The sequence below is a fragment of the Eucalyptus grandis genome, chromosome 1 (assembly GCF_016545825.1).
Source record: "Eucalyptus grandis isolate ANBG69807.140 chromosome 1, ASM1654582v1, whole genome shotgun sequence".
Lineage (NCBI taxonomy): Eukaryota > Viridiplantae > Streptophyta > Magnoliopsida > Myrtales > Myrtaceae > Eucalyptus > Eucalyptus grandis.
In genome coordinates this window covers 50,233,959-50,304,578 of record NC_052612.1, presented here as the reverse complement: position 1 = coordinate 50,304,578, position 70,620 = coordinate 50,233,959, and the positions used below count along the sequence as shown (strand labels likewise).

General features: G+C 40.6%; 6 protein-coding genes and 1 pseudogene across 16 annotated transcripts; 2 read left to right on the top strand and 5 right to left on the bottom strand.

Annotated features, from left to right (window-relative positions):
- Nucleotides 1–16,856: 16,856 nt before the first annotated feature.
- Nucleotides 16,857–22,451, bottom strand: LOC120290322. 8 transcript variants are annotated; one of them, XR_005548236.1, is made up of 6 exons: nt 22,352–22,451; nt 21,924–22,241; nt 21,290–21,339; nt 17,818–18,709; nt 17,305–17,420; nt 16,857–17,174 (listed from the first exon to the last, which is right to left on the bottom strand). XR_005548236.1 is itself a non-coding variant. In XM_039306268.1 (4 exons), the coding sequence occupies exons 2-4, from the start codon at nt 18,305–18,307 to the stop codon at nt 16,980–16,982; spliced, it is 390 nt and encodes a 129-aa protein (XP_039162202.1). In that variant the 5' UTR covers nt 18,308–18,709; nt 20,342–20,523; the 3' UTR covers nt 16,857–16,979. The 8 variants fall into 8 exon arrangements, 3 of the variants coding, with proteins under 3 accessions (XP_039162202.1, XP_039162208.1, XP_039162203.1); XR_005548238.1 differs by having other exon boundaries at nt 17,912–18,709; XR_005548237.1 differs by having other exon boundaries at nt 21,924–22,221; nt 22,352–22,448.
- Nucleotides 22,452–22,486: 35 nt separating this feature from the next.
- On the bottom strand, nt 22,487–24,653 carry LOC120291211. The gene is made up of 2 exons (XM_039308282.1): nt 24,113–24,653; nt 22,487–23,207 (listed from the first exon to the last, which is right to left on the bottom strand). The coding sequence occupies exons 1-2, from the start codon at nt 24,572–24,574 to the stop codon at nt 22,926–22,928; spliced, it is 744 nt and encodes a 247-aa protein (XP_039164216.1). The 5' UTR covers nt 24,575–24,653; the 3' UTR covers nt 22,487–22,925.
- Nucleotides 24,654–39,800: 15,147 nt separating this feature from the next.
- On the bottom strand, nt 39,801–42,659 carry LOC120287512 (disease resistance protein At4g27190-like). The gene has a single exon (XM_039300326.1). It carries the CDS (start codon nt 42,657–42,659, stop codon nt 39,801–39,803), a length of 2,859 nt encoding a protein of 952 aa, XP_039156260.1.
- Nucleotides 42,660–46,746: 4,087 nt separating this feature from the next.
- Nucleotides 46,747–48,014, top strand: LOC104415441 (chaperone protein dnaJ 6). Its single transcript, XM_039300317.1, has 4 exons — nt 46,747–46,855; nt 46,968–47,030; nt 47,373–47,463; nt 47,591–48,014. Exons 1-4 carry the CDS (start codon nt 46,747–46,749, stop codon nt 47,763–47,765), a joined length of 438 nt encoding a protein of 145 aa, XP_039156251.1. The 3' UTR covers nt 47,766–48,014.
- Nucleotides 48,015–50,492: 2,478 nt separating this feature from the next.
- On the top strand, nt 50,493–52,908 carry LOC104452406. 4 transcript variants are annotated; one of them, XM_039314828.1, is made up of 4 exons: nt 50,493–50,652; nt 51,920–52,209; nt 52,308–52,336; nt 52,420–52,908. In XM_039314828.1, the coding sequence occupies exons 1-4, from the start codon at nt 50,583–50,585 to the stop codon at nt 52,427–52,429; spliced, it is 399 nt and encodes a 132-aa protein (XP_039170762.1). In that variant the 5' UTR covers nt 50,493–50,582; the 3' UTR covers nt 52,430–52,908. The 4 variants fall into 4 exon arrangements, with proteins under 4 accessions (XP_039170762.1, XP_039170717.1, XP_039170741.1 ...); XM_039314783.1 differs by having other exon boundaries at nt 51,920–52,216; XM_039314807.1 differs by lacking the exon at nt 52,308–52,336 and having other exon boundaries at nt 51,920–52,216.
- Nucleotides 52,909–53,742: 834 nt separating this feature from the next.
- On the bottom strand, nt 53,743–55,887 carry LOC120287501 (chaperone protein dnaJ 6-like). The gene is made up of 6 exons (XM_039300310.1): nt 55,860–55,887; nt 55,165–55,220; nt 54,954–55,063; nt 54,773–54,855; nt 54,336–54,426; nt 53,743–54,208 (listed from the first exon to the last, which is right to left on the bottom strand). Exons 1-6 carry the CDS (start codon nt 55,885–55,887, stop codon nt 54,034–54,036), a joined length of 543 nt encoding a protein of 180 aa, XP_039156244.1. The 3' UTR covers nt 53,743–54,033.
- Nucleotides 55,888–59,080: 3,193 nt separating this feature from the next.
- On the bottom strand, nt 59,081–63,496 carry LOC104415440 (annotated as a pseudogene).
- Between the last annotated feature and the right edge of the window lie 7,124 nt (nt 63,497–70,620).

Below are 70,620 nucleotides of genomic sequence, written 5' to 3'. Positions count from 1 at the left end.
CCATCAATGAAGAACAGGAACGTGCGTTTAGCTTAAACATTCGTCGAACATATAGGGCGCATCGGGGGGGTTGGGGTTGGGGTTGGTGGCTAGCTCATTCGGGACTTGAATTTGCACTCGGGTTTGCAACAAGCAATCAGCCAAAAACAAAAACGGTCGAGCACAAACCCCGCGGGCCCGAAATCGCGTGAGCCGGACCACGACGAATCACAGTTCGGCAAGCCCAGAACGGGACAAAGAAGGCAAGGAAAAAGAGGAGTCGAAGGTGCTCCCTACCCGGCTCGGCCGCGTTAGACGGCGGACAAGCTCGATAGATCGGGCTACTTCCGTTCGCCTCGCGTCTCTCCGCGCCGGGATCCTCGGAAAACCGACCCCAAATCGGACAAAAACGAAAACCGGCAAACCGGAACCCCACCGAAGCTTGGCGCGGGGAGAAGGGCAACGCCCGTGGGATGTTGGCCGCGACGCAGGCACGGCAGTCACCGGAGTCGTTCTCTGTTCTCTCTCCCTCGATCTCCCTCTCCCTCACGATTCCCCCTCGCGGCTCGCTCTCACCGCACTTTACCCGTCCGTCCGTAACCGGGGCAGGTGGGCCTGCCGCCGGCCGGACGTCCGACCAGCTGCTCTGGTCACGTTGCCCACCTGCTCCGCTCCTCTGCTGCGGCGTCCTCGGTTGCGTGAGGGAGAGGAGGAAGAAGAGGGGAAAGGAGGCCGGGCCGGGCCGGGCCGGGGGCGAGCTGGCGAGATAGGCCCGGGCACTCGCGGAGGGGGAAGAGAAGAGAAGGGGCTGGGGCGAAAACCCAGCCCCCGGGTCCCTTTCCGTTCATTTTAATGTTTTTTAGAATTCTTTTTTAAAAAAATTATATTTATCCGAAATGAAGTAAAATAAAGGAAAGTAAAAGTGAAATAAAACTTAGTTGATGTAAATAATATTTATACTTGCGTGTTGCTTTACTTAATGAAAATGAGTAGGGCTAAGTCGATTTCTAATTTTTTACGAGCCTCGAAATTTAGCTATTGACACCTACATGTGACGTTTATATATAAGATGTGCAATGGTGATTAGTATCATGAATTGGAAGATTAGGAATGACTAATATAAGGTCCAACACACGACTTACGGGTCAGACTACTATGCTAATGGCTCTTATGATAACACCCAATGCTTTAGTTGCTAAAAGTGTGTTGTTGGGCTAGCGTAGTCGAAATGTATTATAGGCATGAATTTTCACTTATGATCAAATTCAAGAGTTATGCCCGTCCAATGTCGAAGCATGGCTTCAACCTTTTGACCGTAGCATCAAATAAGAGCAATGCGGATTCACTAAATTATGAATGAATTCTTTAAATTTCAAACGAGATTGCAAGTCCATTTTTAATAATAAGGATCTTTAAGCGTTTTTTCTCCCTTTCGTTGGCTCAATAAAGAAGGAAAAAGGCCGTGATGCATTAATTTCACAAAAGCTGACAATTAATGAATGAATGAGAGAGCACAAAGGATTTATCGTTATGCAAGTAAAGAAGGGGCTTTAGAATTTTATTTCGTTGACACATGGATTTTCACTGGCAATAAATAAATAAATAACAAAAAATATAGATGAAAAAACCGAGAGAAGAGAAAAGAAAATTATAAAAATTCTCAGCTCCTTCGTCGGTCTCCCTCTCCCGGTCGCTACTCTCGATTCTCACTCTCTGCTTGATGTAATCTTTACTCCAGCGATGCTTCGCTGCAACCGCGAATGGAGCGCCCACCAGCTATTTATCTAGATTTGAGAAACGTTGATTTCACTGTGGAGGAGGGGATCGAACAAGGAAGGCGTTCTGTCGAATGACGAAGCTAGGCTCTGTTTCGAAGAATACCCTATTCGAGAGAGAGAGAATCAGTGAGTTTTATTTGGCGGCGAGAGCAAGTTCGAGTTCGAGAGTGCAAGGTGTCGTCGATTCTAAGACGAAAAGCCACTACCGGAGGCTCGGATGCTGTGTTGTCTAGAGAGAGGTTGTGGAAGAGTCGTGCTGCGGAGACGCGGTTACAAATCTATGGTACTGCAGCGAAAGAGATGAGCGTGGGATAAGCTCTGAATACGGCGCTTGATTGCATTTTTGTACAATTGTGCATCATCATAATATCACCTATCAGTCGAACCTTCTCCTTCAACTTCACCTTTTGAGCCATCAACATCGATCTAACTTCTTTGCGATGACTTTCAAGATCATAGGGTTCGAATAAATCAACGATCATCTTCCTGTAAAACATTAAGTATCTCTTCAGTAGGTCTTTGTTGGAAGCAAAGCAATACACAATCAGGTATCAAAAGCAAATTAAAGCAAATTACTCAATCTCATAGCAAGATTTACAATATGCATATAAAAGAAAGCCAATGATAACCAATGTCATTGACACCTTCAATGGTTGCCACCAGAAAGAGAAGATTGATAAAATCCTTTATTCAAAGCAAAAAAAGGAGAATCTATTTGTACTCAAAAGTTGAATCAAATACGAAACGACCCCGATGGAGGAAGACTTGGTGAAAAATGGAAGATGAACAGAGAGAAAACAATGCTTGGCCGAAGATAGAATGTGCTGCATTCCTCTGAGCAGAAGGTGTTTAGTGAGACGATTTCGAAACAACAGACGGAGGAAGGAAGACAGCGTCATAAGAAATCTCCACACACAGACAGTTCCTTGTGACATTCGGGTGATGATGATATCCGTCGATCGATCGTCGTACTTATCAAGTCGTTTCCATCTCCGATTAGACTCTAGAATTGATTTCGATACGTTCCAACTTCATCTATTGACATTTGTTTCATTTCATTTTTCTCCAATTCTCTCTCGCTGCCTTCCGAATTCCCATTGCCATATATTACACTGTGGAGGGGGAATCGAGTTTTCAGATTTGCAGTCGCTAATTTCTTAAATTGACTGTTGTCAAGGACTGGATGGTTTGCGTGGTCGCAAATTTCGTTGGCGTTTACTCATAGTCTCCTTTTCAGACATAAGCGCAGAAAAAAAATGAGATAATGCATTGACACATATGCTTAACACAATATGGTAAGCGCAAGATGGGACCATTGTTATTACGTTGATTTCATCAACTTGTAATGTTTGGTATTAGTCTCAGAAAGCTTCACGTCTCCTTCATCTCTTTTCCTACCTTCTTTTGTTCGAAAGGGTAAGCAACCATTTGCAGATTTTGGACATGCTCGTCTTGTGTGGAAGTAGTAATTTGCTTTTGCTATTCAATGACTTCTTTGCCCTCATAAACTTTGACCAGTGACCTATTGGTGCATAGCTTAACCACTATTCTCTAAATAGTTATTCCATTTGGTAACAAGGGTAATTAGTCGATGATTCAATGGTGTTGAATTTGATTTGTTAATTATGTGCTCCGGTGTTCTAGGGGTTGAAAGAAATTTTACTTGGGTCTGTTTTGCTTCATGGTCATTAGTATCAATATTATGTGTTGTTTTGTTCTGTTACAATGCAGTGTAGAGAATTGGTGAGCTCACTCCCGGGCAACGTTGTCATTGATTATACATGTATCTTGTGACAGCAGATAAACATAAAGACTCCCTGGAAATACAAATCATAGTTTCTTTGTGGATTCTTTGACACCACATGGGGAGAAGAAAAAGCACGTAATTATGTGGAGTTATCCGAGTCGTGAATAGTGATAAGCACAAGCTGTTGCTGCAAAGAATGCAGGCCTTTAGGTGAGCATCATTGTCCATTCATTCATGGGGGATCTTATGGTAGAGTTTGGATAAATGGCTCATCCATTTTGATGTTATTCTGCTTATATATTGTTATTTTTTTCTATTGAAGCAGTAACTTTTCTGAACATCAATGAAGAAGCGGAAATTTATGAAAATATAACTACCTAGAATTCCTGCCTAAATCGTTACGTCACAAATTGACGCACAAAAGTCTTCATAAATGGTGATGATGTTGCCGTGGGATTTGACATCAGGGTTGCTGCGAAATCAAAGTATCAAATTAGAGCAGTTGAATGAGAAATGTTTTGTAGCTCATTCCAGTGGCTTCACACGCGAACCTTAGTGGTTCCTTATCTTGTGTCTAGAGATAGATTATTTTATTTTATTTGATGCGGAATCCGTAACTTTTGAATTATTCTGCTACCCACCAAGGAAAGTATTGTATCCATAGTGGAAATGAAATCTTGTAGGAATTTCACTTTCTAGCCTTTAACCAAGTTGTGTCTCGTTGTCTTGATCTGGGCTTCTGCTACATATATTCATCATCATTTCTCGATATGTAAATTCTGTATATTTATAAATGTTAAGTGATGCAATCACTTTTGAAGCTAGCTTTAGAATGAATCATGTGATGCTTTTGCCTTTCAAATTTCTGGTTAAGCCCTTTCTAGTTCGACTTGGCGATCATTGAGTTGTCTTTCACACTGACTGGTTTTAATATATGTCCCCAAGTGCTAAGTTTCACTACAACTGTAGAGAAAAATAATGATCAAAGAACTCCTCTTAAACAAGCTTCTACACACTTCTCTGTCGTCCCCACGCCCCATTCTCTGTTGAAGTAAGTAATCTGATGCTTATGTGAGATTAGTTTCATACGTTAGTTAGTTAACGGAGCATCTGTTGTTTTAGTGGATTTGATTGAACATCTCTGGTTGTAGTTTTTCAAGTGCAGGATGGTAATAGATTGTCTGAGTGCTTAAGTAATATATATATCCTTCAAATTTGGTACCGTGTCTTTTTTGGTTCAAGTGGAATAGTATGGCCGTTTCACTATTCTTGGATTGGTTTCTCCTTAACGGTGTCCATGGTTGTGGCGTTTGGCGGGAATGTAGTCACCATTTTCATGATTTCCATGCTAAGCATTACAAATAGGAACAAACCGAGAACTTGGAGGGTATGTTTTGGTTCCTACATGAATCACTTCAACCAAGAGGTTGTATCATATAATGCTAGTTACTAATTTGTTGATGAGTGTTTGACTGCTGATGTAGTCAGATTGGAATCATGACAAACAAGGGGTTCACAAGTCTGCCAAACGTTTTGAGTGTATGCATTAGGCATATAGCTTATGTGCATGCATGGGTTCTTTACCCTCCTAACTTGGCATTGTGGAAGTTATTAATGTGTTTTGACCAATTTGATAGGAACCAAATCACAGAGGTGAGGTATGTTCTGCTCAGCTAAGCTAATCATTCAGCTTTGCTATCCATCCAAAGCATGTTCAGAAAAGCAGTTTTCTAGGTGCTTCCAATCCTTGGAGCAAATTCTCTAATTTGTAGCCATGGCTTTCCTACCGAACGCTACATTTTATAGAGGCTTGGTTGCATATCATTCATGGCTTTTCAAATGTTCTAGGTTTGTAGTCTAAATGAGCTTCTTAGTCATGTTGGTTTTACCTCATTGAATATTTTGCAGCATTTCCTAGATATCTTCTGTAGTTCTCTTCCTTCTACTTTGCAGGCACTCACGATGCTAGCCTTGAAGTGCCCTTGCAGTGCCTTCTTTAATAAGGATGTCTCTTTTATACACGGTTTTTGATTTGACTCGTTCCAAAGTACCAAGTGTACTAACATTGTAAATATGATGCAAATTAGACTGAATATCATTGTCAAGATCTGTTCTTGCTTAGTTTCAAATACTCTTGATTAAGAAACTGATGTGAATAGGAAGAAACTCGAGCAAAGAATAGGGTGGGAGTGCAGAGGGGAAAGGATACTTCTGGTGGGAGCTAATTGAAATAACTAAGTGCGCATCACTTTTGTTTATGCAAAGAAAAAAACACCAATATTAGCAGCCACATGCACATGCAAGAACTAGAGAAAGAGATAATGAAGTCCTAGCATATTTATTCCGCATGTTGCGACAAAATTAACATTTACTAAATTGATAGGCATGAATAATAGAAAAACACCATGAGGACCAAATTTTGGAATACCGAACCGAACATCTAGAGAATGGTGGAATCACACGGGAAGAATCAAAGATGAAAAACCAAATCAAGGCACCTAATTTGGTACAATGCGATAAGTAATGCAGCACTAAAAATTTAAGAACTCCCGTTCAGCATGTGACATCCTGATTTTTCCAATTCTGGTTTCAATTGAATAAGTCGGGCATTTCATCTTTGCGCCTATAGCTCTCTTCTCTGAGTTGGCCACTCACAAGATAACTAGTCTATCAGGTGAAGCCGTTAAGGAATCTAAACGCAATAGACTTGAGAATTCGACCAGGAAACGACTACTCGACCGTACTAATCTGCAAGGGTCATTACGGCACAGACCGATTAGAGACCGGAGATAGGTTGATTCAACGAATCATGTAATTCGGTGTGGGTGATTCCACCTAATTGCACAATTCTTGTTGATCGGCACTAGACCGATTTCTCTATCGTTTTGGTACCCCGTGTGTCCGTATTTGAAACCTTGAGATTTCTACGACAATCGAGAGTCGCCAATATGTCGAAGATGCACTTTGTGGCTTGAAAATAATCAACCGCAGGTCAATTGCACAGAAAATTCCTAAAAGCTACCCTGTAGATTAGGACGCGCTAAAGTTGCGCCAGATTGAATTTAACCGTGAAATTGAACCCGATTACAGAAATTGGAAGTTATGTCAAGTCACAATTCATTTTAGGAACGTTGACTCATCTTCAGAAGATTTTTCTACAAACCGAGATTTTTGGCGGAAAAGCAAAGTAAGGCCGTTTATGTTCGGGATTGTCAGAGGGCCGTTTTTAATCGAATCTTCGGGATGCAAATTGGATCACTTGATGGGGAAATGTCATGAGAAGGCCGAGGACACATGGATTGATTTAATTGAGCTTCAATTGGATGGAATTGAGTGATAATTGATTGAATTTGATGTACAAATGTCTAAAATTCGTATGCCATGGGGCTAGGGACATTTTGCACCTATTAACAAACTTGTGGAGGAAGCTTGAGGAGAGAGAGTGGCTGATGGCATGTGATGTCATGGTGGGGGCAAGTGGAAGGAGAGATTGACAAGTGTTGCAAGCTAGAGAGCCACCAAGGGAACCCCCCTCTTCAGCAGCTTCTTCTTCCCCATTTCTTGGCTTTCTCCATTGTTGTTGAAGGAGAGAAGCTCAGAAAAACCAAAGGAACCGAGCAGCACCAGCCCCTCCATCGTCGCACGCCCGGAAGGCCATCGTCGACCGTTTTCCTCCCTTGGTTTCTCCTCGTTCCAGTTTCTGCTCCAGCCGAACTTTCACCAAAGATCCGAGTAAAAAGTTAACTTTCCGGTTGAATCAGCGAACGAGCCACCCATCGCCGTGAAGACGACATCCAGACCATTTCGGATCACCTCGCCGCTCGCCGGAACGATTCTCCGGCCGTCTCGAAATCCTGAGAGAAGCTGCCGCCGGACCGTCTGGACTCGCCTGATTCCGCCTGTTTCGGGTTTTCTTGCTGTTTCGCCCCTTTCCGACCCTTCCTTTGCCCATCCCAACCTCCTACAAGATCCCCAAGACCCCCGGGATCCGCCGGTTGCCAACCACCTGCTCGCCGGAGCTCCGATCGGCCCGTTTTCGCCGTTGAAGTTGCTGGTTTCTTCTCTCGCCCAGTTCAGCCCGGATCGAAGCGGCGAAGACAAAGCAAGAAGTTCCAGACTCCGAGGCCCATTTTCAGTGTCTTCCCGGCCTTTGTTGGTGTCGCCGCTTTGGGGTTTATCGACCGCCTTGGTGTCGGGGTCGCCGTGAACTCACCGGCACGCAAAAACGGTGAGTTTATCCTCTAATTCTTGCTTAGTGAGTTAATGACGCTTAAGGGGTGTTTAGATTAGTCTAATTAGGTTTAGGTGATTAGATTAGATTATTTTAATGTAAATTAGATTAGTTGTATGATTAGCTTAATGGATGTTTAATTAGGGCTAATTGTATGATTAAATTAGTGTAATCTTGTTTAAGCCCTAATTTAATTATTTTTAATTAATTAATTATTTCGAATTTATAAATATTATTTTATTAAATTATATTATTATAATATACTATTTAATTATTTAATTTTGGAGTTAAATTTAATTATTTAATAATTTCGAAAATTATGCCGAGATGGCCTAGGTCGTTAGAATTTCGCGCCGATCGCAAAGGTGCGGTCGGTTTGTGTTAATTGTATGTTTAAATTGAGAAATTGAGTGATTGATCATTATGGTTAATTATTCCAAAAGTGTGGAATTGAGTGATATTGATGAAGTTTTGGTATTTAACTTGAAAATACCCAGTGTCAGCTATTGGCATCGTAATTGGTTGGTAGGCCAGTTTGAATCTATTGATTGATTTGATTGATGATTGGTTTGGGTTATTGTTGAATTGATAGCTTTGGCGAGCAGTTGTTTATATATGTATCAGCTTGGTCGAGCAAATATTATATACATATACGCTACAGCTTCAGTGAGCTATCTATACGCTACAGCTTCAGTGAGCTACCGTCTATATATTACAGCTTTGAGAGCATTTGTCGTATTAACGATCGGTTTGATAGACGGTATGGAAAGATAGATAATATGATTGAATTGAATCATTGTGAATGATCGGAATTGGTTGAATTATGAAATGTACTGATGTGCAGGAAGGAACTGAGGCGAGGTAAGTCCTCTATCCTATTTGTGTGGCTAGAGCGCCCTAAGGCGTATTTTCTTCCTAATTGAGTTTTAGAGGGTAGGACTCGCTGAGACGTAGTCTCATCCCGGTTGTGGGATAATATTTCAGGTCCCTAGATGACGGTCGTGGAGGACCGGAAGTCCTGGAGTTCGGAAGGTGGAGGCTGAAGAATCGGCGAACGTGTCTAACAAGTTGGTCATAGGACAGTTCCCTTTTTGTTGAGCCGGTCTATTTTATAGTCAATCCAGTGTTGTATATAAACCTATGTGTTTATAAGAAAGCTTGTTTGGTTGTGATTGATTGCCTGCTTTTCTATCCCAAGTTAAATGTTGTCAGGGGATTTGTTTCGCTTTCGCATGCATAATAAAATTTAATGGGTCGGCAACGTGTCCTGGGAAGTCGCATTTGTATCGACCAGAGTGGGATGTGCGCGCGCTCAGAGGATCGGGGCGTGACACAGCAAGTCCAAAAATATTGGAGCATACGACACTATAGCTGTATCAACACAGTAGAAGACGACATTTCGATCCAGCCGAATAGGAAGAGAAAATAAAAAGAGCCCCCAAGTCTCTTCCCTCTTCCCTCTTGGCCCAGCCCTTTTCCCCTTTCCCCTTTCCTTACTCCTTCCTATTTCCTCCTTCTCTACACCTCACGCGCGAGGATGACCTACCAGAGTAGAGCAGGGTAGGCCGGCGATGGAGGGGACAACAGAGCAAGACTTCAATGCGGCCAAACTAAGGAGCAAAGCATGGCCAGACCTGCTGCAGAAGGGACGGCGATTCGACGCCAGTTTGGCCAAGAGGGAGGCCTGTTCGGCATGCCCAGAACCAGCAGCTGGACCACCTCTGTCGACCGGGCTCCCCGCCTATATGTAGCCGGGCAGTTAGCTCGGTTCAAGGTGGGGTGGAGAGAGGGGAAAGGAAATCCTGAGTGAAAGGTTTGGATAGGGAGATAGAGTCCCGAGAGGGAGAGATCTAAGAGAAAGAGAGAGAGAGAGAGAGAGAGAGAGAGAGAGAGAGAGAGAGAGAGAGAGAGGGTTGCGAGTGGGAGTTCGGGCAAGGAAAGAGAGTTGGAGGGAAAGACCGCCGGCCACCGTAGCCGACACGCAGCCAAAGACCCGTCGCCGTGTCCCCTTTCCCACGCCAAAGTTCCGGTGAGCCTCGGCCCTATTTTTGCCCTGTTTTGGGGCTTGCCGGGCCGGAGCTTGCGGCCGTCCAGTCGATGTGAATTCCAACCCCCATCCGCCCTGTGTGCGGTTGCTATGGATATCCCGGTTCATTCGTCGAGAGTACCGACTCGGGTATGAGTCTCGTCTGAGCCGGGAGCCCCTCGGTTCATTATCGCACGTCACATGTTTGATGAAACACCTCAACAAGATCTAGTTTTCGTGTCTTCGTCCTTGGCCGAAATCGAGACGACCGTGCGTGTCTCGTTCTACTGTGACATTCCCTGATGTTTGGCGGCCCTGGACACCACCCGTTTGGCTGTCCGCCATGTTTCCACCGTTGCCGTCATTTGTTTGGTGGTTTAGCCGAGGGGTGTGTGACTAAGCCAAGACGAGCGGCGTCCCTCGTCGCGGCAATACTCGTCGGTGCGAGGAGCAGGGACACGAGGGGGAACCGGGCCGGCTGTGCTTGGAGCCGGGTCGGGTGTGAGGGCTGGGTCTTTAGGGTTTGATATTTGGGCTGGGCTAATTTAGGCATATTGGGCTTACTTCGCTTTATTGGGTCAAGCTTAGTTCATTTGGTTCTTAAAGGGCGTGACCCCTTTTCTTTTCTCTTTTTAAGCCGGACTAGGCCTACAAACCAGGCCCGGTCCGGGCCGAGGGCGCTATGACCCGGTCAACGGACCCGGATATCCAACTCGTACCCACTTTTAAATATAATATAAATTTATTATTTTAATATAATTTTAAAAAAAAAAAAAGACTAATAAAGAATAATTAGAAAAAATCCCAAAATTTTCGTTTTTTCTAAAAAATAAGAAAAAAAGCTAAAAAATATTTTTTTAGTAGTTTTCTAAAAAAATGCATGAAAAATCCTTCAAAAAAAAAAAAATCAAATCCGGAGGTTTTTAACAAGATTAGGTATTAAAAGAGCATTAATTGATTAACTAGTGTAATCAAGTCATGGACCTATCGATCTAGAATAAGTATTTCTCTCAATATTTTATTTGGATTTTTAATTAACCTATCAAAAACCTAGTAGTGGTGATTTCTAAATTAAAATGACTTGCAGTTTAAAAGCTGGGAGAGCCTGGACAAAGCTTAAACTTGGTAAACCATTAACTTCTGCACCTACGAGGGTTCAAAGAGGTCGCAACAAGTACCAATGAAAAATTGCACTATACTTGTTTGATTTGAATCTATTTCGCCATTTGTGTGGTACTAATCGATACCATCTAATTGGAGATAAATCATATTGATAATGACCCCTTAACCAGTTTTTCCATTGAATCATTTCCAAATTCAAAATATTTTTATGTTTTAATTCAGGATAAAAAATTCGTTGTGTTTTAAAATAATCCTTTATTTTATTCTTAAGAAAAAAAAAGATGTTCCGTGATATTGAAGGACACATAGAAAAAAAAAAAAAAGGACACATAGATAACTATCCATGAGTTATACGAAGGAAACTTATAAAGTTCTTCTAAGTAATTTTTCGAAACAGCCAAAAGAAAAAAAAAACCATTTTACATTGTCATTTTTTCTATTTTCTCCTTTACCAAGAGCATCCCAAATAATAGGAGAAATTACAGCTTGCACTGAGGTTGTTTGGCTTGCCTAGATTTCGCACGACGAACTCATGCAGAACACTTACACATGATCAACTCTTGATTTCACAGAAAAAGAATCTAATCTCTTCCTTTTACCTGTAGCAGAAACTACGATAATTAATGACGGATGCATGAGGAGTTCATTTCTCTGACAAACAAATTCAAAAATGACAATTACCTATGATTCCGAAGTAGAAGCAAACTACGCGGTCCTATATCAAATGATTTCATATATTTATCCCCAAAGTTTTCAGCTCAACCTTCAAAGACCGAACCAAAATGGCCTCAAAAGATCGCATAACGGCCATTCAGCAGGTCTTCATTCGACGAAGATAGGGATAAGGTGGTGATCGCGGCTACGAGTGGCCGCTCGGTTGAAGGGGAAAAGGACAGGGATTGATGAGAATTTTGTAAAAGTTTGATCAGGTGAGGCTACGCATTCAAATTTGTTAAAGAGAGCAACAGATGAGAACATCGTAGAAGACGGCGGACTTCTATCCTTGCGATCTGTATCCAAAAGAACACAAATGTTACTTTTATTTACTTAAAGAATTATATAAGACTTACTAAGATTGACTTTCAAAATATAAGACCTATAAGATAAATCAATTGTGATGACTTAATTACATAGCGCATTTTTTTCAATCCGATTATTGAATTTTGCTTTCAATTGTCGAATGAACTTCAGAATTTGTGACTGACCGAAACCCGATCAAATCATGGCCACTTCATGGATGTATCTAGTAATTTTCCTTAGTGGGGGCAAACTTCAGTAAATAATGATTATTTCAATTAATAAACCAATGCTCTTGAGCGTAAAAATATGTGATAAAATTACCGTTGTGTCAATTTGGTTCGTTTATGGCAACTAGATTTTTCATGATTCTGAAATCACTTATTGAGCATCATTAATTTGTGGGGGCAAATTGAAATGAAAATATTCATTATAGACTCAGTCATATAATTTTTTAGAAAATTCAATAGCCACATAACCCTCTTCCGAAGGAGACGGAGGTTTTAGACCTTACTTGTAGCGAACGAGACTCACATGGCGTGTTGTGTCATCGTTATAGCCTCTCCGATCGGATATGTTAGACTACCACGTCAATATTGCATAGAAAAATTGTTCAAAAGTCTTCATAATGCATTGATTGCAAAAGGGAAAAGAAAGTAACTGGTGCATCCGGCAATTGAAATCAAAGTTTACTGACTACATTTGAAATTTACCAGACTTATAGAAGAATTTCATTTGCACACCAATTTGGTAGACCGATTATTTATACCTAGCACTTTTGTACCATCGACCACGTCAACCATTGGGTACAATGCAACTCTAAGATATTCCCACATGTAGGAGGAGATATTATTACATTCTAGATGGATTCCATATAGAATATGAAGCTAGCTTAGCACGGAAAATATCGAGACAACCTACTGAAGTTATATGAGTAAATGCAAAAACTTATGTTCCAAGGTTTCCTCAAGTTGAGATTTTTGTCTCTTGGAGTCCCTAAGTGATAATAAAATAATAAATAAACAATACTGTTCAATAGAATCAAAACAAAAATTAATTTCTAAACAAACGTCATTACACGTGAGATTGGCGAAGAAATCCACGAAGCTCAAACCCTATAGAATGTTCATTGCATGAAATCTATTTTCTCATGACTCCTTCACAGAATTAGGTACAAGAAATATTTATTTTCAGAACGATGAGGTGCTTCCTGTGAACAAAAGCATAGAAGGGCCACGCGAGTAAAACGACAAGATTCAAGCCTCGGTCAAAACACGTAAGAATCCACAAAGCGAAGACGCGATTCGAACCGGAAGAAGAGGAGAGAGAGAGAGAAGATCACCGAAATTTCTAAAGACGGTGAGGGACGGAATCAGTCACGAGGCGAGTGCAGCTCGGTTTCAAGGCAGCAGTAGATAGCGAGGGTGATGGTGGAGCGACTCGGAACTCATTGAGCGGGGGAGCGCGTCGAGATGGAGGGAGAGATCCGATAAAGGTAAGTGAAGTGAAGAGACGCGACAATGGCGTTGTTGATGGCGTCGTTTGGAGTTTTTGATGCCTTTTTCAAGGAAAAGAAAAAGAAAATGATGGCCGAGTTATGGGATGAATCTTCCTCGCAAGGAATTCCATCTTTTGTGCAAGTCTTCCTTTTGACGGGCTTCTCGGATCGGCAGGAGGGCCGAGACCGAACCCAAAGAATCTCATCCTTCGAATCGGCAGATCCTATCCACTAGCCGGACATCCCCTTTGCGCGCGGCATAGAGAGACGAAATGAAGGATGCAAGCGATGGCATTTGGAATCCGAAAGGCGGAGATGAAGGGAGAGAGAACAAAAGGAAGCAAGAATCGACAGAACGTATACTGGAAACGGAATGAATTGAAATTGGACTTGGAAGTTCAATCGGATAGGAAACGACCCCAATGGAGGAAGACTTGCTGAAAAATGAAGATGGACATAGGGAAGAAGGTGTTCGTTGAGTTGCGCAAAAGAGAAATAGAGAGTGAGCGATTTTGTAACAAAAAGTGGAGGAAGGAAGATCGCACCATAAGAAATATCCACAGAAAGCCGGTTCCTTGCTGACATCCGGGCAATGATGATACTATCAGATTGATAGTCGTACTCACCACCAGGTCATTTCATCTCCCGTTCGACTCTAGAATTGATTTTGATACGTTCGGACTCTGTTGATTCTGTTTCGTTTTGTTTTTTCCAATTCTCTCACCGTCTTCTGAATTTCCATTGCCATTGATTGCACTGTGGAGGAGGGATCGAGTTTGCAAGGAAGGTGTTCGATGGGATGACGAATTACATCTTTTGTGCAGGTCTTCCTTTTGACCGATTTCTCGTGGGCTCTCTATATTTTCCTTTCGTCTCTCTTTTTTTTCCTTTCTTTTTCCTTTTTTTATTATTATTTTTTTCAACACTTTACTTCCTTCTCATCCAAAGAACCACCATAGGCTTCACCTCGTTTGTCCCGTTTTCCCCACAATCCCCATGCAAAATCCGAATCATCTCCATCCGCTGCTTCGCTTCGCTCCTTTCTGTTCTTCGTTGTTTTCTCTTCGTGCTCACGGCCGCCAATCTTCACGCTTGGCATATCGACTCGGATGATGACAACGACTCAGATTGGCCTCGGCTGCCACAGTCGATGAAGTGACACCAGACCGACGAGAGTGCCGAGAGCAAAACCCGAAGAAGCTCATCCTTCGAATCGGCGGATCGTATACAGACAGTGATGATCCATCCAACCTCAGCCTTGGCAATCGGATAAAGCTCTTGTAAGCAATGAACACACTACCTGCATCCCCTTTGCGCACGGGGTAGATGGGCGAAACGATGGAATTTGAAAGATGGTGATGAAGGCCCCGTTTGGTTCGGCATTTAGAATGGGCTTTTGGCCTCTAAAGGGGTTTGGGCAAAGCGGGTAATGTTTGGTTCAATATTTTGAGGACTTTGGGAGATGCAATTGCATCTCCAAAGGGCTTGAAGGGGCTTTAGGGAATGGAGGGGAGAGGTCCATTGGGAAGTTGCATTTTCGAATACAACTTCTACTTGTTCATCTTCACCGGAGAGAAGTCGATCGGAGGCCGACGACCGCCGGCCAAGGGGTCGTGCACGCCGGCAATGCGCCGCGACCGCCGCCAAGGGTCCCCAGACCCGGACCTCGAGGCGACGGCCGCCCGGTCGCGCGACGACGACGGTCGCACAGGGTGTCGCGCGACCCAGCGGCCGTCGCCGGGGTCGCGCGACCCAGCGGCCGTCCGCCGGGTCGCGCGACCCGGGCGGCCGTCGCTGGGTCGCGCGACCAGGGAAGGCCGTCGCCCGGGGTCGCGCGACCCGGCAACATCGGCCGTCGCCGGGGGTCGAGCAACCCGGCGACGGCCGCCCGGGGTCGCGCGACCCGGTTGGCCGTCGCCACTGGGTCGCGCGACCCGTTGGCCGTCGCCCGGGGTCGCGCGACCCCAGGCGACGGTCGCCCGAGGTCGCGCAACCCGGCGGCCGATCCGGCCATCCGCCATCCGGCCCCGCCGGATCCGGCGGTCGCCGCCGGATCGGCGGTCCGTGGCCGGACTTCAAAAAGAAAATATAATTTTTTTGTTTTTTTAATTTCATAAAGTCATTTACAAATACAAATTTTACCAAACAAGATATTTGCGTTTCGGAAAACCCTCTTCAGACCAAAGGTATTTGCATTTTGGCAAATGATTCCCAAAAGTTCTAACCAAACGGGCCCAAGTGGGAGCGGAATAGAACAAAGCAAGAGTTAACAGAACGTGTTTTGGAGTGAATCGGAATTTGACTCGGAAGTTCAATCGGACATGAAACGGCCCTGGTGATGGTTCAGCGGCGGCGATGGCCACATGAGCCCGAGATGACTTGATAACAGACATGGACAAGGACAGGAAAAGCGACAACTCGAATCAGAGTGGCCACGACTCGAATATGGAATCTGATGGTGTGCTTCACCGTGGGGATGATCTGAATCAGGGGAATCCAGAGCCAGCGAGAGAGAGAAGATGCAAAAAAATATCTAGTCGGAGAAAATTTGGAGAGAGAGTCCAACCGCGAACGGAGCACCCACCGGCGATTCATCGAGATTGAGTTCTTTGACGATTGTTGCTTCCAGCACCGACCGAAGCACAAATAGCGTCGCTACCGGTTTGAAGATGCCAGTTGCCTTGCAGCCACGACGGCGAGACTTGACCAGAGTGTTCCCTTGATCAACAGTCACAATTACCGGGACGTTCCATCTCCAGGATGTTTAGCTTTTGTTTTCTCCCATCCTCTTGCTGTCTCCCAAATTTCCATTGCTGTCGGTTGTGCTTTGGAGGAGGTATCAAGTTCTTGCAAGGAAGAGAGAGAGAGAGAGAATCGGCGAGCTTCATAAGACGAAAAGCCACTGCTGGAGGCTCGGATGCGTTGTCTGTCGAGAGAGTATGCAGAAGAGTCGGGCCGCAGCAACGCAAAGACGCCAGCATATTTGCTTTGTCATGCATATCAACATTCAGCTAATATGAAAAAAAATAAAAATTCCGAAAGCCCTTCACATGAGAAGAAACTGACAAACTTCAATTTGCGCCCACATGTGAAAAGACTGATCACGAAATCTTCAAAAAATCGAGAAAGAGACGATGAAAAGAATTTAATGTAAGTTCACCGGAGCTTGTAAAATCATCATTACTTCCATTTACAATTTTAAAGGTCAGGTTGAGCCGCCGGAAACATTAAAGAAGCACCAAATTTGAAAGATCATCTCTAGAAATGTTACAGAACCGACATTTTATCAATTCCTCCAACTCACGACTCTTGCCCTCATGGTGATGAGCTAAGTCAGGATCAGGAAAGGTATCGTACACGTTCGGGACCATTCCATCCATTGGAACAAAACTCATGCTTTCATCCATTTTGCCAAACCGGAAGCAGAATTCAGCCTAGCAATTCTGTAAGTTCTGTTCTCACCCAAAGTGAGCTAAAGTGATGCTTCCTCTGCTTTATCGTATTGCATAGTATTGTTATACACCCAAGTCTTATCAGTGGTTCTGAAGATGGATATTCTGAACACGACGATATCGTCCTTTTCAATAAAGCTCTAACACACAGATGTCTTCCACCTGCATAGGAGTTTCTGTCCTGAATGCGGCCCAACGGGCAGATAACTTTCCATTATGTTCGTGGCTGATGAGCTTCAACAGCCATGATTTGTCTTGAAATATGAGAGCCACCGTCTGCAGGCTTTTCTTAATGCGTGTCTTTGGGAATGAACCAGGAACTCTCTGCTTAAGTAAACATTTCACAATTTTGTCATCAAAATGAAGAAAACAACTAATGATTTCTGAGGAAGACAGTATGAGGTTGCTTTGTGTGATTTAAATCAAAGAGTTGTCATTATTACAAGGATCTTACCACATTGTTTTTCTTCAGATGTATTAACCTCACCACAATTTCAGAGAAAGGATAATCAAGTATAAATTTGCTGGCCGGTTCGAGAGCTCTGCACAAGCCCTGCTTTTTCAGCTTACCTGCAGCAGTCACAAACAGAACATGAAGAAAGCTTTTGCTTTTGTATCTTATTCTTGTTATGTAAAACTCATATCTGCCAACACAGCAACCCTAAATGAATCAATCTGAGTCTTACTAATGGTCTAGCTTCCCAAGGCCTATATGCACACCAATACGATTCTTAGCACAATCAAATCCGATATGACGGCTTGGCTTATTTCCATTATTTATGAGATCCCCCAACACATGCATATTCACACACAGGAGAGCTATAGACAGAGAAATGCTACAAAAGTGAATTAGCTCTAACACAGTTTCTCTTAGCCTAATGATGTGGAGAGTTCCTCATGGAATTCGAATCAAACACAAGAACAACACAGTCAAGGGGAGAATTTGCTAATATATTCAGATTCACACCCAGAAAATCTCATGATGAGCAGTTTGAACTTCTATCCCTCCCCAAACTTTTTGGTAACGAATGTGCATGGGAACTGCGATGAACTTTGCAAACCTGATCAAATTCCATTGGCATACAAAGCTGAGGACACTTGGCTGAATGCAGTTCATCCCCCAAGACTTCAAGCTCAACCAAAACATCACGGCAATCGCCGGCACATTTAGTCCCAACACATAAATATGCACACACGGGAGATCTAGAGACAGAGAAACACTAAGAGAATGAATTAGCTCTAACACAGTTTCTCTTAGCATTAACTCTAACGCAGTTTCTCTTAGCCTAACGACATGGACAGTTCCTGTACAGTATTTGAATCAAACACGAGAACAACACAGTCAAGGGAGAATTAGCTAATAAATTAAGATTCACACTTGGAAAATCTTGTGATGAGCAGTTCAAACTTTTGTCCCTCCCCAAACTCTGCTGATGAATGTGCATAGGAATCACCATGAACTTTGCAAAACTGATCAAATTCCATTTTCATACAAGACTAAGGACACTTGGCTGAATGCAATTCATCCCCCCAGACGTCAAGCTTGACTGAAACATCATAGCAAGCAAAGGCATCTTCCACTTTCAGCAAAACAGTTCCACAATTGCTGAGGCTCGGTTCCTCACATCAACATTGATTGATAAATATTCTATCTCAGACATCCTTTCATCAATTATAGAGACATAAAAAATGGAGTCCCCTTCAGATTAGAAGACAAAAATTGGCCCTCACAGTAGTGCTCTGCAAATTCATTCCAATCCTTTCCTGGCCAAATCATCTCATCACATTTTTCCAATTCCATAGGCCAAATAATTGCACCATTCTCTCAAAAGCATCCTCTCAAACCTTTTTGGTATTCCCTGTAGGAAAAATAAAACCCATAATCTTAATAAGCCTATGAGTCCTGATTTCAAATTCAAAACGAAGAACAACATAACAAGAATGCATAAACCAAAAAGGACATCTTGAAGCACATACTTTTTGGTTCATTCAGATTTGGAATGTGGCATTAATGAGTGTGCATCTGGATTATGATCAACCTCATAAAACCCAATCAGCATAGAAGTACACTTCCTTGGTTCCTCAAGACTATATAAAGCAGGTATTATTTGGAATACTAAATTCATTTTGGACCAGCGAAAGTGAAAATTCCAGAGTTCATCTCGATCAATGTAAATCAAGTCCTAACCGGCACTGGTGAATATATAGACTCTGGACAAAAAATCATCCCTATCAATGAGTTTCTACATGCGGATGACTTTCTCTTGTAAATGTGGGCCAACCAGTGGAAAAGAACCCCCCCCAACCCACCACCCCCCCCAAAAAAAATAAAAAAAAAAAAATTCTCATCTACAACTCCTTAGCTTCACCATCCATGACCTGTCCGAATACCTGAGAGTCGCAAATTTGCTTAATTTCCTGAATATCTTGCATGATGAATTGAACAGGAGTAGACTGCCCATCTACATGGTTGAAAAACCAACATATGGTGAAGAACAGACCAAGACATAAGGATACACTAATGAGAGAATCAAATCGTACACAACGTGAGTTCAAGGCATTACTTGCTAGTTTGAAGAGTTTAATAGGCAGTAAACCATATAAAAAAAGCCATTAATCCAAAGTCAAGGTCAAATATATGCTCCCAGAATGCTATAGGGTACACATTCAGAAGAAGCCTTCTAGTTCCTATATATATTTAAAACGTATCAATTTCAGCCACACAAATCACAATCGCAGGGGAAAAAGCAAATAAATTGATAACTGGAACATGGATAGAATTGATAATTTAAACTTAGGCCGTTTGATTCTTTCAAGCGCAACTCAAATAAGGTTTTATCAAACTATTGGTTCAATTTGACAAAGTAAAATCATCTTTTTCCCCCAAATCTAATTAATATAACAAACACAACAGTATCTCCCATTTGAAAACAAAATTGTCAGTCATTAGATCTACAATGAAATTTCAGAATCATAACAAGCCACCCCCTTATCAATCAGGTCTTTCTCTTTAGTTATGGAGGCAGCAACATTCTTTGCAATTTGCTTGTCCATATCAACTAGTCTCCTGGTGTGATACACATATATATTCTACGTTTACAGCATTGAATAACATTGTCCAATTTCTCCATATTAGAGAACTTGGATTCTATTCTTAAGACGCCTCAGCAATTACTTTTCCAGCAGCATCTATCCAAAAAAAAAAAAAAAGGAGACGATTGTCATCTTTTCGAACTTCCAACCACCAGCTTATGTCCCAATAATTGTCCTTTCATCTTTTTCCCTACTTCAATTACTCCAGTGTTAAGATATTTATACCTGGTTTTAAACATACACCCACAGACACTTCAAGGAAAATAACATATCATGTGGTATACTACACAATGAAGTAAACTTGGAAATACACTAGATTATAAGCAAAGATCTAAAGAGCATTGATATATTTGATTTTCAGACATTGCCAGTCTGAGTCAATAAGCGTGGGATCATACCAAGCCATACTTAACATAAGAGGGCCTCGTCACCACCTTGAAAAAGGGATACTCCATTGGAAAATTTGTCAGCCGATTTAAAAGCAGTGGGCGGCCTTGGGCGCATGGGACCATAATAAACCAGCTCAAGATGCCTCAATCTGAGGCAATTGAGGGCCAGGGACAGACTCTATACTAGGGAATCCAGACTTAAATTTGACTTTAGCTGCAACAGAAAAAAATATAAATAGATAAATTCAAAAGTTCATCATCTCATATCCCTAATCCTCAAGATGTAAATTGCACATGCCTCTTAGATTTTACCACAAAAAACCTGAGCAATTCAAGAAGTGCAAGTGCATAGGCAGATTCTAGAATCATAGAAGCTGTTAAGAATAAGACAAGTCAGCTTTACTTCTTAAGTGCATACATCCCCAACCGAAACACCGGTCGAGGTTGTTTTTCTTGAAGTGCACCATGCATATCACATCTTCTACACATGATTCTACTCGCATCAACATCTTCTCCCACAGTGAAACGAAGCACACACCTTACACGACCATCCTAGTTGCATCGACTTCAAAAAGGGCAAACAATTGACCAATGGGACCACCTAACTCTAGATACATCCACTATCCAAAAACTTATCATACCAAGTAATGCAGGCTGTGAAAGCCTTCTGTAATGGATGCACATCTGAAAACACAACCTTATCCTTCTCAACGGTAGAAGCTCAAAGACACCCTTCACTTTTTCAATAACCATTCCCCTAACAAAATAGACGAACACCAGGAGTTCCCTCCCATTGACCAGACATGCAGAATGCAGAAGCAGAATAGGTACGAATCAAATTCAAATATGCTCAGCAGAAACTACTCTTCGAAAGGAACCGAACAAAAACTGAAGCTAAATCCATGTTATTGCTCTACATAAAAGAAACGCAACACAACGGTGGCGCCTCAACCGTACCTGGATTGGACCACAAGAGGATGGCGAGCAAAGCAGCGAGAGGGACAGTTCTGTGAAGAGGCAGTTTAAGTACACTTCATTAGTTTGACTTGCTATGAAAATATTTAGCATAAATTGGAAACAAATTTTATCATTGCAGCATCTCGTAACCAATCAAGGCAAAAGAAAAAGGGCTTCTTAAAAATTATTCTAGAATTTGAAAAGAACAACGGGAAAGAGACGCAAGCAGAAACAAAGACACGTTAAACCGCAAGAAATTCTCAGGAGGATGAGTAGTCTGGAGTACGTTGAGAACAAGGCGTAAAAGTGACCCCCTCATATTTTTGACAAGGCATGAAATTCTCTCTGAATATTTTCAAGTTTCATGATGCTCGAGAGATATCTCTCCCTATATCATCTCCATCGATGAGAGCTCAAACACGCAGAAATGTCCTACGCAGACGCGTTTCTCTCGCCAATGCTCATGAGGAAAGCACGGAAGATGTGGATTTAGGGGCAATAAAATTGCTAGTTTGAAGAACAGAGCCCTAGCTGAAGAAGAAGAAGGCGAGGATTGAGGAAGGTCTCTACGAAACCAACTTCCGGCTTCAAACTAATTCACGCGCAATAAGACACCAAAATCGGAAGAACTTACGAGTTTGCTTGGTTCAAGGGCGGAGGAGAGAGAGAGAGTACGATCTTCTCTCCAGCGACGGCGACAACGATAACACTCCATCTGGTTGAATCTCCCTCTCTCTCTCTCTCTCTCTCTCTCTACTTGGCTCTGCTCCGCTAAGTGCAGCAGCTTCGCTTCTCTCAGTCCTGGCATTCCCGACGCTTCGTTTGACGCCTATGGTGTCGAGAAGGAGATGGAGAAGGAGAGCCCTGCTTTGCTTCCTGCTGTTCAGCGAAGGAGGAGGCGAGATCCATCGATAGATAGAGTCGATGATGCACTGGTCGGATGTAATCAATACTAGAAAAGTTACAAAAACAAAAGAAAAAATTTAAAAATTTACGGTGCTACCAAAAAAAGGAAAAAGAAAAAAAGAATGGATGAGAAAAGGACATCAATTGAGTCTTTACCAATTCTATGCGCATTTGTTTTATGCTGATAACTTTTGTATGGTCGTATTGAGATCATCACCCTCCCCCCAATTCCCATCCCACTTGTATCTAAATAGTGACACATGTAATTCTTCTTGTGTACCTAGTATATCCTTAGAAAATGTCTTCATCTTCGGGCATTCTTCTACTTCAATAATCCATAAATATGGAAACTTGAATATGCAACTCGGGATGGAAGAGAAGCATTCTAGGTTTGGCAGATTTTGGAGTGTCAACTTTTTAAGATTCCTAAAAGAAATCACTTTTCCTTCTCCGTCTCCATCGTTTGCCACTATTTCCTTCATTCTTTCACATCCTATTATAGTCATGCAATTGAGATGCACCAAATTTGTGACCATTGAAGCAGTTACTAGATGTATCAATCTAGAGGAATTCTTCACCACTAATGTCGTTAGATTCTTGAAGGATGTCACGGTCGGAAATATTGTTGTCAAACAAGGACAATCCCAAACCTCAAATGTTTTGATGCTCTGAAGAATTTTCAACACTAAAGAGCCTTCTCTCCATACACTCTTTAGGTTGTGTAGCTTGTTTAACTTAAGTTCTCTAAACTTTCAAGCACCGGATGTTTACCATTGTCAACAAGTCCTTCGTCCAGGAATATATCTTCAAAGGAGCTACAGAAGACCTCAAGGCTTTGTAGATTCTGAAATCTCTCTAGGAGGAATTTGAGAGGAAAAACAGCCCTTTCATCATGAAAGCATGCCAATGTTAGTGCTTTTGGCTTGCCAAAGATGTCATCTGGAAAATTTCCGTCTTGTATCATTTGAATATTGTTATCGACTAATAAAAGTCTCTCCAAGTTGGGAAAGTCCTGTCAAATTGCCAATACAACAAGAGAAGTAAATTCAACAAAGTTTCGACAATAAATCATGTGCTGTAAAAAGTAAACCTATTAAGATGATTCGCATGGAAGGTGGCCATCTTCTTAAAGTTCATTATATCTCAAGAGCCCTACATTCAAGTCTCAAGCTTTTAAAAGTCTCGAATAGAGGTTGGTATGGTTAAGTTTGTAGAGTGAATCTAAATTCAAGATCTCTCCAAGCTCAACAAATTCATCTTTTATTAGAAATATCTTATCTCATCAACTAAAATTAGTCATCTTTGGAAACTTATGTAATGGGATGCACGGATGAAATTACTAAAACGTATGGGTCCACAAACTTAAAAGTGTGCTTAAGATATAATAAAATATCTTATGTTGTCTTCAAATTCATAGGTAAGGAATTTCAGGTTGTCTATAGTAATACAACACGATGACTATGTATAAGACGAGATCAATTAAGGAACACGGTAGAAAATAGTGCATTAAGGTACTAATGTCATTTTTGTTAAAATTGTTTGTATTGATAAAATAGAGAAGAAAAGTTCAAATGTGCAACATGTGTCAACAATGAAGAGGTTCTCATGTCAAATTTTCATTGATTTCCCCAAGGAGCACCACTAGACTAGATTAGGAATATATTATGCTTTCAAAAAAAAAATCTGTAATTTTTTTTGTAATTATAGGTAATGAAATATCTTATAGGTGTCCACAAATTAAAAGTATACTTAAGATATTAGAAATATTTTAATGTTGTCAACAAACTAATAAGTGAGGGAGATCATGTTTTCTATAGCAATATAATGTGGCTTGATTATGTAGTGGTAGTGGATATGAGATCAGTGAGTGCTTTAAAGAACAAAATAGAAACTGAGGGAGAGCAGCTGAAATCATACCCTCTCAAATAAAGAGTGAGCTTCTTGGTCTGAAAGGCCCTGTTGATAATCTTTTTTAGCCCAATTGCTCATAGATGCTACAAAAGACAGCATGTTCGCTTTATCACAGTGAGTCACTTGCAATTCCTTCAAGAATGGCCAATTCAAAGCGGGCAAGTTGGCACAGAAGTTCTTGAGTTGTGGCATATCATGTAACACCAAAGAGGTTAGTTTTGGGAAAAGATCTTGAGTAGTATTGGAATGTGGAGTCTCATTCCCACTAGCAACTATTTCCTCAATCCCACAAGACTCCACTTGAAGTTCCTTAATTTGGGTTAGACTTGTAGCCACCCAATGCGGAAACACATTTTCAAGGCTCCTACAATTCTGAACTTGCATTTTCCATAAATTGTCAAAAGTGAGAGTTTCTTGAGGACTGTCACTCCATATTTTGCTTAAATTGTCCATATGGGAGAGATCCATCTGCTCAAGCTTGGGACATTGTACCTGGCATATTGAGAAAAATGACGTAATGAATATGATTACATTGAGTTATGATCTCAAAGAAAGAATTTCTAAACTTCCCTCACTCTCACAAATCATGAGAATGCGAGAGCTTGTTAGTGACAAAAAAAAAAAAAAAAAAAAAGGGAGCAGCTAATTGATGCACCCTTTCATTTACGTTGACTAATGGCTAAGGCCAAGTATGTTGCATTACAACAAGCATGAAATTATAAATGCATTTATAATTAATAGTACGAAATTATAAATGCATTTATAATCAATAGTACATTGAGCATCTACTTTTAAGCGCCTTAATTGACATTTAATACTAGCAACGCCTTATCCCTATAATTTTTGGAAAGTTCAATGATGAATACTTGGATTCTCCAACTTTCAAATTTGTTTGCACTGATCATTATCAAAGTTGCTTGCACTAATCTTTTGATAATGCGACATTAGATAAGGTAAGAATTTCTTAAATTTATTTGGTTCAAGGAATGAATGTAGCTGAAGCACGGTTCAAAGAAGCTTTGATGCACGTGCTTCATACTGCAATCCGATCGGGATATACATACATATCATTCTTCTCTCTTCCTTATGTTGGCTCCAATGCCGCACTGATGGGTGCAAGATTATGATGCTCCAGCCATAGGTATAAGCTGGTTCTACAGATATTTCTTATCAATTAAAAGAAATTAACTTCCCATTTTCATCTCTAGTAGATTTAGAATAATCCAAAAATTATTAGCAAAAGTGAATCGGTAGCATGGACATTGATGTTTATTTGTATGGAGGTAAGAAATCTTGTACATTGATGCTTGTTTGCTTTTTAATAGCATGGACTTGGAAGATGATTATATAAGCATGTCCATGTATAGATGGAAAGGATTGAGAAACACTACCCCCATTTTTTTGGCCATATGGTGCCTCAATCATCATCAATCATTGATGCATTGAGTGATAAATTCCATAAATAACTTTATTAAATAGATCAATGGCTGGGATCAATAAGCCACGGAATGGGAGCACAAGTGAGATTTGTGCATCTTCACTTACAATTGATTGGCAACTCGAGTCCGACACTATTCAAATGTGTCTTCTGTGACAGAGATTATTTCCTCTATTTACTATGAGCACCGCTACTTATTCAACACTAATACCAATTGCGAACATTACTTATGAATCTTCAATTAATAAAGTTCACTAATGAGAAGCGTCATGCAAATTAGATGGCGAACTGGATAAAAAGAATAATAACTTCAATTGTTTACAAGGTTTTTCTTTATTATGTGCAGAAAAATTTTTGTATTGAAAGAAAATTAATATGTAATAGGCACGGGCAATATAATGATTGGAATAATTAACATATATTATGATCTCATAAAAAAACAAGTTGGGTCAACTTACTAGTTCTCCATTGGACCATTAATAACTTTGCTTGAAATATTATTTATTCACTTTTGTGGTAGAATCTTGCGGTGGGCCAGCGGTCCAACTGCTCGCAAAAAGTGGTAACCAATTTCTTATCCTTGATTGATGTCCTTATCTTGAGGATTTTGGAGTTTTGTTCGGGTGTTGGCGGCAAAAAGAATAGTTAAAAGGAAGAAGAAGAAGAAGAAGAAGTGGATGACCACAATATGTTTGTTTGGAGAAAATCAACCATGTTTTTTTTTTTTACCGTGTTATGACCTCTGACAAATCGTCCACTAAGAAGCAAAGTATTGATATTTTGGTTACAATAAAATTAACGCAACTATGACTAGTCACAGCAAAAAAAAAACAAAATGACTTTCCACACTTCCCTTAATCTACTAATATTCTTAATTGAGTATTTTGATGAGTATTTGAAATTATCTAGCAATGTGGGAGAAACCTATTATTATAGATAGCTCATACTTGACACAAAAATTAAATTCCCCAAATTTATTTGTATTCTTGATTCAATGTCATAATGACATTTTGAAATATCTTCAAAATATGGGGATACTTATTATTACATGACAACTTATACATGCAAATGGCATTAGAAGTAAATAAATAATTAGCGATAACTCTTGTGATAAAAAAGTAAACAAATGTATAGATACTCCCCATGATTAAACATTCTACTCGCAGGCAATAATAAAAAGAATTACGCAAAAGTATTAGAATAAGGAAAAACACTAGCATTTCCTCCGTCACGGAAAAAAAGAAGCAATAACCGAAACTTGCATGAAATCTATAATAGAAAAGGCCAAAAATCGTATTTGGGCCAATATCGCGCATTTTCAAGAGCCTTAGGATTCGACCCAAAAAAAGAAGTACCGAGGAGGTCGTTATTTATTATTTTTCACATTTTTTTTACTCAATGATTGATTCCTATTTTTTTAATTTTTTATGTAGCTACGACGTTGACTAAATATTGGGGCTTTTTTTTTTTTTGTCAGATGACTAAATATAAAAAATCTCAATCCACCTCACTTTCCTCCTCCATCTACGCTTTCTCCTCCATTTCCAGCCATATTGAACCCAACCTTCCGCCTCCCTCCGCCGTCGCCACCGACGGAGTTGCCGCCGGGTCCAAGGCGACCATTGCCGCGCATCCAACCCTCTCCATTGTCTTTGTGGTCTGCCCGTTCATGACGCCGTCTCGTCCATGGCAGCGTTCAAGCTCCGGCCGTCTCGTCCATGGCCACTCTTCCCTAACATCTATCTATTTCTCTATTTTTCCTTTCGTTGTTTGATCTCGCAGTCCATGGCTATCTAGATCTCAAACTTTGCCGCCAAGGCTTGTGGCCATGGACAAGCTGCGGTCGCCAAATCTGTGGAGGAGCGTCCTCATGAGCCACGGACAAGTTAGGCTTGCGTCCATGGACAATACCAGATCTGGAAGCACGACTTCAGTCCAGATCTGGACGGGCAACGACCACGAGCGGCTGTGACGATGGAGGGGTGGCCCGGCCATGGATGGGCCCGACCACAAGCTGACCGCAGGCGACGATGGAGGGGACAACAACAATCTATAAGTCGTCATTGCTCGCGATGGAACTTCCAGATCTGCAACCACGGCTCCAGCAATAGCGGCTCGTCCATGGCTACGAGTGATGGAGGTCGATTTCTAGATCTGCAACTTCACCGCTATGGACGACCAGATTTCTAGATCTGTATAACGATGAGATGAACAAATCAGAGGAAGCCGGCCATGCTCGGCTTGGACATAGTGGGGGTCAGCCTAATCAAGGCGCCGGTGACTCCGCCATTGGTGATAGTGGATGAGGGGAGGAGGTCGGGCGGCTATGGACAAAGGCGGAGGAAGAGAGGGCTAAAGAGAAGATTTTTTTAATTTTTCCTCACCGGAATCAACGCCCCGACCGAATCGACGCCGAAATCGCTTCCGCATCGGAGATCCACTTCGACCCACCATAACCAACAAGCTCCGATTCGCGTAATCACTCGGAACCCATGGAAGCACGCGCACAAAGAGGAGGCGAGCTTCAGAGAAGCGATTCCGAAGCTTCCAATTCAACCATTGGACGGACCACCCAATCAATCGCCCCAAGAAAAAAAGTAGAGGTAAGAGGATGAGGGGAGGGGGAGGGGGAGGGGTGGAAGAAGAGTTATTGTTACTTGACTCTGTAGATTTGGTTCACTTTTTTTTTTCCCCTCGTTGCGAAAGGAGGATCAAGGTGAAACAAAATGACTCAGAGAGAACATTTCTTAGAGGGGGAGAAGTCTAAAATCATCAAATAGACTTTGTCTAATTTCTTCCTTTTTCTGTTTTTTTTTTCTTTTTTTCCTTTGTCTAGTGAGAGCACGGCAACAAAGATCCAGATGGAGGCCAAGGCCACCGAGGGTTCAAAGAGAGAGATGCACCTTCAGAGAGAGAGAGAAGAGAGAGAGAGAGGAGCAAAGCCACACCAGAAAAGAGGAAAGAAAGCATTTCCAGTAACGGGGCGTTATTGAAGGGAGGGAGAGCAAATATTTTGATCGTTCAAATGATAGATGGGCTCGACTTTACCACATGTTGATTTGCAGATGATTTAATATGGATCCTTCATGGTGTATTTAATGTACCTAATGTTTTCTCTTTAGTGTTGTTGATTTGATAATTTATTCAGATTTTTAAAATTTTCATTTTAGCTAGGACATTGACTAAATATTGTCTTCTAGTTATGAAATAAGACTCGCAATGCCGACAACCATCCACGGAATTGCTACTATTCCTATTCTCTCTTTTATTTTTTCCTTTTTTTTTTCACCATTTCTTTCTCTAGAAAAAGTAATCTGCATTTTCTCCTGCCAAACATAGATTGTGCGCAGTATCACACTAATTATCACTCAATATGATAAACCAAAGTTAATATTTATTGTATAATACAGAACATTTGATTGGTTGTTGGAGTATAGCGATTCAAATATGATTTACAAACAAGGAAGGCGAACCACTTCATGCATATTGCCCTTTTTTATTTTTTTTATTTTATTATCAAGACCTAGCTCAAGCATTAGTGATTATTAAGAAATAAAAAAAGTTGGCTCCACTGATTATGATATAATGAGCTGTAATAGTTAAGCAATTTGTGAAATTGGCTTTTACAATTTAAAGTTTTCTTTTTCCCTTTTCATGTTTAATAGAACGATGCTAGTTGGCTTCCACGCAAATAAATATGAAGGGGCGATACTTAACATTTTTTCTGCCATTTTTAGATGCTATTCTATGTTTTCTATTTTAGTTCTTTATTATTGAAATTGCAAAAGTAAATGTTTTTATATGTTTATTGTGATAACTTTTTTAGGAACTTCGCTGATTAATTCTAAAATACTACATATGATATGATTTCATAAACTTACACCAACTTAACACTTCTAATAGGATATGGAGATGTACTTACACCAACTTAACACTTCTAATAGGATATGGAGATGTACATATAATAGTAATATTTATTGAGGATTAGAATATTTTTAATCTTCATCTTAAATATTAGAAGATTATGTATATAAATTGGCACAAGCACAGAATTTGCATCATACCATGCATTGTCCAATACTATGAGAACAAGTCCCAATGAAACACCAAAGATGCATTTGTTTGAAAGACTGACCTGGGAAGTGAAAAATGAAGGGGTGCCATGGTCATCCTCCATCCGAGATTGCCAAATCAAACTTTCCATCTTTGGGCAATGGGCAATTATCATAATTTTTAATTTAGGACATTCCAGGATATGATTTTTTCCCAAAAGGAAACAAGTCAAATTGGGCAAGTATTCCAGCTTCATCAGCCAGAGATTCGAGAATGTAATCTTCTCCACGGTGGTTCCCTGCCCTTCTTCCTCTACAATCACTTCTTCCATTTGACCACACTCCTTTATTTCCATCTCTTCAAGATTAGCAAGGCACCGAGCCATTGATGAAGCAAAAGCATGTCCCAAGTTACCGCAATTATAAAGGATGAGAGTAGTTAGAGAATCGAAACACATTGATACTTGAAGATCTCTGTTCCACAGTCGCCTTAATTTTGGTAGATTGACCAAGTTCAATTCCGATAGCTGAGGCAATATTCGAGTGCTTTCCACAACCTCCAACCCTTCCAAATCAAATATTTCTTCAAGCAACTCACAATCGTGCACTTGCAAATAGCCCAAATTGTTTAAGACAAGCATCAATATGGATGGAATAGCGTTAATAAATGATGGACATTTATCTACCACCATTGATTTTAATTGCCAATATGACTTGATGGGATTAAGTTCGTTATGCCATTTTCCAATCAGCCCGGGGAACTCAGATAGTAGCATTTTCCCTACTCCAGCAAGCGTACCTTATCAAAGAAAAAAAAATGCATCATTAAGCATAAACTTCTAGCTAGCAAAAAGTGATTATTCATTCAGTGGTCAAAACCATCCAAATACATGGAATTTGGTAACTAGTGCATACCATTTCTTCAAACATATTTTGGATGGTGATGTTGAGGTTTCCCGCCCAAAACCACGTTTCCTTTGATACTCGAACTCTCTTTAACTTTGATGCCTCTATCGGTCCTTGAGAGAAAAACTTCATGTTGGGACACCTAGTCACAATGATATCTTCCAAGAGAGGGAACATCAAAGTATACCTACTTGAGCTGAAACTTCTCAACCTTGTCAACCCATCAAGCTCCATATACTTCAATTGATTGAAAACCACCACACACCCCTCCCCACCTTTCTCATCATTAATGATTTCTGTCAATATTCTACAATTACTTATCTTCAATTTTGTGAGTGCTGCCAAATTTTTAATAATTGTCGGTGTGAACATTTTTGATAACCCATCACAATGTGACACATCTAGAGTTTGCAAATGTCGAACATATCTTGAAAAGGGTAATATTACTTTCATCTCATGAACTGTGCCTTCTATGGCCTCCTCATTGCTGCTTGGGTCTTCTAGATAAGATTCACATACAACCAGCTGTTCCAAGTTGGTTAAACTCTCAACAAAGCAACATGTTGATATTGAAGACTCTTGGGAGAGATGATGAAGCTTAAGCAAACTAAGCTTGCAAAAGAATTCTCCATCATGAAAATGCCCATGCCATATCTCCATCCGTTCCGATAAATCCAATTCTAACTCTTGGAGATTAGGGAATGCGCCCTGAGAAAATAGTCAAATTAGAATTTAAAGCAAGCTTAGTTAAAAGAGCATTCATGTACTATGATATAAGTCTTACATGTTGCGCGCAATAACTACATTTATAAAATGTTGAGTCTCACGTGATTCAATAAAGGGAAATGTGCCAACATCAAATAAACATTATCAATAATCTTTATATTCAACTTGTATCCATATTTGAGCTTAAGTAACTCCTTATGTTCACAATTCTAAAGACAAATCCCTTGTGAAAATAACTTATGCATCAATTACAGTCGCATGTGCACAAATTTCAATGATTAATGTCAACAATAATGTCACATCTTTCCATTTTTAGCAAAACATTGGTAATATTTATAGGATTCAAATTAGACAATACACTCGTACCATGCTAAGATCACGACACATGCCATGTGTTTCCATCTTTGTGGCACTTAGGAGAGAGCTAAACCATCGGAATTAGCCTAAAACTTTATTAAAAGGGGATCATTAAAAATGCATTTGATACATCTGACAAGAATGATCGGTCAACAATTGAAGAACATGTGATGTTTCAATGTAGAAATATTTATATAAATTGAAGGTGAGTCGTACAGTTTACATTTTCCTATGTAGAGCTACTTGTATGCGATGCTTGATTGTGACCTTAATTATCACTTCAAATATTCACCATCTAAGCAAAAGAAGTAATCTTCAGTCTTACCTTTTCTATCAAGAATAAGGGCACTTTATCAAGTGGCATCTCATTCTTAGAGTGCAATGCAAGTATCTCCACTTTGTCATAGCGATGCACCATCAAGGTCTCCAATGCTGGCCAATGGGAAGTATGTGTTCCAGTGTAGAGGCACTTCAACTCTCTCAAAAATGTAAGCTCGAGGGAGGTTAACATTGGGAATACAAACCTAGGAACTAGTCCCTCTTCATTCTCGATGATTTCTACGATGTCACATTCATTAATCTCCAAATTCTCAAGTTGGATTAGATCTCTAGCTACTAAGGTTGGAAACAAAGAGGTGAGGCTCTCACATCCTGAAACGCTAATAGAACTTAGACATTGGAATTTAAATTGATGGTAGAGTTCCTTATCCCATATGCACTTTAGCTTTGGTAAACTTGATACCGCCAGTCGTTTTAATGGAAGAGGAATAGGATGTCCATCTAGATGATTTAGTGTTTGAAGTTCAAAAACAACTTCAAGCAAACCACAACTTGTTGCCTTCAAACTTTCCAGGCTCAAGAGCCTTCTTAGAATGAAAGAACAAACTATGCTCACAAGCTTATTGCAGTCAACCACACAAAGGGTTTTTAGCTTGCGGAAAGAATGTCACGCCTCGAACCCCGAGCGCGAGCACATCCCACTACGGTCGAACAAATGCGACATTCTCAGGTAGTGTCGCCGACCCCATTCATTTATTAATACGCAAGCGGAACGTATTATAAAACCCCTGACAATAAAATACGGGATAGAAAAGCGGAAACAATTTCACAACCAATCACTTATATAAACCAACGGAGTTACGACAAAGGCCTACAGCCAAAAGTCTACAAAAGACCGTCTCTTAAAAATGAACCGTCCCTACGACCTACAAGTCGGACACGCTCTCCAATCCTTATGACTTCACCTCTCGCAACTCCTCAAGGCCAACCAAAGCTATCTCGCCGCTCCGTCCACTGGGGACCTGAAATTTTAATCCCACAACCGGGATGAGACGATATCTCAAAAGTTCAACCCCCTAAACCCCTATTAGAAAGAAAATACGCCCGGTGGCCTAGCCACATCACACGTAAGACTACCTCGCCTCGGCCTTCATCCGAGTTATCACAATTTATATAATTCAACCACGTACAACTATGATAACCAAACAACCATGACACAATCACATTATCAAAACAATTCAACCACTTGGATCGTCTCAGCGATCAATCGACTCGGCCAATTACATGTCATTCTAGCAAATCAATCATTGCTCTCAATCCCGCCCTATAGGAAGGTTTAACAAACAGGTGGCAATCACGGCCCCACTCGGCACGACCTTTAATTAGATGGTCCATCACGGCCTCACTAGGCACGACCTCTAATAGGTGGTCAATCACGCCTCACCGGGCACGACCTCTCCTAGGTGGTACATCACGGCCTCACTGGGCACGACCTCTCCTAGGTGGTTCATCACGGCCCCACTGGGCACAACCTCTCATAGGTGGTTCATCACGGCCCCACTGGGCACGACCTCTAATAGGTGGTTCATCACAGCCCCACTGGGCACGACCTCTAATAGGTGATTAATCACGGCCAATTGCCAATCAATTTCTACACTTAAGATTTTATAAAGAATCCCTATTTATCACAATCACACTCCATTTGCCACAATCAATCATCGAATTCAAATTCTAAATACACAGCGGCGATCAAGACGAAATTCGAGAATTTAGGATCCCAAAAATAATTTTTCGGAATTTATTAAATAATTAAATTTATTCCGAAAATTAATATAATAATAATATCCATATTTTTCACGATCCACGCTCAATTTATAATATCCAATCATCAATTTCAAAATCCGACTTCACAAAGAGCGATCGGCACGAAATTCCGAAACCGGGTGAAAAAAATTTTTTTCTATTTATTTAAAATAATAATATTTTAATAATTTCGGATTATAATTTCCAGAATTTCGAAGCAATTAAATAATTCAAAATTAAAATCATATTATGTCCCATCAAGGTTTATTATTAAATAAACTCTCTTAGCCTTTAATTAAGCATACTTTAAATTAAACAAACATCTTAATCTAATTCACAATTAAATAAATTAAACTAACCACCTAAGCATAATTAACTTAAGCTAAGCACACCTAAGCATAATTAACCCTCTAAGCGAGGTTTGTGAAATAAACTCACCGGATTAGCCGAGCCGAGCGGACCAAAACAACGAGGACGACGCGAGGATCGACTTTCCTCAAAGCGGGCCGAGCATCCGGGCTCGGGAAGGCGGCCAAAACGGCCCACGAAGGGGCTGCCATACCCATTTTCTTCTTCTCTGCTTGCTGCTGGTTGGGGGCAAAGGAGGGCAGATCCGGGGCTGGTTCGGGCGGAGGAACGGCGGAGGAGCTGCGGCGGTGCCGTGCGGCCAACGGCGGGGTCTCACGGTGGCCGGAGGCGGCCGAATCGTGGCCTGTGATGGCCAAAATGGAGCTGAACCAAGGCGGAACAGGGGCTGGACAGCGGCTCGAGCGGACAAGGGCACACGGCACACGGCGGGCGAGCGTGAGGCGAACGGCGGCGAGGCGGCGTGCGGCGGCTCTCAGCGACGTCGGCTGCTGCTCCAACCCAGGCGAGCTGCTTCCGTTTCTGTTCGAACCAGAGGGAGGAGAGAGAGGCTGCGACGGGAGAGGAAGGGGGAAGACGGAGGCGTGCGGCCAAGGCGGAACGGCGACGGCGGGCGCGGACGACCGGCGACGAGCGGCTGAGCGGGCGGCGAAGGACTGCTCCGGCTTCTCCTCTGCAATTTTTTTCTGGTCTTCGCACAATGAAGATGGAGGAGAAACCAATGGAAAGGGAGAGGAAGAAGAGAGAAAGAGAGAGAGAGAGAGATGGGACCATTCCCTTTTCTTTTTCTTTTTCTTTAATCCCACAAAATGGCACCACGACATCATCCATGATGCCATACTCCACTCACTTAAAACTCCCACAACCTTATTCCAATGGGTTCAATTCCATTTTCCGCCGGCCCACTTCAGACATTCAATTTCTTCATTCTCATCAATTCTCTTCCAATTGAATCAAGTTGAAGTCCATAAAATAAATTCAATGTCACCACACTTCAATTCACATCTTCACTTTTCCATAAAACCAACTTAAGTCCCAAAAGCGATCAAAGGTGGGCCTACTAATTTCTCGAGCCAAAATAGCCATTCTCTCGATTTAATTTTTGAAAATTTCTGATTACATGAAAAAAATCTTCCGAAGATAAGTCAATGATCCTAAAATGATTTGTGACACACCCGTACTTCCAATTTTTGAATTCGATCTCAATTCCACGGTTAATTTCACTTTGGCACGATACTAGCGCTACCAACCTCCTGGATAGCCTTTAGAAATTTCCATGCATTTGACATGTGGTTGATCATCTCAAGCCACAATGTACATCTTTTGAAACATTGGCGACTTTCGGTTGTCGGGTTAATCTCGAGGTTTCAAATACGAACACAGTGCACCCAATCGATGAAAAGTCGGTCCAAGTGTCGATCGACAAGGATTCCGCGATCCGATGGAATCACCCACACTCAATCACATGCCTCCTGTCGAGTCGACCTATCTCCTGTCTCTAATCGATTTTTTATTTGTGCCAGTAATGACCCTTGCAGTTTGCTCGGTCGAAAGGTCGCTTCCTCGGCCAAATTCTCGAGTCTGATGCATTAGAATTTCTTAACGACTTTACCCGATAGACTAGTTTTCACATGAGTGGTCGACTCAAGGAAAAGAACTATATGCGTGCCAACGAAATGCCCGTCTCAAATTATTGAAAATAGAATTGGAAAAATCGGGATGTCACAAAGAATCCATAGCAATTTTATTATCCCATATCATCTCAATATTATCCAAGATGTTGATATTTAATGCCTCCAATTTAGGAAATGCAACTGCGATATTTGCTCATAGAATTGGTGATTGAGTTAATCATAAACTTTCAAGATAGATGAGTGTCAAGATGTAAATTTCAAATTCATAAAATTGGTCATTTTGTCTTAAGTTGCGCAAAAGGAAAATAAAATAAAATAAATAAAGTAAAAAAAAAATGGTAAAAAATGCCCATACTAATGTTGATGACTCTAGGACTAGAAGGCTATTGGAATTACCGCAAACAAATCAAAAAGTAGGAATTTTGACCGGATTCTGTTAATAATGGCAAAATGGTAATTTGGATATGCTCAACTATCGCAGTCACATTAGTCCCTCATAATCCCAAATTTAAATAAAATCACTCCCTCTCTTGAATTTAGTCAATTTCCCAAAATAATCAAATTACACTTTGTGATTTTTTTGCTAGCCAAAGAATGAAATAGTTAGTTACATAACTTTTGTTAAATCACTTAGAGATGGTTATTTAAGTTACAGTATGGATGAAAGCGCACTTAGAGAAGTCACTTAATTGATCACTTTGGTCTTGCAGTTCATGTTAAAACTAAAAGGGATGATTTCCGAAGCCCTAGTCCCTAGAGATCTTGCTCAATTTAGCAACTGAGAGGGCTCAGATACCTTTTTCTGGTGCAATTAAGGGAGAGTAAAGATTCCTTCGATTAGGGGAAAAAAAGAAAAGAAAAAAGAGAGATCTTTTAAGAGCAAACGAAGTCAAGTGACTATCTTAAAGGCCTTTCATTTATAACCTCTCGAACCTTACTGCTCACTTTCCTCTCCATTGTTCTTTAAATCACATTCAATGTGCATGCGTGCAATGTCGATGCCGTACATGCGAGGTTGCTGAGAGCCTTAAGTTTCTTATGAACATCAACAAGCTTTTAGAGATCTTGTTCGGCAGTTGTATTACTCATTCATGCGCTTTGTGTGGGTAACATAAGGAAATATTCAACAATCTTTATGGAAACTATTTCGGAGAAATTAAAATTAAAAAATTGCAACTCATATGTGTCGGCAACTTTCAATACTTATGTTTGTATGCGACTCATTTTCTTTAAAATATTTTAACCAAAGTACACTTTGTAACTTTTTTTAGTTCTTATGTTGGCTATGCTTTGTCTTTTGCATATTTAATACTTTTGTTATATATAATATTTTGACATAACATTAATCATGTACCTCTTGACCGAAGAGTGCAGTGCAGTATGATTTGATGCAGTCTTGACTCTGAGCTTCTTGTGAACCTGTCATCAGTTTTTCAATGGATGAAAAGAATGTTGCCATTTGTATTGCAAGGATGAATATATCTACAAGAAGATATTTAGTGATAAAAACGAAAAATCAATCTTACAGTTTTTGCGAGAGAAGCACATCAAACTTCCCAAATAATCTAAGTTTAAGCTAGTTAACATTGGGAATGCTAGAGTTTCTGATATTCCCAATCCCAACCCTTCTTCCTCCGTAATGATCGCCTCCATCTTTTTGCAATAAGATACTTGTAGATCTCTCAGTTGTGTGAGAGATTTAATCATGGATGGGGAAAACAAAAACTCGACGTTATCCAAGTTTCTGACTTCTAATGTCTCCAATTTCGAAAAGGCAACCTACAATGTTCACTCATGGAATTGGTGATTTAGTTAAATCACGAATTTAGGAACTTCCAAAATGTTAATATATACGTATGCCAAGAAGAGAGGGGCATTATTAAGTTGCACAAAAGGGGAAAAAAGAGAATAAAATAAAAAAGGAGTAAGAAAATCTCCATACTAGTGTCGTTGCTAAACAATATAACGAATCTTTCCCCGATCTTTACTTGGAAAATGATTGCAGACATTAATTTGATTAGTGAGCGAGTTTTATTCCTTCTGAAGAATAACTTACAATGGGAAGCCTTATTTTCTTTTCTTTTTTATTTTATTTTTATTTGGCAAAGAGTAACTAGTCTTCTTCAAAAGTTCACAGCTTCAACTTGAAAAAATCCTTTCTTCCGCAACATTACTCAAAACCTCCCATCTACCTTGCCATCACCCGTTGCTCCCATCTATTACAACAAGTTTAACTTCTGTGTGTTTCTTTGTTCGACTATTGTTATCCTTGACAATCCAACCTTCCATTGCTACTTTCATCAACTCCACCTGTTTACAACGTTGGAAGAGATTTATTAAAGTTATTAGAAAATTTTCATTATAATCCCATAGATTTATGCAGCCCTAGTTTCTACGCCCAAAATGAGAAGGCATCAAGGCAAGAGTAAAATTCTTTAACAAAGATTTAGAACCCTTGAAAGTTAAAACCCCCAAGCCTCTTTGCAAACCCTCCCAATCTAACTCCTCTCTTGCATGTGAAGTAGAAAAGTCGAGGTTGAAGTGGAGATACTTAGACACGCTACCTTAAGGGACCCACAATCAACTTAAATCTCCACGACTCTTTACTAATGGGGAAACTAATATATGGTGTGAGTCTTAGCCCCACCATCAACTTCAGCTATAATCGGGCCACAATTAAAGGGCAATCTTATGCAGTGAGCCAAAAGGCTCCATTGGCAGCAACTACTTCCCATATAAAATAGCCGTGCACTTTCCTTAATTGGACAATTATTTATCCTTAGTTCACTTAACTTCTTTTAATTTTAATAAATTGCTATCAATAATCAATTTAACATGATATTAAACACAAATTGTGGATTTGTGTACAAATGTATCCATACATACTTTAAAGGCCAAATGTGAAGACATTTAGTAAAAGCATTTGGTATTTAGATTTGTAAATTGCCATGGAGAGAAATTGCAATGACCACATATGGTCTCACAAGACTGGGCAACCACTGGTTTTTCTTGATAAGATATCAAAGCTACATAATATTCACAGTCTAAATTGGATGGACTCAACAAAAAGAAACCTCAAATTTTGCCACATATTTCTTAAAGATTAAATTGTGGAGCACTTGAAGCTTTGGAAATTAAACTAAGACATACCAAGTAGCCAAATTAAAATACTAGGCCAGTCAAAACATTTGAAGTAAGTCTATAAAATTACTTGGACTTTCAGGACAGTGGATTTTCCATCAAGTCATCAAGTTCCATCATTTGATATTGTAACAACTCGGCCTTGATTCCGCCGTATGGAGTAGAGAAATGTAAAGATCACTTTGGAAATCCAACAGCAAGAATTTCAAATTTGCAATGACGACTTTTGTGTGCCATAATAAAAATCATACAATTGCCAAGGCCTAAAAAACTATGCACAAAAGTCTGTAAAATATACATATATATATATATATATATATATATATATATATATATATATATATATATAGACACACACACATATATGCACAAAAAGTCATACAATTGCCAAGGACTACTTTCACTTTTAAAAAAAAAACTATGAACAAAAGTTTGTATTCTTATAATTTTGGGGCATATGCAATGACTAAATGCTTATTTAAACACGATACGAAAGACGTGCATCAATTAGATTAGTATAGTTGCTTTTATTTAAAAAACTAGTCCTCCTTCCCATTCTTCATACTGCTTTTCAAGAAAGTCACCTATTTTATACATTTTGTGGATAATAACAAAGTTTGATAACTAAATTCAGTGGAATTCATTTCAAAGATTAAAAATCATGTACTCATGGAATACTTTAGTGCTGAAATTCTCTTCAATTTTGCTTTCCTGTAAATATAGATATACTTGCACCATGTTAGTTGAAAATAATTCAAAACCTATCACAAACTAAATTTACATGGATTTCATACAAATAGTTGGATTTCTACACAGTTAAGTGAAACAGAAGATTACTGTAACTAATTACACAGAAAGCGTGAACGGATAAGGTAATTAGGAAGATAATAAACTGAAAATAAAAAAATAATTAGCATCATAATCTGTGTTACATCTAATAAGCAAAGGAAAGAAATAGTAATAAGTATTATATTATTTTGATGCAAAGTTACCTATTGCTCGTTGAAGAATGCAATTTGAGTGCCAACTTGGTCATGTAATGTGCTACTCAAAGGAGCCGTCCCTACGGCGAGAAAACTCTTAATATCTGGCAAGTCACGCAATTCCAATACACGCAAATTATGCAACTCAACTTTGCTACCGTCATCGGCATCTATGATACCCCGCATTCGCTTGCAACCAACAACTTTAATCTCTTCAAGCTGTGGAAGTCCTCTCACCACCGAAAGAGGAAACAATACTTCCATCTTGTCACACCTTTCGACTCGTATTACTTTTAATGTACTGAAGGACTTGGAGGAGATATGGCTGTTGCATATCATCTCCAAGTTGATGAGATTCTCAAGAAGTAACGACTCCAACATCGTAAAATGTGTATGGGATGGCAATTGGAGGATGTAATGGATAGAGGAACTATTTTGGACTTGTAGATGCTTTAATTTTGGAAAACCTTTTTGGGATAACGTGCAAACACTTTGCTCATTTCCGTCCAACTTGTCCAAAAACAAATCATCAGTTTGGCCTAAGATACTTTGAATGCATCCTTTCCAAAGAACATTGCCTAATGGATCCGACTTGAGCTCTAATGTCCTTGATCCTTTGAACTTGCTCCACCAACGGCCCACATTACCTATTTTAATTTCATACTTGGTTAATTTCTCGACGTTTAAATCCTCTGGAAGCACACTCGAATTAGGAATGGACACATGCAGACTGTGAAGATTCTTCATGTGATTCAACTCAATCAAACTAGCATTAGTTGGTGGAGTTTGGTCCATCGTATTCCATTGATCAAAGCTATTATTCATGTACAGCTCCTCTAACTTGATCAAGCTTTGAAGTACACCCGGTTCAATTATCTCAAGCTGTGGACACCAGTTTAAGTCTAACAACCTCAACTCTACCAGTTGCCCAATTTCTTTTGGCAATCGATGAATATTGGATTTCACAAAACTAAGAATTTGTAGCCCTTTCAGCTCGCCAAGAATGGCTACATTATCTAATGAACAACTGTCAAGACATAGAGTGTGTAAATTCTCCAAGAATTGAAATGGCGATGAAGGGGAGCAAGTGAGACGTATCCCGGTAAGATTTAAGACTGTGAGTTTCCTCATAGAGTAAAACAACGAATCTGGGACCTTAAGAGATTTATTGTCTGTGAAAAACAAAAAGATTTGCAGTTCGGGGCAATCTAACTCTTGAGGAAGCTCCTCCATGTCAATGTACGGAAAGCATACCGCCCTATAACTATTGAGCTTGTCCTTCGACAACTCTATTATCAACTTATCTTTATCTTTCAACACGAGAAGAGGGTGATCTCTTGAAGCGAGCGAGGCAACAAACTCACGAACCAAGTCATGTATCTTGAAAACATCAACATCTTCACTGTCTAACAAAAGTGAGGAGGCTTGAAGAGTACAGATCTGTGAGTGCAACCTATCTCTAGCTTCTTCCATGCTACTAACTTCTCCAAATAACCCCAAACCGAAGCCATACCTCACCAAATTTTCAAGAGAAGGCTTGGAGGTACTGTAAACAACACAAAGTCGTAATAATGACTTCGCATCCTCTTCTAATTTATCATAACTCCATTGCAACATATGATTTATCAAATCATTGGTTTCTTTATCTTTAAACTTCTCAAATTTATTCAAAGTATCCCTCCATTCATATAATTCAGCATCTTTAAAACGTTTCGCCATTGCAACAATTAGGAAAGGCACACCTGCACATTTGTCGAGTGCTACTTTCACCCAAGGTTTGAACTCGTCATCATGAACTTTGTCTCCCACTATCCTTTCAAACAATCTTTTTGCCTCTTCCTCCTTCAGCCCATTGAGGAGGAAGTCCTTGTCGCAGCCCATTTTCCTTCGCAAAACATCACGATCTCTTGACGTCAACAACAACTTGCATCCCTTGACTTTGTTGTCAGGTCCCGAAGGAATGCCCACTGATTTCAAGTCGAGCCCCTTCCAAAGGTTGTCTAGTATTATGAGGACCTTCTTTTCATTCCTCTCCTCTTCTTCCAACCTCCCGCGCAGAAGTTCCGCTCGCCCGCTGATTATGTTTTTGTTCTCTATGTCAGTAAGTTTCAAGCCGTCCGCAATCAGTCCTTGAATCGTCTTGATGTCTGGATTTTCCGACACGTCAGCCTTAACGACCCAATCAAACGACTTCTCTTCGCTTAGTATTTTTTTGACTTCATCCAAAAGGGTGGACTTGCCGACCCCACCCATCCCATAAACCCCGACCACACTATTGCTTTTATTTCCAAGGGCGTCCATGATGTTCTGTATCATCGAAGCTCTGGATTCGAAGACGCCAGCATCCCTAAGCTTAATCGACATCGAGGTAGAAAAAATGGGGACATCTTTGCCTTCTCTCCTGGCCGCAATTGGGGCAGCCACATTTCTCGGAGCAGGATCGATGTAGCAAATGTTGTCCACCGTCGTGAATCTGATGCAGTTTTGAGCGAGTTCCCGAAGGACCTTGATCTTGGCCTCGGCCTTCGTGCTGAACTGATAGCGACAATAGGGGTCGGGAAGAGTCCCGTAGCAGAAAGTCTTGGTCGCCTCATCGAAGGCGTCCGACAGGTTTCGCGCCTCCTCCAAGGCCTTATCGGCACTTTGCTGCCACTCCGTGAAGCAATCATTGAAACTCCGAAGATTGTATCTGGCAACTTGTGCCAAATCGTGGACCCTCCGAGCTTCATTCTCCAGTTTCCGGACTTCTTCCCGTAGATCGTCGGCGAAGCTCTTGGAGGACATTGCGTATTTTACTGGACGCTTGATCAAAATAACTGCCCCCTTCAAGATATCACATACAGTAGGAAGGCCCCACTCGATCGACATTTCTCTTTGATTTTTTTTTTTGGGAGAATCGAAGAGCCAGAAAACAGAGAGGCAGAGAAAGAGAAAATGATGAAAAAGAGCAGCAGATACTGAAGAGGAGGAAGAGGATGAGGAAGAATGGGTGTGCCGAGAAGAAGAAAGAGCGAAACAGAGCGCGAGACGAACAAGGCGAAGAGATTCGAGCGCCAAAAAGGAAGAAGGAAGGGAGGGTAGAACAGGCAATCGAACGATGAAAAAGAGCAGCAGATACTGAAGAGATGAGGAAGAGGATGAGGAAGAATGGGTGTGCCGAGATGAAGAAAGAGCGAAACAGAGCGAGAGACGAACGAGGCGAAGAGATTCGAGCGCCAAAAAAGGACGAAGGAAGGGGAGCGTAGAACAGGCAATCGAACGATGAAAAAGAGCAGCAGATACTGAAGAGGAGGAAGAGATGAGGAAGAGGATGAGGAAGAATGGGTGTGTGGAGGAGAAGAAAGAGCGAAACAGAGCGAGAGACGAACGAGGCGAAGAGATTCGAGCGCAAGAAATGGATGAAGGGGAGCGTAGAATAGCAATGAGAAAACATTGGTGCTCTGAACGATTCATTGCGCGACACGTGTCCGGGTGTCAGTCCACGTCTGCTTTCTCTTCTTGTTGCTTCTTTCCTCCCAATAACTCTCGGCTCGGCTGGTGGCTCGGCTCGACTGACAGGAGAGAGGATGGATGAATGGGTAATAAGGGCATGTTTGTTTGTATTTCTTTTTTTTTTTTTTTTTTGTTTTTAAACACTTTTTCTGCTTTTTCGTTCTTTAACAAAAAAAGGAATTTTGTTCTTTTGTTCCCGGAACAAAAAACGAAAAAGAAACAAAACACAAAATATGTGTTTCTTTGTTTCAAACACTTTTGAGAAACACTTATTTTTTTTTTTTTTTCTCTTATTTTCTTGTTCTTTTTCTTTTGGCGGTCGCCGCCTCGGCCATGGCCGGCGACCGGCCGACGAGGCCGAGGCCGAGGCTCGCCGTCCCCGGAGGCCGAGGCTCACCGTAGGCCGGGCAAGGGTCGGCCTCGCCATGGCCGGGCGAGCTCGAGCTCGCCAGACCGGCGAGGGCCGACCTCGCCCAACGGCCGGCGAGCCTCGGCCTCGCCGAGCCACCGCCAGTCGTCGACGCTCGCCCGCCATGGCGAGGCCGACCTCGCGCCGGCTGGGCGACCTCGATCTCGCCCGTGATCCGGCGAGCCGAGCTCGCCCGGCGGCGGCGAGCCTCGGCCTCGCCGGATCTGGGCGAGTCGGCGTCGCCGCTGGCGGTGGCCGGCGAGGCCGCGCCTCGCCCGCCGGGGCGAGCTCGGCCTCGCCGGATCAAGGCGAGGCCAACCCTCGCCGGCCAAGGCCTTGGCCGGCAACCGGCCAAAAGAAGAAAAAAATGAAAAAGAAAAAAAGAAAAAAATAGAAAAAATAAAAGAAATAAAAAAATTATTCAAATTTACCAAACGCGTTGTTTTGTTCAAAAATTGTTCTTCCGGAATAGAAACACTTTTTTCTATTTCGTTCAAACAATTTTTAAACAAACGCAAACAAACGCACCCTAAATGCGCGCAAAGACTCCCGCTTAAAATTTCTCTCTCCTCCCTTAAATTTTCTGGATTTTGTCTCTCTCTCCTCGTGGAAGAGCGCATCTTCTCTCTCCTCTTTGGTCTCTCTTCCTCCTCCGACGCTCCTTCCGGTCCTAGCGATTCCTCCGACGACCGTCGCTCCCTCCCGACGACGGCCTTTCTCTCTCCACTCGACGGCCTCATCTCAGGGCTCCATTCTCTCGGCGCACTTTTTCCTAAATCGCGCTCTTTCCCGACGGCCGATTTCGCTCGCCTCTCTCCGTCCCCCGACTCGCGACCGAGAAGCAATTGCTCCGCCCTGCTCGAAGCAATCCTCGAGAAGCCCTAAGTCTGCGATCGCATGTCAGGTTCGATTTTATTTCCGGGTTTTTATGTTCGCATCTTTGTTTTGGGGGAGAAAGCTTGGCCTAAATCTGCGACCGGTTCGCTAGTTTCTTGCTTCGATTGAAAGCACAAAGCAACGCGAGAAAGCTTAGTCGAACCGTTGATGACAAAACGCCGATGATTTAATTTGCTTGATGTCCGACCATTGTTTCGTGCGATACTTGAGCACTTGGCGATCTCAAGTCTCCTTGGAACTGCTCCGATGGAAGGCCGGTCATGCATCATTTGGTCGACGGCCTTTCTCTCTCCACTCGACGGCCTCATCTCATGGCTCCATTCTCTCGGCGCACTTCTTCCTAAATCGCGCTCTCTCCCGACGGCCGATTTCGCTCGCCTCTCCCACGACCTCCACGCTTTTAGCGGTTCTTCCCTCGCGGTTCGGTGAGGTCTCGGGTATGCCCTCGTTCTGCGTCTCTTCTTCCTTGCTCAGCAACACCATACTGCCTCTCTCTCTCTCTCTCTGAGTGTGTCTCTGTGCATTCTTTCATCCATGAGGCAAGCATTTCGATTAGGATTCAGGGGTTTCGCCACCCCTTCTTTGAAGTTCGTCCGGGTACTCTCATTTTTGTGTGAACCCAGCGTGAATTTTATAGTCTTTCTTTCCAGATCGGTCCTTCAAAGACGTTGCTGACTTTTTTTGCACGTTGTAGCTTCGCGGCTGCTCCGAGATTCTGGGCTGGTCGTTCTATCGTCTTGCTCGGAGAGCAAAATGGTGTCCAAAAGGGGCGTGTTGAATTTGTCGACACCTGAGTCGGCGGCGACTTCTGAGGACAAGAAAGGGAAGAAATTGAAAGGATCGGTGGCTTCAGTTACTAGTTCTACCAAAAGTCATGTCAAGGTACTGTCTTTTAATCGAACCTATCGTTCCACCCCGTTTTGGGGACTTGACCATTTCGCATTCGTTTTTTCTGCAGAAAAATTGCAGGGGCAAGCATTGGTGAAGCCGTGTTGCCTAATAATGACTCGCCAAAATTGAGGCAATGACATTTCACGAATTGAGAGCTACATTGAGGTGGGGATGAATTGTTTTAGTTGCAAGCGTGTGATAGTCATTATAGTGTTTCTGTGTAACCTTTACGGTAAGCAAAAATCAAGTTTTTCAATTTGATGCTTGCAAGGGAGATTATTGACCAGGAAGTGAATATTACCGATGGAAAACCATGAGGTCTTGAGAATTTTCCTTCAACAAAGAGCAATTTGTTTATGAAAATGGAATTCATTACGCTTTTTCTCAAAATGATAATGAAACCTGTAAGTCCTTTTTTGTCTTTCTATGGTTGTTTCTGAAGCTTGTTGTAAAGCATGTGGGAAGAGTACACGGAACGATTGGGTTGAAGGACTGGCTCCCTACCTACTGTTGCAGTTTAGAGGCATTCCGATTTGTTACAGCAAGTGCATTTGACCCCAATGAATTGTCATATTTTGACCGAGAATGTCGGAGTCTATATAGACATTCTGATGTTTTAATCTAGTTAATTGATATAATAATATGCTTGTAGTAGAGTTAGACCATTTGCTTTGTGTCTATTCGAATGAAATGCTTCTCATCTTAAATAAAGATCACAGTCAATGATCAGTTAAGTTGCTTATGAGATATAATTAGCATCTCAAGTGATGTTGGATGAATAATAAAATCGACATGAGTTGCACTTTGTATGCTGTGAGTTCCACCCGAATCTCTGCAGAAGCATAGTCACAAAAAAAGGAGAGAATTAAGTCTTGATCTCTATTCGATAGATAAATATCTGCTCCAAGCAAAGAGAGAAATTATGTTACTTAGTTGAATATATTTAAGATAGCATGGTCCATAGACTCTGTGCTTTGAAATGGCCTAGCTAAAATGTGATGAAAGATGATCAAATTGTGATATACTTTAAGCCCAAGTATGATAATTTATATTATTGGGCAATTAGAGTTTTCTTTCATTATTGTGAGTGCTTTTTCTCACATTTATCTTCCTGGTACTTAGGACCTTGCAGGGGAAGTCGCTCAGAATCTGCACGAGTATTTTAGAGCTATATACAAGGTTAATCATATTCTACCTGGAATGACATCTTTCTGATGTGAATGACATTCTCTTGCATGAATATCTCTAGGTTTGAAGTTATCTGACATGGCTTCATCCAGGTGGTTACTGAAGCAGACATCGAAGAGTTTGGCAAACTATAGAGGTTCTGATTCTGAAAAGAATGATCTTATTGATCTATACGAAAAATTCAAGGGTAACATGAACAGGTGGGATTGATATGTCCTTTTTCCTCTCTTTTTTCCTTTCTTATAGATGCCTATCTGACATAAAAGTATTTGAAATCTTTTGTACGTTTTCCTTCACAGGCTTTACTCCCAAGCTTGATTCCCACTGCTTTAAGGATATCATTGATGATGCAATAGCAGCAGGTTGGTTTTTTGACAATTTGATCTCTTCTTGACCGTTAGATTTACTTTTAAACCTCAGAATTTGAGACTTCAAGCAAGGCTGGGCTTCATCGTGTTTTATAGAGTTTAATAACAGCGAGGTCAATATTTAAAAATAATTTTCTTTCACAATGATAAAATTTAGCACAGGTTGCTCATTTACTTTTATGGAGAGCATCCTTTTTTGTCTCTTTATGTTTCTAAATAATGCTGGTCTGAGGATACTGGTGTTTAGTAGCCTAGATCTTATGCGTGCTTGATAATGTAGCGTACACTATCCTGATATAGTGCTTAATGCATGCTCTGTTTCTCTGTGTCCTACAGGAACGTTGAAGACAACCAAGGCATACGAGAAGTGGGCAAAGAAAATTTCCAAAACTGAACCACCTACAGATCCTCTTAGAAAGAGGGAGAAGTGAGTGACACAGCTGCACTGGGCTTTCTATTCTACATAATTTTTGCTTCGATTTCTTGACTGTACTGTTAGTAGTATGTTCTTCTTTTGAATTGGAATGCTAACCTTTGTTTCCCATTTCTGATAGAGCGAAGAAGAAGTCAGGCAATCTTCTTGCAATTATATCTCAATGCCGTAGCGAGCGAAAGGAGCATTTTGATTCCATGTTTTCATCTCTGGTGAATAAATACGGTGGTGGAATGCAGAGTTCAGAACCCAGTGAAGAAGAGTTTGAGGCTGCAGGAAAGAAACTTGAGAGCTGAAAGTCTGACAAAAAGTCCAGGCAGAAATAACAGGAACATGTGATGTATTGGATTAACTGTGTATAGCTTTGGTTGCTTTGAGCACTCTCTTATGCTTCTAATTTCTGTAGCCAAAATTGGTGTGTTTGATTTCCCCTTTGTTTGAATGATATTTTGGGATGACAGATGCTCAATGCACTCTTGGTTCGTTTCCTTATCTTCTGGCAGCGCAAGAACTACATTTGTTGTAATACTAGAAATTGCTGCCTATAGTTTTGTGCATGCTTAAGTTACAGGAACTTTACTTTTCCCAAATGGGATTGGACTACTTTTCTACCAAATGGCTGATCATTCTCCAGGGGTTCATTTGAACATTAAAAAGACTGCCAATGAATGTTCAGCAGCTTCTAGATGAAGAAAAACTAGAGAAGCTCAAGTTTTGGATTATGAGTATGGTTTAATTCATTCTGCTTTCTTGATTTCATCAACGCCACCTGTTTAATTTCGGTCTATCGCATAAGGTGATGGCATGAACGAATTGTAGTAAATATTATTTTAACATGAACTCAAGACATTGTTCATTATCCTTGAGAGATTAGTTTGAGTTGATTCCATATTTATGCTATCCTTGAATAAAGGGGGATGTACATATGATCTTTTGAGCAGAAGACTTGCTCAGTATACTTCATCTCAATTGTCATAAAACATTGGAGCCAGATTTTAAGTATATAAGACTGACTTGTTCTCAAATCTCTTTGTTTGCTTGGCAAGACAAAACTCGTTAATGCTTCCCGCAAAACAAGTCGGCATCAAGCAATTTTAGGTTGCACTAAACTCTCAATTCTGAGATGAATAAGGTGAAAGCTTACGCAATTCAGTCAAAATTCTCAATTTCAACTTCAGAGCAATGTTTGTCTAATCAGATTAGAACCGATCAAGATTTTAGTATAATGCCATGGCCGCATCTTGGGGTTAGGAGCAATGTGTCCTACTTGACTTAGCTAGAAACAGTTGAAAGGAGAACTAGAATTTAACTGGGTGTCCAGCGTAAGGACGATCAGCAAGTTGGGAATTGGATATCCATTTTGTGCAGATTTTGTTTGCAGAGCCTAGGCCAGTTCACATGCTAAAATGCACAAGAGACGTTTTGCATGCTTACGATTTGCTAAATCTTAACTAGTAATACTTCAAATCACAAATTTTTACAACCAGAATGACACCATCCATCCGAGATTCCGAGTGGCATGTCGTTAGAGACACAAATTCCGTACCCAAAAACAAATAAATTGTGCTATCATAAGCTGTGTTGCAAATGCTGTTTACATGAGAAAATGTCCTCAATGCTAAAGCTTCAAAACATGAGCTAGCTGGCATGCTGCGCTCACAGGAAGTCAAACTAGCATCAGATTAGAGTCTGAGACCCTTCAACACAGCTCCTGCATTCTAAGATATTATCAAATTCTTATTGCCTTGATGACGGATGGGGATTCCTTTAGCAATAGCATCCTGGGCAGCGGTCCAGTGATCAGAGGGGCAGCCATGCATATTAGAATAGTGATGCTGATGCATCATCTCGAAGAGCAAACTGCTTTAGATTAGGGCCACCTGCATAGGCCAAAGGTCTAGATTTAATCAGTTCATGAGATTTGTCTTTATTGCATGATATCTCTAGGTAGCTGGATCTTCTCACCCGTGCTGAATTATAGGAAGTTGCTGCACCTGCAGTTGAACCCGATCAAATCCACCTGCTTTCATCAGGCAGTGCACCCAGTAGGTCCAAAACTTTTGAATAACATTATAGCTGAATTACCACTTGCATTGGATTTTGGTGAACTCCGATTGAGGAGACTTTGATATCCAGCGCAACCCTTGCACAGCCCTTGCACTAGCAACTGTGTGCTTCCCACTCTTGCCAGAGCTTCCCGTGACAATGCTGCTACCAGGACAAGCTGCAAGCTTAGCTTGTTCTTGCCTCGGCAGCATGTCCATGTGGCACTTGGAAATTGGGAAATATATTCCCTGTGAGAAAATATTGGGTACCCTAACAGTGCCACGCAATTCGTGCTCTGAACCATTCATTGCGTGACACCTGTCCATGTGTCAGTCCACGTCTGCTTTCTCTTCTCGTCGCTTCTTTCCTTCCGATAATGCTCGGCTCGGCTGGTGGCTCGGCTCGACTGGCAGAAGAGAGGACGGATCAATGGGTAATAAATGCGCAGCACTCCCGCTTAAAATTTCTCTCTCCTCACTTAAATTTTCTGGGTTTTCTCTCTCTCCTCGTGGAAGAGCAGACAGTATTCTCTCTCCTCTTTGCTCTCTCTTCCTCCTCCGACGCTCCTTCCGGTCTAGCGATTCCTCCGACGACCGTCGCTCCCTCCCGACGACGGCCTTTCTCTCTCCCCTCCACGGCCTCATCTCAGGGCTCCATTCTCTCGGCGCACTTCTTCCTAAATCGCGCTCTCTCCCGACGTCCGATTTCGCTCGCCTCTCCCACGCCCTCCACGCTTTTGGCGGTTCTTCCCTCGCGGTTCGGTGAGGTCTCGGGTATGCCCTCGTGTTGCGTGTCTTCTTCCTTGCTCAGCAACACCATACTGCCCCTCTCTCTCTCTCTGAGTGTGTCTCTCTGTGCATTCTTTCATCCTTGAGGCAAGCATTTCGACTAGGGTTCAGGCCCCTGAACCCTAGTTGAAATGCTTGCAAGGGAGATTATTGAGCAGGGAAGTGAATATTACTGATGGAAAACATGAGGTCTTGAGAATTTGCCTTCAACAAAGAGCAAGGTCTTGAGAATCTGCTTCGTTTGGGTCAAGATGGTGGGCTCCGCAGCCGCACAAGTCCATGGTCTCGGGCTGTATGGTCCGGGCTTGTAGCTCCGTCGACGGCAGAAGCAAGGTCTACAGAGAACTCGGTCCGTCTCCCTCGCCTAATTCCATTATGTTGGTCTTTCTCGAATGCTTTCATGTGGGTAGTTCTTTTGGTCAGATTTAGATGGAGTGCTTGGTTCATTTGCAAATGCACAAGATGAAGATGTTGTGTGCCCGACTTGTTTGATGATCAGTAGCATGATTAATTGCTTTTGGGGTGTTGGCAATAGAACGTCTGCTTTCAAGTGGGAGGAAAGGTAACGCCACGTGAACAGGTTGCAATTGCCATCCCAAGATGTAGGGCATTGGACTCTTTGGAATAAATTGTGTGATATTGTGTCGAGGATGCCTGTAGGGAGGAAGAGACTCAGTGGTTCTTGCTACATAAAGTTTAGGGGAAACACGAATTGAAGTTGCTTACCTTGTGTTTTCAACAATAGATGTGCTTTCTAGAGTTTAGGGCCATTCATGGGCAGGCTATGCTGATAATGTACAGTGAGTTGTTGCCGTATCTGTTCTTCCTTTTCTGGTAGAGTTAAAATTTGGTACTAAAAAAAAATGATAGTTTCAATCACGGAATATGGAAAGAGAAAAAAAAAAGAAAAAGAGAGGCTGTTTCTGGTTAAACAAACTATTAGGAAAAATATTCTCAAGACTGTCTGAAGTTGCACCCACAACAAAAGATACTCCTAAGAATTATACTGATGTTTTTAGAATGAAAGAAAGTCTACAAATGACAATAAGCAAGGATTTTTTTTTTTTCTGAGCTCATAAAATTCAAACTGAGAAGGCAACTGTCTCATACAAGTGTTGGGAGAGTATTTTCTGTGCTGTTACAAATCATATTTGCAAGAGTGATTTAGAAGTAAGGCATTGCGAAATATTTGTTTGCCTTTGCTGTCAACTTATTATGTTGGATCTACAGTCTTTCTGTTTATCAGCTTGCATGCTCTAGGTATATTCTGTTAGGGACTAGCAATACCTGTGTTAATGCTTTCTTGTGAATTTTTAGTTGTCATTTCAAAGCTGTTGTGCTCTCGTGCTTGGGAGCAGTTAAAAACTCATTTTACTTCTTGTCTTCTTCCAATCAATGATCTGTGCAAAAGGGTGGGGCCTTTTTTAATGATTAGACCAACGAAAGAATTCACTATGATTTGAGATGAAGCACTTGAAATCATACATATAAAAGAAACTTTCATATAATCTAGTCAAGGGGAATTAAGTGATCAATGATTTTTGTGTTCAGATTGAATTATCCAGGTTTTAGAATGCAGAAGCCCCTGTTTACTATCTCTCTCTCTCACTCTATAGGAATCTTTATGGCAAGTGAAGATGCCAGACTACAAAAGGTCCTATCCTTTCCATCAATAACTGAGGCTTTTTGGAAGTGCCACCACAGCCAATATATTTCCCAACTTCCAAGTGCCACATGGATATGCTGCCGAGGCAAGAACAAGCTAAGCTTGCAGCTTGTCCTGGTAGCAGCATTGTCACGGGAAGCTCTGGCAAGAGTGGGAAGCACACAGTTGCTGGTGCAAGGGCTGTGCAAGGGTTGCGCTGGATATCAAAGTCTCCTCAATCGGAGTTCACCAAAATCCAATGCAAGTGGTAATTCAGCTATAATGTTATTCAAAAGTTTTGGACCTACTGGGTGCACTGCCTGATGAAAGCAAGTGGATTTGATCGGGTTCAACTGCAGGTGCAGCAACTTCCTATAATTCAGTACGGGTGAGAAGATCCAGCTACCTAGAGACCATGCAATAAAGACAAATCTCATGAACTGATTAAATCTAGACCTTTGGCCTATGCAGGTGGCCCTAATCCAAAGCAGTTTGCACTAAATAGATGAGATTAGACGGATGACCTCCGGTTGCTCTTCGAGATGGTGCATCAGCATCACTATTCTGATATGCATGGCTGCCCCTCTGATCACTGGACTGCTGCCCAGGATGCTATTGCTAAAGGAATCCCCATCCGTCATCAAGGCAATAAGAATTTGATAATATCTTAGAACGCGGGAGCTGCGTTGAAGGGTCTCAGACTAGTCTGATGCTAGTTTGACTTCCTGTGAGCGCAGCATGCCAGCTAGCTCATGTCTTGAAGCTTTAGCATTGAGGACATTTTCTCATGTAAACAGCATCTGCAACACAGCTTATGATAGCACAATTTATTTGTTGCTGGGTACGGAATTTGTGTCTCTAACGACATGCCACTCGGAATCTCGGATGGATGGTGTCATTCTGGTTGTAAAAATTTGTGATTTGAAGTATTACTAGTTAAGATTTGGCAAATCGTAAGCATGCAAAACGTCTCGTGCATTTTAGTATGTGAACTCGCCTAGGCTTTGCAAACAAAATTTGCACAAAATGGATATCCAATTCCCAACTTGCTGATCGTCCTTACGCTGGACACCCAGTTAAATGCTAGTTCTCCTTTCAACTATTTCCAGCTAAGTCAAGTAGGACACATTGCTCTTGACCCCAAGATGCGGCCATGGCATTATACTAAAATCTTGATCGGTTCTAATCTAATTAGACAAAGACATTGCTCTGAAGTTGCAATCGAGAATTTTGACTGAATCGCGTAAGCTTTCACATTATTCATCTCAGAATTGAGAGTTTAGTGCAACCTAAAATTGCTTGATGCCTACATGTTTTGCGGGAAGCATTAACGAGTTTTGTATTGCCAAGCAAACAAAGAGATTTGAGAACAAGTCAGTCTTATATACTTAAAATCTGGCTCCACTGTTTTGACAATTGAGATGAAGTATACTGAGCAAGTCTTCTACTCAAAAGATCATATGTACATCCCCCTCTATTCAAGGACAGCATAAATATGGAATCAACTCAAACTAATCTCTCAAGGATAATGAACGATGTCTTGAGTTCATGTTAAAATAATATTTACTACAATTCGTTCATGCCATCACCTTATGCAATAGACCAAAATTAAACAGGTGGCGTTGATGAAATCAAGAAAGCAAAATGAATTAAACCATACTCATAATCCAAAACTTGAGCTTCTCTAGTTTTTCTTCATCTAGAAGCTGCTGAACATTCATTGGCAGTCTTTTTAATGTTCAAATGAACCCCTGAGAATGATCAGCCATTTGGTAGAAAAGTAGTCCAATCCCATTTGGGAAAGTAAAGTTCCTGTAACTTAAGCATGCACAAAACTATAGGCAGCAATTTCCAGTATTACAACAAATGTAGTTCTTGCGCTGCCAGAAGATAAGGAAACAAACCAAGAGCATTGAGCATCTGTCATCCCAAAATATCATTCAAACAAAGGGGAAATCAAACACACCAATTTTGGCTACCGAAATTAGAAGCATAAGAGAGTGCTCAAAGCAACCAAAGCTATACACAGTTAATCCAATACATCACATGTTCCTGTTATTTTTGCCTGGACTTTTTGTCAGACTTTCAGCTCTCAAGTTTCTTTCTTGCAGCCTCAAACTCTTCTTCACTGGGTTCTGAACTCTGCATTCCACCACCAGATTTATTCACCAGAGATGAAAACATGGAATCAAAATGCTCCCTTCGCTCGCTACGGCGCTGAGATATAATTGCAAGAAGATCGTCTGACTTCTTCTTCGCTCTATCAGAAATGGGAAACAAAGGTTAGCATTCCAATTCAAAAGAAGAACATACTACTAACAGTACAGTCAAGAAATCGAAGCAAAAATTATGTAGAATAGAAAGCCCAGTGCAGCTGTGTCACTCACTTCTCCCTCTTTCTAAGAGGATCTGTAGGTGGTTCAGTTTTGGAAATTTTCTTTGCCCACTTCTCGTATGCCTTGGTTGTCTTCAACGTTCCTGTAGGACACAGAGAAACAGAGCATGCATTAAGCACTATATCAGGATAGTGTACGCTACATTATCAAGCACGCATAAGATCTAGGCTACTAAACACCAGTATCCTCAGACCAGCATTATTTAGAAACATAAAAAGACAAAAAAGGATGCTCTCCATAAAAGTAAATGAGCAACCTGTGCTAAATTTATCATTGTGAAAGAAAATTATTTTTTAAATATTGACCTCGCTGTTATTAAACTCTATAAAACACGATGAAGCCCAGCCCTGCTTGAAGTCTCAAATTCTGACTGAGGTTTAAGAGTAAATCTAACAGTCAAGAAGAGATCAAATTGTCAAAAAACCAACCTGCTGCTATTGCATCATCAATGATATCCTTAAAGCGGTGGAAATCAAGCTTGGGATCTGAGCAGAGCATCGAACAGAAAAGCCTGTGAAGGAAAAGGTACAAAAGATTTCAAATACTTTTATGTCAGATAGGCATCTATAAGAAAGGAAAAAGAGAGGAAAAATGACATATCAACCCCACCTGTTCATGTTACCCTTGAATTTCTCGTATAGATCAATAAGATCATTCTTTTCAGAATCAGAACCTCTATAGTTTGCCTCAAACTCTTCGATGTCTGCTTCAGTAACCACCTGGATGAAGCCATGTCAGATAACTTCAAACCTAGAGATATTCACGCAAGAGAATGTCATTCACATCAGAAAGATGTCATTCCAGGTAGAATATGATCAACCTTGTATACAGCTCTAAAATACTCGTGCAGATTCTGAGCGACTTCCCTGCAAGGTCCTAAGTACCAGGAAGATAGATGTGAGAAAAAGCACTCACAATAATGAAAGAAAACTCTAATTGCCCAATAATATAAATTATCATACTTGGGCTTAAAGTATATCACAATTTGATCATCTTTCCTCACATTTTAGCTAGGCCATTTCAAAGCACAGAGTCTATGGACCATGCTATCTTAAATATATTCAACTAAGTAACATAATTTCTCTCTTTGCTTGGAGCAGATATTTATCTATCGAATAGAGATCAAGACTTAATTCTCTCCTGTTTTTTGTGACTATGCTTCTGCAGAGATTCAGGTGGAACTCACAGCATACAAAGTGCAACTCATGTCGATTTTATTATCCATCCAACATCACTTGAGATGCTAATTATATCTCATAAGCAACTTAACTGATCATTGGCTGTGATCTTTATTTAAGATGAGAAGCATTTCATTCGAATAGACACAAAGCAAATGGGCTAACTCTACTACAAGCATATTATTATATCAATTAACTAGATTAAAACATCAGAATGTCTATATAGACTCCAACATTCTCGGTCAAAATATGACAATTCATTGGGGTCAAATGCACTTGCTGTAACAAATCAGAATGCCTCTGAACTGCAACAGTAGGTAGGAGCCAGTCCTTCAACCCAGTCGTTCCGTGTACTCTTCCCACATGCTTTACAATAACAATTTACAAGCCTCAGAAACAACCATAGAAAGACAAAAAAAGGACTTACAGGTTTCATTATCATTTTGAGAAAAAGCGTGATGCAAAAATTTCATTTTCATAAACAAATTGCTCTTTGTTGAAGGCAAATTCTCAAGACCTCATGGTTTTCCATCAGTAATATTCACTTCCCTGCTCAATAATCTCCCTTGCAAGCATTTCAACTAGGGTTCAGGGGCCTGAACCCTAGTCGAAATGCTTGCCTCAAGGATGAAAGAATGAGTGAAGGTCCCATTTGTGCGTTAAAAATGAGTGAAGGTCCCATTTGAACAACTCATTTGCAGTCACTTCAAGATCAGATGCAGAGCCCTAAGATATAACAAATTCATAAACAGGGGAATAGACACCGAACTTCAGCACTCATTAGAACAGAACCAGTGGAAAGATGTCATGAAGAAAAGAAAACACATTTTCACTGCATCATTTATTAGAACTCACATTATGGAACATTTACTGTAGGACATTTTTGCAGCTCTTTGATGTATCGATTTTCGCCTTGATCCCAATGAGGACCAAGTACTGTTCATGCTTCCATTTCTAGGGCCACATAAATCCTCCAAGCATCTCAAAGAAACAACTTCCTCCATAATTTTTCCCAAGCGAGCAGGTAACTCTGGAGCCGCTTTAATGATACCTGAAAAGCATAAACCATATGAATGCCCAACAAAAATGATGAGAAAGTGGACCAAAACTTGAAAAATGCTACTGTCGAAGGTGAATACCATGCAAGAGGGATGGCTTACCTTGCTCGAATTTTGCCAAATGCTCAATAATCCAGAACCAGGGAAGGCTCAACTCAGATGAGCTTTTGCCATCCATGGAAGCACTGTTGAACAGTTGGGACAACAAAGATTTCTTCAACTCATGCCTTCATCAATCCATAACAAAGATTGCTTTCTACAGAGAGAAAAAATAACGATGATTTAAAACTGATCGTGCATTTTGCAAAATTATGCACCTGGCATATGATGGGCAAAGAACTCTCGGTATCGGCCTAAAAGCTATGAATCCAATATAACTACAGCATGAACGAAATTTTTCTGATCATGCACCATATGAAAGATTCATTTGGCAAGGACACTCTAGAGTAGTGATCCTCTTTGTCAAAAGAAGCAAATATGCCATGACATCCTAAATGGAGTACTTCCACAGTGGAATTAAATGAAAGCCAATAATTGCCATGCTCACTAAATTCTCACATAAGTGACCCAAGTAACAATTGAATGCAAGCAATATTAAGAAGTAAACACGTTAGTTTTGATACTTTGCTTATACTGAGAAAGTTATAATAGCTAAACGGAACCAAAGTCAAAAAGCTTTTCGTGCAGCACATGGAAAGGAGTAACGAAAAGTGCTGAATCATAAAGGTGCAGTCAGGTGACAAATCTGTACAAATAAACCATTTAACCATTCTGGCATGGCCTTCTCAGATAATATTGCACAACGCACGAACCCATATGAACAATCAAAATTGAGAAAATTATAAGATTAAAATCTTTGAACCACCAAGTCCCATGATCTCAGTAAGACCGACAGAATTAAAAAGATAAACTAACTCAAGACAGAGTGTGAGCAAAACAAGGTCAAAAGGTTAACCGCAATAATTGATGACAAGCAATTCGACTAATTCCCTTTACGGCAAAACCAAAAAAGAGAATGAGAAAATAAGAAAATGGACACTAAAGTCAGATACAAAGCATGAGCAGTTGAGCAGAAAATGCTTATCAATAGAAGAAATGCAACCATTTAATTCAATTCCAGGGTGTTCATGAATCTAGATACACCCACCAACTATTCCAAGAGATCTCAAGTAATATCAGCTTCAGTTCATCGAAAGAGTCACATTAGTTCAGTGTCTACTCTTCCTATAATTTTTCTTGAAAAACAGCATCTAAGATTAACTAGCTTTCAACAAACAGAAATGCCGTGACTCCCAACTTGTCAATAATCGAGACAGATAGGTACCCGTGCATGATTTTGTTACGGCAGCCTGATCTAAAAATCCACTTCGTGCGGCAAAATTGGGTCCACAGTTCAGCTTGCGGAGGGACATATAATCGAAAGTCCAGTCACAATTTCCAAAGGGAAAATACACAATCAAAGTCCCACTGAAAGAAAAGAACGGATCAACACAAGTATTTCCACGCATAAGATCGTGCTCGCGCGACCAAGAAAGAGAGAGAGAGCCCAAAATCCAAGAAAATCCCTACCCTTAAATCCAACTTCAACAAGATCAAAATTTTCAGCAAAACCCACTTTCTTGCTCGTTCCCCACCAACGCTCATAGCTCATGCGAACCCGCTTTCATTCAAAAATCATACCGTTCGCCATATACGGGACGTGGGGTCGACCACTCCCGCGTTAATCTCTCACAATTCAGGCGAAACCTCACGGCCCGATTCCTTTCTTTGACTTATAACATCCCCACCACTTCCTGAAACCAAACGACGAGGGAAAACGAAAGCAGAGAAGGGATGACGACATACCGAGAGAGGACAAAGGAGGCGGTTCGGTGTTGGGGTGATCATTGTGGGCACATTTCTTCTCGCCTGGAAGTCTGCAATGACAGAATAGGCGATTGTGCCCCCCCTCCCCCCGGGGGAAAATCTTGAAACCCCCCGGACACAAGCGATTCAACAGCTCGGTGGAGCGAAGCAGCGAGATTACGTCGGGCTTCGACTTGACGGGTCGGCCTAAGATCATGTATCCAGAAGTGGGTTCATCTTCGAATTTGCCAAGAACGGAAAACCGGACAAGGGTAGAGAGAGAGAGACAGTCGCAGTTTCACTTCTTGCATTGCTGCGCTTAGAATCAGAAGCAATAAACCAGTGAACTTCTGGTCGCAGATTTAGGCCAACCTTTCTCCCCCAAAACAAAGATGCGAACATAAAAACTCGGAAATAAAATCGAACCTGACTTGCGGTCGCAGATTTAGGGCTTCTCGAGGGACTGCTTCGAGCAGGGGCGGAGCGATTGCTTCTCGGTCGCGAGTCGGGGACGGAGAAAGGCGAGCGAAATCGGCCGTTGGGAGAGAGCGCGATTTAGGAAGAAGTGCGCCGAGAGAATGCAGCCCCGAGATGAGGCCGTCGAGTGGAGAGAGAAAGGCCGTCGTCGGGAGGAGCGACGGTCGTCGAGGAATCGCTAGACCGGATGGAGCGTCGGAGGAGGAAGAGAGAGCAAAGAGGAGAGAGAAGACTGCCTGCTCTTCCACGAGGAGAGAGAGACAAAACCAGAAAATTCGAGTGAGGAGAGAGAAATTTTAAGCGGGAGAGTGTTGCGCATTTATTACCCATCCGTCCGTCCTTTCTTCTGCCAGCCGAGCCGAGCCACCAGCCGAGCCGAGAGTTATTTGGGAGAGAGTGAAAAGAGAGAGGAGAGAGAGAGAAAGAAGCGAGACGAGAAGGGGAAGCAGACGTGGACCTGCCAGCGGACAGGTGTCGAAGCCTGACTCGTTCAGAGCACCAATGACGTGGTCCCTTTAGGGTACCCAATATTTTCTCTATTGGCTGTGGTGGCACTTCCAAAAAAGCCTCAGTTATTGATGGAAAGGATGGGACCTTTTGTAGCCTGGCATCTTCACTTGCCATAAAGATTCCTATAGAGTGAGAGAGAGAGAGATAGTAAACAGGGGCTTCTGCATTCTTAAACCTAGATAATTCAATCTGAACACAAAAATCATTGATCACTCAATTCCCCTTGACTAGATTATATGACAGTTTATAGAGTGAGAGAGAGAGATAGTAAACACGGAGAGATTCACTACTTACGGATTGATTGCTCGCCCATCGTTCATAATAATGAGTATATCGCTCCAATGAGTTTTTCGCCATCTCTCTTCTTCTCTCAGCCTCATCATACTACAAAAAGGTATTTTCACTCGACCAAAACCTACAATGTTAGTTCCACGGTGTGCACATAACTTTGCCCGAGAAAAGCCAAAGTTTTTCAATTCCTACCGCTCCCTCTTGCTTAGCGGCTCATAACGATTGCAGGCATAGAAACCACCAGTTCTCTCACCATGGTCAGACCATGCACCCAGACAGAGCCTGTTTGCAAAAGTAATATAGAACAAGTAAGGCATACAATACGGGTTCCAAGGGAATTACATTGTATCACAACAAGAATACACCCAATAAAAATGAGTACATAAAAATAAATGAAAATGCTCCATTTAGAAGAAAATAACCTTACCAGCGGAACTCAAATTTACAAGGAGGTGTACAAGTCATATGCATACACCCTTGGTTTTCTCTATTGGCCGCTTACGCTTTGGACAAGGCTTTGAATTGGCTAGAATCCTGCATATCATTTCATATATGTTAGGAAAGCCGAGCAACAACCACATATTTGCACATAATGACATTTCTGGACACTTGAATCACTATTTTATTTAAGACTTCCTCAAACTTTTGCATCCAAATTAAGAAAATGTGGCAATTATTGGAGGGAGCACGACTGTCCAAATTCATTCTTAAAGGCAAACCTGAGGTAGGATTGCCAACATTTCACGTGAAATAAAGAGTCATATTCTTCCAGACATTCTGTAAAACCTTAGCTCTATCCTGTCATCCCACCTTAACAAAACATATTGCCACAACAATCATGAAAGATACAAACAACCGGCACTAGGTTGATCAAACTTTAGCGTGTCCCATCACAACATTCTCTACAAGGTCAATTTTATTTCTATAAAAGAGCTTCAATTCCATTCACACAGGTTGTCAACATGGCACCAACAAGTTCACAAATAACAAACTCTCCAAACATATATTTTCAGCATGAATCCCCGGCCTGCTCTGATAAACTGGGTATGACCCAAAAGGCAGACAAAATAACAGAGAGATAAGCCCGATAAAACCGTCCGGAAACAGGATAAAAAGACTCCATTTTGACAACACCATATCAATCATTAAAAGTATTCTAGAAAACCCATCCCAGTCAGATCTGTTGAAGCGCCTCCTACCATTACTAGCTCAATCAAAGCTTCAAAATGTAGCAGAGTGATTGGACTCCATTTCCATCGGTCCCATCCACCACCCTCAACAGAAAAAAGACCTTATCCTATAAGTTGTCATATTATACGTTTGTCGAGGTCAGAAGGATGATGAATGTAGAATTTTAAGATCAAGCACAAATATAGACACTTAAACAAAGTCTACCTGGTATCTCGAAAAGATTTCCCACCGCCCCACCCCCTCCCAAAAAAAAAAAAAAAATTCAACTGAAAACTATATAGGGAAAATAACACTAGTCAGTTTCCATGCAAGCATTGACTTGTTATATAATCCATATAGATGGTTCTTCCCGCCTGTTGGTAGTTCTATATCTGTATAGGACCAGATGGGAGTAATAAACATGCATAAATAAATCAAAAGGAGAATTGCAGTGGCTAGACTTAGTATTTTTCCTAAAATAAGAAAAAAAGAAATGACACATTTAGAATTGCTATATGTTCAAACTTCAAACTGACATGGGTGACATCATTATCCTCCAGACAAATCATCCAATTTAGCATTATTGGATCTCCTCCAGAGAAAATATGTGAATGCACTAACCAAGGATTCCAAATTTAACTACAGAAAGGAGATAATTGTGGAACTCCTGTATGCAGTCAACTGGTTGATTTTAGAATATCTCATACTGCTGATAAAAGCATGCCAAAATAGGACTATCTATGTCCAACCTACTAAGTAAGTCACATAAAACATTCTTGTTTCTTGAAAGAGGAAAGACCACACAATCCGTTGTACACCATTGTCATAGAACCCAAATGATGGCAAATTCTACATGCTTAAAGTTATATGTACCAGTTCATGTTTTCAGATTCAGCACCTGTTCTTCATGATCCACTGTGCCACAGTGCCACAATCTACTGGACAGTGAGCTTCCTCTGTACACTGCAGTAGATCAAATCAAAAGGATGTCAACACACTACTTGCTACATATTGATACAAGAAATTTCCAAAAGAAGCTTACATTCCAGCAAAAGTTGAAAGAGCATTGGCAGGAAACATCGTAACCTTCACTACCAGCAATATATTCTACAGCGTATTCACAACCAGGGGCAGGACACCACTTGGTCTGGCAGTAGGAAAATGAGGTAAAGGAAGTTATATTTCATTTAAGAGGCACCCAGTAGTGCAAAGTCATTATCACACATTAAAAATTAAAAAAAAAAACTTCAGACAAAGAAAAAGAATACGGTTGCACATATACCTTTCTATTGTCTTCAATGTACGAGCGAAGAAGATATTGAGAATACTTTTTCTTATCTTCTTTAGGTGCTAATAGATTTATCATGTCTTGACCGACGGCAGCACCACAAGATGGATCAGGACATCTCAATGTTAAACATCCAGGACCATCGTTTATTGATGTGCTTATGTAACCTATCACAATGCTCGCATTCATTAATGACAGCAAAGACGCAGAAGTAAAAGCATGTAAATTTCTAAGGTGCACAGTTAATCCAAAGAAATACTTCCAAGAGAGTCATATCTATCAGCTGAAGACAAACACACAGAGATGATGTTTGGTAATAGTCACACATCTTTTTCTTGGGGGTACTTCTTTTCAACAAAATGATAGAGCTAGGACTGCTTCAAAATACAGTAACCAAGAAACAAATCTCCAACATCAGCTACAGAGTGCTATTGCCTTTTCCAGTCCCACTCACATTTCACACATTTTCATTTTCCTCTACAGTCTACAGGAACTCAAAGCCCCTGCAGGCCACAGCTTTTCCAAGAAGCAACCCTCAGAAAGATATGACCAAGGGATAATAAAACAAATTCTAGCTGTCACCTTGCAAACATACACATCCGAATAAACAAAATTAACATTAGCTGAGGCCTGCTGGTTAGAGACTTACCATGAACATGTATGCACCATCTTAAATTGATGATTATATTCTCAAAGACCTAGATGGAAAGAAAAGATAACATCATTTTGGATAGCAATGGAAAAATCTATTAAATGATTAAAGAAGTTCATAAAAACAGCTCTAACACATTAGTTCTTGAGGAAGAAATCCTTCCGTAATCACCAAACATGCTCCAAAATCTCAGATTACTTCAAAGGCAAAAGAGCCAATATTCAACCATAGATTACAATAAACAACAAAAGAACCAAGATATGTTAACAGTCATTCTTTAGATCACTAGCTATAGATGGTGAAGATTGTGAAGAGATTGCATATAACAAACCAAAGATCGGGATGACAAGAGCGGGAAATCAGACAAAACCTTAGTACTGTTAAAATTCAAGTAAATAATCGAAAGAGTCAAGGCAATGCTAAATGTAGAGGCAAATAATTGAGCGACATCTCAGATATATACTTCCATCCTTAGACTGGTGAGACCAGCATCTGTAAGTTCGCTTATGTAAGAACGACATTGCAGCAAACGATGCACTTGACGGCAGCATCAAGTCATGAATCACCAGAACTAAGCAGAGTCCTTGTCTTGCCTTTTGCTTATTGCCGTCAAGTCGACCAAACGATGCATGACCAGCCTTCCATCGGGGCAGTTCCAAGGAGACTTGAGATCTGCCAAGTGCTCAAGTATCTGCACGAAACAATGGTCGGATAGCAAGCAAATTAAATCACTGGCGTTTTGTCATCAACGGTTCGCCTAAGCTTTCTCGCGTTGCTGTGCTTTCAATCAGAAGCAAGAAACCAGCGAACTTCTGGTCGCAGATTTAGGCCAAGCTTTCTCCCCCAAAACAAAGATGCGAACATAAAAACCATGAAATAAAATCGAACCTGACATGCGGTCGCAGATTTAGGGTTTCTCGAGGATTGCTTCAAGCAGGGCGGAGCAATTGCTTCTCGGTCGCGAGTCGGGGGATGGAGAGAGGCGAGCGAAATCGGCCGTCGGGAGAGAGCGCGATTTAGGAAAAAGTGCGCCGAGAGAATGGAGCCCTGAGATGAGGCCGTCGAGTGGAGAGAGAAAGGCCGTCGTCGGGAGGGAGCGACGGTCGTCGGAGGAATCGCTAGACCGGAAGGAGCGTCGGAGGAGGAAGAGAGACCAAAGAGGAGAGAGAAGACTGTCTGCTCTTCCACGAGGAGAGAGAGACAAAATCCAGAAAATTTAAGGGAGGAGAGAGAAATTTTAAGCGGGAGTGCTGCGCGCATTTATTACCCATTCATCCGTCCTCTCTCCTGTCAGTCGAGCCGAGCCACCAGCCAAGCCGAGAGTTATTGGGAGGAAAGAAGCGACGAGAAGAGAAAGCAGACGTGGACTGACATCCGGACACGTGTCGCACAATGAATCATTCAGAGCACCGATGACGTAGCACTGTTAGGGTACTCAATATTTTCTCGAATAATAGCAATCGTGTACCTTACACAGTGTGTCAGCACTAATACAATAAAATGTAATTGATAATGAGAATAAATGGACAAGGACAGGCCCCACCCACGTGACATTGTCAATTACCGTGTTTCCTAAGGGTTAAAATTCCAAGAAGAGGTGACAATTGAGAGATCGTTCCCCATGTGCTGTCGGTGCCATATAACAAGGCAAAAGCGCATGGGGACCCTTGGAAATTCCAGAGTACTTAAAGAAAACACATGATTTTTATTTATAAGTAATTAATACATGATTGCGATAAATATTTTCATGCTATCAATATTTTCATTCATATTTGTACACAACCACCAGTCTGACTCAAAAGAGAGTGAGTGACTATTAGAATTTGAAAAGTATTTAACACCTTCACTGACTGATTGTAATAACTAGTTGATTAAAATCTTTTATGGCATGATAATATATATTTGAAAAATAAATGACATTAGAAAAAAAAAAACAATCAATTATCTATCATCATAAAAACAAAATTATGATAAATGCTTGGCAGATAAATAAATATTAAAAAGTAAAAAAAAATTAACTGAAAATCAATTGGATAAAAAATTAGCTATTCTTACAAAAATTCTATATAATGAAAATAATAAATCTTTAGAGGGTTAAATTACATGGATATGCATCTATCATATGTAAATGTGACTAAATGCATAATTGTTGACGACACCATACTTATGGTGTAAAGTCAAGTAGCATCACACCGACAAAAAAAAAAAAAAAAGAAGAAGTCAAGTAGCATCACAGCATGCAGTACATGACAGTTCTATAACCTTCCACAATAAGAGTTTAGCCTACATAGATATGTAAATGAAATTAGCTGTTGCAGGATACTGAGCATTTTAGTCATTATAACAGTATAAGTCAAGTAACATGCAATACATGATGAGTCCATGACATTGTGCTTCCATGTTGAGAATTTAGGCAATGGATATAATCACGTAAACTTAACTTTCTAAATTGGCAACCATTCAAACAAGCAGATGGGAACGTATCATTCATTGCATAAGTCCTAGATGATTGAAAGTACATTTTATGTAATTTGTTGTACTATAAATGTTAAAACAAAGATTTTTTTTTAATCACATGATAGTTGTTTATCTATAATATTCAAATTTGTTTTGCCAAATATATAGTACAATTTCTAACTTGATTGATGATATCAGATGTAGACTAATCTTAGGACATACAATTCATTTACTGGCAAGGAAAACCCAACTTGCAAGGCTCAGGCACAGTACAAATTATGAATCTTATTAAAATCTAATCTTAGTCGAGGCTTTAATTAAACACTAATCAATTACTTGTGTTGTCAGTCGCGTCATAATTGTGGAGTAAATTGATTTATTTGCATTATTTAAGTTGCACGCCTATCAAAGTGGCTTAAAAAATAGAAAAAAAAACCACTGAAAAAATCTAAACTTCAGCTTTGTTAAAAGTGACACATTTACCTCAAACTTTTTTTTTGACGTGAAATACCCCAAACTTTCCAAACCGTGACACATTTACCCCATCAATGGCATTTTTGTCTTTTATTATTTTTTCCTTTTTCTTTTTTTTTTTATTCTTTTTTCTTCTTCTTCCCTCCGCCGGCCATGGCGGAGCCGGCGGAGGAAGCCGACGCCCGCGACCTCGCCGGCGTCGGTGAGGACGGCCCTTGCCAGATCCGGCGAGGGCACCCCTCGCCCGACGCAAGCGAGGGCGGCCCTCGCCGGTGTCGCGAGGACGGCCCTGCCCGATCCGGCGAGGGCACCCTCGCCCGACGCAGTGAGGGCGCCCTCATCCGACGTAGGCGAGGGCCGCCCTAGCCCGAGGCCGGCGAGGGCCGCCCTAGCCCGAGGCCTAAGTGAGGGTGACCCTCACCCGACGCCGACGAGGGCGCCCTCGCCGGAAGCCGGCCACGGCGAGGGCAGCCCTCGCCGGACGCCGGCTTCTCTTCGGGCCAGCCAATGGAGGGAAGAGAGAAAAAAAGAATTAAAAAATTTTAAAAAGTAAAAAAAAATTTAAAAATTTTTAAAAATGAAAAGACCAAAATGCCCTCTAATTTTGGGGTAAATGTGTCACGTAATGAAAGTTCGGGGTTTTTCACGTCACAAAAATAAGTTTTTGGTAAATGTGTCACACTGGCAAGAAAGTTCGAGTTTTTCACGTCAAAAAAAAAAAAAAAGTTTGGGGTAAATGTGTCACTTTGGGCAAAGTTCAAGGTTTTTTTGTGGCTTTTTCCCTAAAAAATATAATACAAATGATTACTAACTGCTAAAATCACAAAATGATTTGACTCGAATTATATGAATACTTTATACACTCTATCACATTGATATAACAAGATGTAATCAAGAAAGAACGATAAATAGAAAGATAGGCGGCACCCACGTTACAAGGACATGCCAAGACCACCCATGCACGCGCTAAGTAGCATCTCTAATCTTTTTCATAATATTAATATTTTCTTCGATGTTTGTGTGTGGGCACATTTGTGAATCAACATGGAGTGAAGATTAGAATCAGAAATGCATATAACACTTTCAATCAAAACACACTTATTGAAATGATTGGACCTAAAATCATCACTCATGTATAATAGGTACCTTATGTAGTTTGTCATTCATCAATATAGCAAATGTAATTAATAAAGAGAACAAAACTCATGTGACGGGGTGGCAATATGGATCGGAAACCATTTTCGAACTCAATTTAAGTGTGATGGGGTGTATATAAGACACTTTAAATTTTTAAGCCAGTTGAAATGATATTAGAAAAGCATAACCAATTCCATGGGAGTCTACGTGGGTTTGCACCGGCCTCATTTTCAACCCATTGTGGGTCTAGCGAAATGAGCAAATAAATTATTAGCACCATCAGGGGGCAGATCTCCTTTAAGTGTTCCCCTATACTTTTTAATTAAAAGTTGAATATGGTAATAGAAATGGTTTTCTTGTTTCTTTACTTGACCAGTCATCATCACCAATGTGAAAATTTCCACATCCTTACCTCCACCGCTAATGGATAAACATTGATTAGGTACTAGTCCTAAATCAACTCATTGCGCGAATCAATGAAATCACATTTAAAATATAGAAGTAACATTATAACTAAGCAAATCATTAGATTATAATGTCAATTGTAATTGCTACATTACACGTGAATTCAATTGGAATTGTTAGATTGAAACTTCTAAGTAAATTAAACTTTTGCCACTCTTTATTAACATTTTAAAATCAGTTTACTTTCTTGAGTATTGCTACTCTTTACAGGACACAATTAATTCGGATTCAAGTCGCCACTAATATTATTTTGTAGTCTCTCATTCCAATTGGAGTTTCCCTCTTTTCTCTTAAATGCCTGGGTGTGTCGCAAGTCTTTTACTTTTAACATTTCAAATATTACAGTTATCACAAAATCGGTTTTAAAAATTTTCAAAAACAAACGATTATTGCCAAGTAAAGTTATGTGGGTTTTCATAATTTATAAACCTAATTTTTCATTCGCTTTTAATTTTTTTTGAAGGACGGGGAGCATTGAAAAACAGCAACATTTTACTGAAAAAGTTTATAATGAATGGTTCAGTTTTAATGCTAGCAGCCAGCGATTTAAAAATTTGAGAATGACTCAATTACCCAAGGAAGAAAGAGGAGATAGGTATAACTTGGAAAGTTGAGTGATAAGCAGACAGCCCCCACGTCGTCACTGGCCTAAAATAAAAATATGAAAAGGCCGCTATACGTTGGTCGTTCCATCAAGACAAGAACGGTGATGGACCGATGAGTGATTTGGTGATACATATAGATGACTCATGAAAATTATATGTACGGAAATGGATGATTTTTTGCATTTAAATGTTCCTCGATCAGTCACCATCACTAATGTCCAAGTCTCCATGTCCTTTCTTCCACCGCTGATGGACAGCCATCAAAAATACGATTGCTTTAATTAGGGTAAGTGGGGGAGAGGGAGAGAAAGAGAAATTGAGGGTAGTTGCAGGAGCCGAGATGTTTTCTTGCATCTTACTGTTCCTTTACTCGACTGGTCACCATCACCTATGTCTTCCTCCGCGTTCTTGTGTCCACCGCTACTGGACAAACATCTAGGTATTCGCAAATGCATGAACTGATCGGGGGTCCTCACGTGTCTGGCCTCTTTCCTTTTACTGTTGAGAAACATTGCTTTCCCACTTCATCCCTATGAGGCAATGATCAAATAAGCAAAATAGTCCCTAATTATTAATCTAAAATTGACAACTCTCTTGATGAGGACCAAACGGGCAAGCTTTCCCTTTACTTCAATTAAACCCTTGTTGCGTGAGGATATGTGATGTCCCATTAAAAATTCGAGAGATAAGTGATTTTGATGATTTTCCTAATAGAGATTATATATTGAATAGCAGTTTTTGATAATATTCTCCTTATTGACACATTAGATTTGGGCTAACTTAGATCGTTATGTCTAACTAATATTAACCATTACTTAGAATTAAGTCTTGATTATTTCATATATAATTTTTCACAGATTTGTTGATAGAAAGCCCCTTTCGGCATCCCTTTAAGTGAAAAATAAATAAAAACTCAGTTCGCAAAATAAAATTGAAGTTGCTTAATTTTTATGCCAACCATAATTATTAGATTAGAATGTGAAATAGGTATCATAAAATTGCCATATGATGATATGGTTGGAATTTTGTTAATGTCTCTGTGTTCTAGCTCTTTTAAAATTTACTTTTTGACATGAATTTAATGTAATTTTTCCTATTATTCTCAAATGGCAACATCAATAGACAATTTTCATTGATTTTTCTTTGAGAAAGAAAAAGCAAGTCCCACACCAATAATGGATAGCGGACTCAATAATAGAGGCCTATGGGGCATCGTGCAAGACAAGACACCTTACATAGTACACACGGTGAGGTGTTTCTATTCACTCGAAGTATTCATTAAGCTGTCAAAACTTTCGTCCTTTCGTCCTTCAAATTTCCTGACAAGCTGTTCCATTTCCACTCTTGAATGGTCTGTTTGGATGGATCCGCTAGAATCATATTATTGATCTTTCGAATGTACTCGATGCACTCATATGGTCGCACCTTTTGAGGAGATAGGAACTTGATGGTACATCAACGGAGCTCAAAGGGACATGTGTTGGCAGTGGCCCACAAATTGACTCTGCGCATCATGCATGAATCAATAGGGCAACATGTCGAATAAAAGAATCGGTTTTCATTGATTGCATTTTCTAAAAAAATAGATGATGGCTCAGACCAGTTTTGGAGTCGAATTTGATAATTAATAAGGGATTTAGGCATCATAGTAATTGAACCTTTTGCGAAAATTGTCAATAGGTCTTTAAACTCTTTTTTATTTTATTTTTGTCAATTATGTCCATACATTATATATATTTTTTATTCTTTCAAATCCTTTTTGTCAAACATGCAAATGGAGTTGATGATGATGTGGACTATACACACGAGATGTGGATAGTCTACTACAAGCGCCATCAGATGACAAAAAAAATTATAAATTATGAAAATAAACTTTGTCATGTCCCATTAAGAGTTAAAGAGATGGGTGATCTCGATGATATGCCAATGTAGAGATTATATATTTAAATAGTAATTTTTTTTATAATGTTCTTCTTATTGACACATTTGATTTGGGCTTAGATCCTTATATCTATTTAATATTTACCATTTGGTAAAAATAAGTCTTGACTTTTCATGTATTATTTTTTTTTTTTTGTAGATTTGTTGATAGAAAGCTCCTCTAGTTGTCCCTGTAAGTGAAAACCAAAAAAACTCAGTTCGCAAATAAAAGTGAAGTTGTTTAATTTTTATGCCAACCATAATTATTATATTAGAATGTGAAATAAGTATCATAAAATTGCCATATGATGATATGGTTGGAATTTTGTTAATGTCTCTCTGTTCTTGCTCTTTTAAAAGTTACTTATTGATATGAGCTTAATGTAATTTTTCCTATTATTCTCAAAAGGCAACATTGATCGATCGACAATTTTCTTTGATTTTTCTTACGAGAAAGAAAGACTGAGTCTCACACCGACAATGCACAGTGGACTCAATAATACAGACTAGTGGTCAACAACAATGATGATTATGTGGACTATGTACATGGGATGTAGACCGTCTACAGTCAAATGCGTGCGCGTCATTTGTCTACTGCGCCGTTGGGACGATAGGAGAAGGAGGAGTGAAACGGAGCAAGAATGAAGGGAGATGAAGAAGGTGAAGAGGTTTGAGGCCAAAAAAGAACGAAGGGCGGCATCAAAACACTGCGACTCTTTGCTGGAAAAATTCGATAATGTCTGAGTAGT

Coding starts and splice junctions, on each gene's coding strand:
- LOC104452406 (XM_039314758.1), top strand. CDS start 50,583: ATGGTCTCGGGCTGTATGGTCCGGGCTTGTAGCTCCGTCGACGGCAGA. Junction 50,653..51,919: donor CAAGGTCTACAGAGAACTCG/GTCCGTCTCCCT, acceptor CTCACTCTATAG/GAATCTTTATGGCAAGTGAA. Junction 52,217..52,307: donor ACCAAAATCCAATGCAAGTG/GTAATTCAGCTA, acceptor GTTCAACTGCAG/GTGCAGCAACTTCCTATAAT.
- LOC120290322 (XM_039306268.1), bottom strand. CDS start 18,307: ATGGTGATTCCTATGCACATTCATCAGCAGAGTTTGGGGAGGGACAAA. Junction 17,421..18,228: donor CTCATCACAAGATTTTCCAA/GTGTGAATCTTA, acceptor TGACTGCTGCAG/GTAAGCTGAAAAAGCAGGGC. Junction 17,175..17,304: donor ATCTGAAGAAAAACAATGTG/GTAAGATCCTTG, acceptor TTACTTAAGCAG/AGAGTTCCTGGTTCATTCCC.
- LOC120287512 (XM_039300326.1), bottom strand. CDS start 42,659: ATGTCGATCGAGTGGGGCCTTCCTACTGTATGTGATATCTTGAAGGGG.
- LOC120287501 (XM_039300310.1), bottom strand. CDS start 55,887: ATGTGGGAAGAGTACACGGAACGACTGG. Junction 54,856..54,953: donor TTCAAGGGTAACATGAACAG/GTGGGGTTGATA, acceptor TTTCCTTCACAG/GCTTTTCTGTTCGATGCTCT. Junction 54,209..54,335: donor CCTCTTAGAAAGAGGGAGAA/GTGAGTGACACA, acceptor CATTTCTGATAG/AGCGAAGAAGAAGTCAGACG.
- LOC120291211 (XM_039308282.1), bottom strand. CDS start 24,574: ATGGATCTCTCCCATATGGACAATTTAAGCAAAATATGGAGTGACAGT. Junction 23,208..24,112: donor CTCACTCTTTATTTGAGAGG/GTATGATTTCAG, acceptor GCAATTTGACAG/GACTTTCCCAACTTGGAGAG.
- LOC104415441 (XM_039300317.1), top strand. CDS start 46,747: ATGGCTTCATCCAGGTGGTTACTGAAGCAGACATCGAAGAGTTTGGCA. Junction 47,031..47,372: donor TGATGATGCAATAGCAGCAG/GTTGGTTTTTTG, acceptor TGTGTCCTACAG/GAACGTTGAAGACAACCAAG. Junction 47,464..47,590: donor CCTCTTAGAAAGAGGGAGAA/GTGAGTGACACA, acceptor CATTTCTGATAG/AGCGAAGAAGAAGTCAGGCA.